This window comes from Heterocephalus glaber, unplaced genomic scaffold (genome assembly GCF_053883595.1).
Source record: "Heterocephalus glaber isolate CG9 unplaced genomic scaffold, H.glaber_assembly_v1.0 deba00001555, whole genome shotgun sequence".
Classification (NCBI taxonomy): domain Eukaryota; kingdom Metazoa; phylum Chordata; class Mammalia; order Rodentia; family Bathyergidae; genus Heterocephalus; species Heterocephalus glaber.
Genome location: NW_028258346.1, coordinates 2,622,096 through 2,694,184, shown reverse-complemented (window position 1 = coordinate 2,694,184; position 72,089 = coordinate 2,622,096). Strand labels below are relative to the sequence as shown.

The window sequence follows — 72,089 nt, the reverse complement described above, 5'->3', positions numbered from 1 at the left end:
GGCACAGAGAGCCCCTTCTCACTGTCATCAAAGGACTGAAATAAAATATTATCTGCTATTTATTCATTCACTTCATTCATTCAACAAATATCTAATCTAGACCACACTGTGTGTCAGGCCTCGTGCTAGGACTCAGGGAATAAGAGTTTATGTAATGTATAGAGATTAGAGAGCAAATGCTTTGAAATGTGCTAAGGGCTATGGTTAAGAAGAACTGGGTCTTTGGAAAGAATGCCTAACAGATTTAGGAGAGGGTTCCTGGAGAAAGAAAACTATTAAGAACAAGTGGGAGTTAGAGAAAAACTTTACTGCATGCTGGACATTCTCCTTGTCTTCCCTTTCAACATCTTAATGGCCTTCTAGGGTTGTTATTTCCATCTGACATGTAGGGAAACTGAGGCTCTGAGGGAATCTCATGGCTTCTAAGGGCCAACTAGTGTCAGAATTCAAATGCAAAGTCCATGTTCCACTGCTTTTCCATGTTCAACTCTACAAGCAAACATATTTTCTTTCCAAAGGTTCTGTAGGAGCCCATGACTATGTACTAATGCTGGTCCAAGATCTCCCCTTAACTGCTCTTTGTCTGTTTTCCTTGAAATGTATAGAAAAAGTCCTGATGCCAATAGCTGTTTGGGCTACCATGGAAGGCACCATAACAGTGTTGCTAGAAAAGGACATAATCTTAAATCTTTGAATGTCTGTTCAGTTGTGCCCTTCCCAGATGATGGGTGAGACCTAGGCTCTGTGGTGGGTGCATTCACAATGCTGGTGATTGATCATGCATGAGCAGTCCCATTACTTTGCCTATCAGTCATACATCCCTCTGGTTTGAAATCAACATTGTACAGCTTGATTGGATGTCTTCTTCCCCAAACTTTAAACCCAGACAAGAAATGTTTTCATAAATCTCATCTACAACCAAAAGAAGAGGATTTTAATCCAGTTCAGATATTCACAATAAAGTATCTCAGGCCTGGATGGGTAATGACAGAACCATGGGAATTACCTGGGTAAAATTATAGCACATGTTCCTCCATCGGCCACTTTCACTTGGGTAAACTCATGTGTTGTGGAAGTTCTGATGCATTCGCTCAAAGAATGGTTTCATCAGCAGCCATGTTCACCTTCACTAGAAGATCCAACTTTGATGAATGAGAATCTTGTAAAACTCCAGAGTTTCATTCCGCAACTTGGTTCTCATTAGTAATATGGAGGCAATTTGCTAGAACTAGAATTTGACCCCATAAACAGCCCCTTAGAAATCCTAGATGCCACTAGCTTTCTCCTTCTTGTCACTTTCTCTTAATTACAGGTTGTCCCAAATATATTAGTTAATTGCAGTTTTTGCTGAGCTATACTCCAGGTAACTGAGGCATCTTTGAACATAGGTTAATCTTATGTTTATGAAGACCTCCTAACCAAGTAATAATGATGTGTGCCAGTAGTCTCAACTTCTTGGGAAGCTGAAGTTGGAGAATCGCTTGAGCCTAGGGTTGGAGTCCAGCCTGAGTGACATAGCAAGGCCCTTTCAAAAAAAAAAAAAATACGCCATATGCTGGGTGCCATTTGAGCCCAACAGAGGTCCTCCTCTTCAAGAGCTATTATTTCTAATCATTGACAGATACTGTGGTTTCTCTGACAAGACAGACATCAGTTTTAAGAACCCTCCCTTGCAAAGCTGTCTTCACGTAAAAGAGAGATGACACTGTTTTCTCATCTCCCTCTTTCTTCTCCCTCTTTCATCCATTCTTGGGGGCTCTCCCCATATAACAACCCTCCATAATAACCTCACATTGCATCTGGTTGTCCACAACCTTCCTTTGGGCTATTCATCATGTGGAGAAGCAGGCTCTGTAGGTGAGGGCTTCCCTTCAGGGTTTCTCTATTTCCAAACCAGACTCCCATCATATTCCCCAATCTGTCTCCTGGGCTGAGAGAAGTTTGGATCTAATGTTTGCATAATGATTAAGGTAACAATAGCTAATATGAGTAAACTTAATGTCACTGAAGCCTCCAAAGATGAGACTCCTCGAGGAGGTACCCTGAAGGAATTACTAATTCCCTAAATGGACAGTCTGTTTTATCCTCTTCTTGGCCAAAACCCCAGAACTTTGATCAGGAGCGGACTTTGTACTTCCAGTGCAGTGGTGGACCTGGAGCGTAGCCAGGTGGTCTACTCTGCTATTAAACCCATTGCCCAGAAAACTCACACAGTTGAGACTGAGTGAGGTGCCATAGTATAGCAATTGATGATGGGGGTCAGCCGGAGTGTGCATCTTGGCTCTGCCAATATTAACTATGTGATGTAGGACAACCACTTATATTCTCAGAACTTCCATTTCCTTATCTGTAAAACAATGAAAAATATATACATCTCATACAGTTATCTCAAGCATGCAATTATAGAGGTAGTATGTATAAAGCACGTGGTGTTATGGCTCATGTCTAGATGTCCTGCCAACACTTCATGCGGTTGTGGGTGGGGCTTTTCAGAGATGGCTGGATCTAGGGTATGTGATGCTAGGATTAGGGGGTGTGTGAGTACTAATTTAGTCCACTGACTGGTTTGGCATAGTTCTGGGTGTGGATAATGGAAAAGCCTACCCTGGGTGTGTGGCTGGTAGCACCCAAAGGGCAGGTAGCTTGGAAAGGATAACAGGAAGGCTGCTGCTGCTTCTGATTTACTTCTTTGCTGTTTTGCTGCCTTCTTCCTGCCCTGCTTGCCATGGACTGTTTCTCCCCTGCAATGCCCCTCTGCCAGCCACCTTGCCTTGGAGCCAGCCAACTTTGGACTGAAACCTCTACGAACTGTGAGCTAAATAAACCTTTCCTAAGGGAATGGGATTAATATCAGAAAATGGAAAAATGTAAACAAAGCCTTTGTAAATAGGGAGGGATGGAGGAGTTGAAGGGAGGGCAGGGAAAGGGGGAAAAAGAAGAACTGAGAGATGATGTAAAGGTGCAAATTTCCAATGATGAATGTCATTATATTGTATACCTAAAATGTACCAATGATTAGAATGAATAATTGATAATGCAAAATAGGAAGAAAAGGTCCAAAGGGGTAGGGAAGTGGGAGGGGTAGGGGAAAGGAAAGAAGGGAAAGGAAAAATTATGAGAAATAGAAAAAATGGAAACAAAGTCTTTGTAAATAGGGAAGGGTGGGGGGGTGAGGGGGGGCAGGGAATGGGGAAGAAATAAGAACCAAGATACATCATGTAAAGGTACAAGTTTCCAATGAGAAATGTAAATGTATTGTATACCTAACATGTACCAATAAAAGAATTTAAGGGGAAAAAATAAATAAACCTTTCCTCCTTTAATTTTGAGTGTTGGATATTTTGTCTCAGCAACCAGAAAAGTAACTAAGACACATAGCATGAAGTAAAACTATCTCACAGAACACCTTATTTTTGGTTTCCTCTCAGATCCCATCTCTTCATATGAGGAACATGGGGAGAAGTGACTACTCCTATTCCCAACTGTAGCAGCAGGAAGAAACTCCCAGCACTGAGGTCTGCACGCTCAGGAAAGCAGAGAAGAGGTGGACACAAGGGTAGGTTGTACTTGATTTTATGTCTAGAATAGACTCATGTGTGCCCCAAAGAGATCCAAAGTCCATAGGCACATGGACCAATTTTCAGTGAAACCTGGGCTTTCATGTCCACATATGCCCATTTACTGGTCTTTTTTTCTTCAGCAATTCTTAAGCTCTTAATGGCTAACATTCTGGTTCCCCAATAACACATTGAGAGACAGTCAACCAAAGGTAAAATCCAAGGATACATTATAGTCAGCCAGAAGAAGCAATTAAAAAGTTAAGTAGGAGAGGTGGGGGGCACCATGGGAAGAGGTTGAGAGGCACAAGAGAAGCTTTACCCACTTTACATCTTTGTTGAGGATCATGCCTGGGTGGTACACCACTGTCCTCTAGGCATGAAGAGTAGCACTGTTGTGGTTAAGACCCAGAACTGGAAAAGGACTCTCAAAAGTGTCAGATCTATAATCTTCCCCTAAATTTATCTTTGCCTTATAGTTGTAAGATTACCTAAGAATGATAGCAAAGGTAAAAATATTTGCCTAATTATTGAAAAGACCTTCATTTCTCATAAGCCATCAAAAACATTTTTCTAAATTCTCTTCACTGTCTTCCCAAACTCAGGAAACACTGTGGCTTGACCTTAACTAGTTTTGAGTGGCAAGCAGAGAAAACAAAGCAGAGAAGAGAAGGGGAAATCATGTCCAATTAAATCAGTCAGATTTAATTGCCTGTATGAAGTTCAGCTAGACAAAGGTGGTATCAGAAGACAGCTGGAGGTAGGGATGTCTACTTGCATCAGAGGTTGAGTTCAGGGGCTGGGAAGGGTTCAAGGGCTGGGAAATCCCTGCTCCTATTTAATCCTTGGGCTGCCTGATATTAATACCACTTCACCTTCCATACACGAGGTTGTTCTCATGGAAGATCAAAAACAAGGCAGCAACCTCCATTCATCCATTCATTCATTGGGCACCTACTGTATGAAAAGGGTGCAACAAGGCCTCCATCTTGTTGATCTCCTCAGGAAGGTGGATGGACATATGAGAGTGATGTTTCCTGGTAAGAGCAGCCCTCCAAATCTGAACACCACTGCCTCCAGTTTGCCCATGAGCATCCATGAAGGTGAGGCATGTACTCTGCTTCCCTCACCACAGCTCCCATCAATACGAGGCTGAGTGCCTCACCTGAGAAATTCTCACTGTTAGACCCACAATCCAGAAGACAAGTTCCCTCACCTCAAAATAGCATTTGCTCCATGCAAAGAAAACTTCCAAAGAAAGACCGACTTTACAGAGTAGATATCAAAAGATTGCCTGTGTGCTCAAAATAAGTCAATGGACATAATAGAAGCCACATTCGAGGTGTCCCCGAAACACAGGTACATGTGGTACAGGACCTGCCCAGGCTCCAAGTTCACAATTGCTTTGTTTCAGCCTTGGCAGCCCCACAGCTTGGCTCCCACATTCAAAGGGATGATGTATTTCCCCATATTTATTATTTGCACTGGACTACTGAGGAAAAAAGCAGAGCAGCAGGCGATGTGACTCAGTGCTTCTGCCAGAAATAACAGAAAGGCCTTGCACCAGCGCCTCATTAGCTTATGGAAAACAGTTCCCTAAGGAAACTGCAGGGTGTAAATAAATTTAAAACATTTTTGCCTTTTGAGGCCTGCAGATGCCAAATTTGTAAAACAGTGGTGACTCAAGAATGCTATAACATTCGGTTGCACGTCTCACAAATTCAGCATAAGTTCTATAGTCTGTTTATTAGCAAAACAAAATGTGATATCAAGGACATATTTTTTTAAAGTAATATGCATTGCTTTATTTACATAAAATAAAAAATCATTTGGTGGGATAAATTCAGTATAGAAGAACAGAACAGTTCTAGAAAGTCATGTATGCACCGTATGTACCTTTGTAACTCAGGATGCTGTTTTAAAAAATACCCTCTGTAGACACTATACATGTGCCAAACTTGTCACAGCTCCCTATATTATCTGTGCATCAAACAGTGCTTGAGCGGTGTTTAAACCTAAACCACTGACGGAACACTTTTATGTCAACTGTTAACAAGGCACATAGAAAGAGTAGGATCATCAACTTGAAAATCACAGACATTTAGTCTCATCCCCTAATTTTATAGACAAGAAACCTGAGACCCAGACAAGCCAAGTGATTTATCAGAGTCACATCACAACTTGGTGGCAGAGCTGGAAGGAAAGCATGAGATTCTTTGTCCATTGCTCTTAAGACTAAGAGCAAAGGGCTGCACAGAACTTAGCACCCTACTGGTTCCTCATGAGTACCCAACTCATGGTTAGGACTGCTACTATTGACATTCCCATGATTTCTGCCATCCCAAGGTGCTGAGTGAATAGCTAATTCTTATCTCTTTGCAAACAGGGATGACTTCTCATTGTAACAGGCTCAAATAAGAGTTAGGATCTGCTACTGGAATATTTTTTAAATGCCATATTAACCCAGTATCATTGTTTAGTTCATTAATTGATCCTCCCCAATATTAACTCCTGGGTACAAGAAATCTGATACATTCTTAGTCTCCCTTAATAATACATTGTTTTCCACTAAATCATAATAATTATTCATTGATCATCAAGAGACTATAGGCTTCGTAAGGACAGCAACCACATCTGTGTTGTTCATCTTTAGAAAGCCCCAAATCCTAGCTTATGGTCGGCACTAAAACATTTGTTGGCATGGTGCTAGATAATAGGAACATAAAGGCAAATAAGTCATATTCCCTCTCCCTAGGAGTTTCACTGTCTGATAAAGCTAATGTTCCTTGAACATTTTCAATCTTTAGTCAATACCAGCCCTATAAGTTGTTGAGTACTTCTCAATGTAATCCATAGCCCTATAATCCACGGAGAACCCCCAGGCAAGATTTCATATAAGACATGCTTTAAATAATAGGTCTAAAAATAACTGCACACCAAATATATTAGAGAAAGGTAACTCAAGACACAAATAGACACTTGGGCTAAAAGAAAACTACATCACTTAGAGTAAACAATAAAAAGACTCTAATTTTTTAAAGAAGCAAGAACTTCATCTAAATTTAATTCAAATCTGGTAATATGAAACTCTCTGAATAATTAAGTTCTGAGAAGCTATTTGGTCTCTGCCAAAGGTATTTATTTCCATTAGCAGAGCAAAAATCTTGGCACAAATTCATGAATTAGTTCAAATTAATGCCAGCAACTAACACCTGGCCACAGGCTGAGGCTAGTTTCCAGAAGCGAGTATCTGAGAAGACTGGTGATGCACAACCAAGATTCCAATTCAGGGGGACTTTCTAGGGGCTCCTAAGGTGCACCTCAAACATGCATGAGCATCAGAATTCCCTGATGGGCTTCTTTTTTTTTTAAGAGTAGGAAAAATTTATTGAGAGAAAGATAGCTTCTAAGAGAGACAGGGGGAGACTGGAAAAAAATCCCAGTGGGCTTCTTAACACAGCTAGCTGGCAACACCCAGTCTCAGGAGCAGAGGCCAAGAGTTAGGGTTTTAGCAAGTTTCCAGGTGATGCTGACATTACTGCTTCTGGAACCTCTCAGCACAGCATCTCCCAAAAAGTGTGGACAGCAAAAAATCAGTGCCAGTGGGGCCAGGGATGTAGCTCAGTGGGGCGGCGCCTGCCTGGCAAGCGCAAGGTCCTGAGTTCGATCCCCAGTACTGGAAAAAGAAAAAGAAAAAAACAAAAAGAATCAGTACCAATGACCAGAAGGCTATGTCCTATTTTTGTCTGTTTTTAAATTCCTGGAGCCAGTCATCAATTATGTGTGCTGTACATCTGAATGACTCGCAAGCCAAAGTAGATGAAAGAATTAAGAAGCCATCCAAGTTAGTGGGACAGAATGTAGGAAATAGCTAGAGATAGAAACCTAAAAACCATCCCTGCAATGGAGGAGTCAGAACTGCAGGGTGAAGGAAGAAGGTGGCTGGAAGAATCTCACAGAAGAAAGTGGTTGAGAAGAAATTCCACAAGGGCTGTGCCACAGAATTGGGATTCCTGCAGACTATGAATCCAGACTGTGCAGGAGCCCCTTTTGTTGAGCGCTTGCTCTTGCCTTGTCTCAGAGGCTGCACATAACTCTCTGAAACATCACAACATCCTCTTTTATAGATATGGAAACTAAAGCTCTAAGATTTTAAGAAATATCACCAAAATAGCAAGTAAGTAGATTGGGAATTCAAATTCACAACTGTCTGATTTCCAGGCTTGACTCTAATGACCCAACCAATCTGCCTTCCTACACCCCTCTCCAAAGAAGAAACTTAAAGGAGATAGTAACTGTCCCACAAGCAGTATGTATGCCTATAAAGAAGCAGAGCATAGGGCCATGGATTTAGCTCAGTGGTTCCAGTGCCTGTCTTGCAAATGCAAGGTCCCGAGTTCAATCCCCGGTAACAAAAAAAAAAAAAGCAGTAGAGCATATAGGGTACACTGTAACACAGTGATTCAAGGTTCTGTTTTGGAACTGAAGAGATCAGCATTTAGATTTGTGTGTCTCTACTTAGGAGTCACGTGGTCTTGAGAAAAATCATTTAATCTGATCCCCTTTACTTATCTTTATGAGAATATTAATATCTATTTTCCAAGGTCATTAGAAGCAATACAAATCATTTTTATACTAGAACTTCAAGCACTCAGATTTCTTAGTATATTTCCTAACACATACTAGATATGTAAAATTGAAGATGGTGATGGTGATTATGATTTGGGGGGAAAAAAAGACTGAGGTTCTAGGAGTTAAAAGGCTAGAAGAGAACATTTGACAGCTTTAAATGTTTCAAGTCTCCAGGTTTAGTCAAATCTTCATCAAATAGAAAGAGAATCTGCTACTGTCATTTACCAGTGCAGAATGTGAAAAATAGAGAAGTACTGGAAGACTGGAAATAAACAATTTCCAATCCCATTTTCAAAAAGTAAAAGGAAATACTAGATTTCAGAAAAATCAGGCTTTCAAGGACTATGGTTGAACCCATACTTGGGACCACAATGGAGCATTCTTTAATAATTCAGAGATATAATAAACGAGGCTGCCCCTTAAGGTTTATCCAATAAAATCAACATGATCTGGAATTGAGACCAGAAGACTCTCAGCCATCTTGAAGAGACAGTGACTCAAAACTCCAACAAACTTTACTAGAAATATAATGGACTATATTTACAGAAATAAAAGGAAAAATATTAAGGATATTGGTGGGTCGGGGATTTAGCTCAGTGGTGTTGCCTGGCAAGTGCAAGGTCCTGAGTTCAATTCCTGCTATGGGGTGGGGGGGAGACTGAGAGAGAGACTGAGAGACAGTTATAAGAAAGACATGGGGGCCAAGGATTTAGCTCAGTGGTGCCTGCCTTGCAACTGCAAGGTCCTGAGTTCCATCCCTGTACCAAAAGAAAAAAAAAAAAGAAAGAAAGACATGGGAAGCAGAGAGGAAGTCAGTTGGCAACAGTGGGCAATAAATCTTCCTTACTGAGAAGATTTTGCAACAATCCAAATGCCTGATTCTGAACCCAAAACTCTAAAAGCACTAAAAGAACTCTAAAAACTCTAAAAGCTTCTGAAAGAACTGTTATTCATCTTTGTGTCTCCAGGAACTAGCATAGTGCCTGGAACAAGGCAGCAATGTGCTTAAAATGAAAGCCCCTCTGGAATGGTCTCTGGGAAGTCAGGACTATTGCTGTCTGGATCTGGAATGTCCCCCCAAAGCCTCATGTGTCCAGAGGTGGGCTTTGGGGATGTGATTGGATCATGGTATGCTATACTCATCAGCAGATTCATTAGTGTGCTGTTGGGAGGTGGGGTGTGGTCAGAAAAGGCGGGTCATTAGTGGCATGACCTAGAGGAATGTATTTCTCTCCCTTTCTCCTCCCTTCTCTCTCTGCTTCCTGGCTACCATGATGTGAGCAGCATTCCTCCACCAGACCCTTCTATCATGCCCATCATACCTTGGAGCCAGCCAACTATGGACCTCTAAAAACCATAAGCCAAAATAAACCTCTACTCCTTTAATATGTGGGTGTCAGGTTTTGTGTCCCAGTAAGGAGAGAGTAACTAAGACAATTATGATGGCAGCCATCTCAAAGAACATGCTGGTCCCAGTGTCTGCTCTTATACACCATTCAAAAACTATTCCTGCCTTTCCATGACCCACAGCATGAAGTCCCAAGTCATTCTTTTTTTTTCCCCATTAAGGTTTTTTTTTTTTTTTTGGTACCAGGGATTGAACTCGGGTCCTTGCGCTTGTGCAGCAGGCGGTGAAACCACTGAGCTAAATCCCCGACCCCCCATTAAGTTTATTGGTACATTTTAGGTATAAAATACAGTTACATTCACCATTGGGATCTTGTACCATTACATGAGTCTCTTGGTTCTTATTTTTTCCCCTTCCCCTGCCCTCCCTTCACCCCCTCCACTCTTCCCTATTTGCAAAGACTTTGTGTCCCATTTTTTTTCCTTTTCTCATATACATATATATATATGGGGGGTACTGGGGAATCAAACTCGGGTCCTTGCTCTTGCGAGGCAGGTGGCAGAACCACTGAGCTAAATCCCTGGTGCTCTCATATTTTTTTTCTTTTCCCTTCTTTCCTTTTCCCTATCCCTCTCACTTCCCCTGCTCCTTTAGACCTTTACTTCCTATTACACAATATAAATTACACATTTTTAAAATTACAATATCAAGGGGGGCCGGGGATTTAGCTCAGTGGTTCCAGCGCCTGCCTCACAAGCACAAGGATCCGAGTTCGATCCCCAGTACCAAAAAAAAAAAAAAAAATACAATATCAAGATCTAGGAGATATTACCACAGATTTTACAGAATTTAAAAGGATATAGGAAGCATATTACAAAAATCTGTTTTGAAATAAATTTGATAACTTCTAAGAAGTACCTTGGAAGACAAATTAATGAAACTAACTCTGAAGGAAACATAAAATTTGAATAGCACCTATTAAGGAAAGTATATTCCTAGCTTGAAAACCTAACTATATGAAAACAACAGGCTCATATACATTTTAACTGATAAATTATATCAAACATTTAAAGCAGAAAAAAGGAACATGTCTCCCCTCATTTTAGGAAATCAGCATTGTAATAATACTAAAACTGGATAAAGATAATAGAAGAAAAAAGGATGAACATAGATAGAAATTTGTTTAATAAAACAAACTATTAGAAGTCAGATCTGGCAGTATGTAGAAAGTGGTTTTATTATAGGGATGGAAGTGTTGCTTCAGCATTGGAAGATCCACCCCCAAAAGTCATCATTTTAACAGAGGAAAGGAAAAAGCCGTATGATCCTGTCAGTAGCTGCAGAAAAAGTATTGGACTAAATTCTACAGCTGTTCATGGTAAAAGCTATCAGGAGACTAGAAGTAGAACAGAACCTTCCCAACAGATCAAAGACATGTACTCCATACTTCCAGCAAAAATGCCTTACATGAATGGAGAAGATACAATGCTTTCTCCATAAGGTGGGGAACAAGGGCAGATATGCCTACTCTTCATCTGTCCATTAAACTTTGAAAGATAGGCCTAAACCAAAATAGTCTGGCAATAAAAATAAACAAATAGCATAGGATTGGCAAGGTAGAAGTAAAATCTTTATATGCAGATGAAATGATTATCTACAGAGAAAATACTAAGAAATCTCTAGGAGCCCCTAGAACTTGTATTTGAATTTAGCAGGATTAGAAAACACAAGGTATATATAAAAATTCAGGTCTATGTATACTTGCTATAAGTGAAGAATTGAATATTGAAATTTAAAAGTTACGTAGGAGTACAAAGGACCTAGAAAATAAAAAGAAGAAAAAACAAACCAGTGTTGGAAGACATTTAGTACCTAATTTTAAGACTTCCTCTAAAGCTATAGTAATCAAGACAGTGTTGGTGTGAGGAAAGACATATAGGTCATTGGAATAAAACAGAGAACCTAGAAATAGAACCACACATATATGGTCCACTGAGTTTTGAAAGATTATTTAACATTAATATTTTATAGAACATAAACTCAATTCAAGAGCAGAGGAAAATATAGTGCTTTCAGCAAATGGTACTAGAACACCTGGTATCAGTATATAAAAAATTAACCTCAACCCTTTATTTCCATACATAAAAATAACTTGAAAGGATCTATGAACCTAAATATGAAAGACTAAAACTATAAAACTTTAAGAAGAAATCATAAGGGAAAATGTTTATGAATTTAGGGTAGGCAAGAATTTCCTAGGATATAAAAAACAGGATGTATAAAAGAAAAAAATTGATAAATGAGATTCCATCAAAATTTAGAACTTTAAATGACATCATTAAAATGAAAAGTAGTCATTAAACAGACCATATTTATAATGCATATACCTAAGACCAGAATATATAAAGAACTCTTACAGCTCATTAATAGACAACCCAATTAAAAAGTAGACACAAGAAGATGATAAATAGCAAGTACAGCACAAGGAAAGGTATGCAACGCTAGAATCAGAAAAATACTAATCAGTACAATAACAAGACTGAATTATACACTCATTAGGGAGATGAAGTTAAAAGTTTTAAAAGAACAAATGTCAGCTTAGGTGTGAACTAGTTAGAACTTTCTAATACTGCTAATGTGAATGTAAAATGATAAAACCATTTTGGAAAACAAAATAGAAATTTCTTGTATTACTGTCAAGAACCAACAGTCCTGTTCTTAAGTTTTTACTTGAGAGGAATGAAAACACATGTTCATAATAGATTTGTACATACAAGTTGACTATCCCTTATCTGAAATTCTTGGGACCAGAGTGTTTCAGATTTTTATTTGAAATTCACTTGATCTGCAAAGAGGATAGCTATTCCTGCTTTTTTTTTCGGGTTCCTGTCACATGGAGTATTGTTTTCCACCCTTTAACTTTCAGACTATGAATTTCTTTTTGAATAAATGTGTTTCTTGTATGCAGCGTATTGTTGGATCTTGTTTCTTGACCCATTCTGCAAGTCTATTCCTTTTGATTGGTGAATTGAGACCACTGACATTGATGATTATAATTCATACATATTGACTTATCATTATCATGACTTTTTCTTTTTGTTAGAAACTCCTCCTTTACATTTAATATCTTGTCATGCCTGACGGATTCATTCTGCTGGGCTTCCTGGGGTTGTGATCCTCATTGTCTTTTCCTAGGATATTGTCTAAAATTTTTTGGAGTTCTGGTTTGGTATTCATGAAGTTCCTAAGGTGCTCTTTATCATGAAAGTATCTTATTTCTCCATCAATTTTGAAAGATAATTTTGCAGGGTATATCAATCTGGGTTGGAGGTTGTTTTCCTTTAGGGCTTGGAATACATCACTCCAAGCTCTTCTTGCCTTGAGAGTTTGCACTGAGAAGTCTGCTGTGATTCTAATGGGCTTTCCTTTGTATGTGATTTGTTTCTTTTCTCTAACTGCTCGTAGAACTTTGTTCTTCTGTTGGGTTTCTGGAATCTTAACAATTATATGCCTATGTGTAGATTTTTTTATCATGGCTAGTTGGAGTCCTATATGCCTCACTTGTCTGTATGTCAAGTTCTTTTCCCCAGCTTCGGAAGTTTTCTGCCATCACTTCTGTGAACAGTTTTTTATGTCATCTGCACTCTCTCCTGTTTCTTCATTGACTCCAATCAGTCTTATGTTATTCTTCTTTGCATCATCTAGCAGCTGCTGGATCGATTTCTCGTGGTCCCTTACAATTTTGAAGCAATTTTTCTTTTCCTGGTCACTAATTGCAATCTTATCTTCTATATCTGAAATTCTGTCCTCACATAGGCTCATTTTGCTGTGTAGACTTTCAATGGAGTTTTTAATCTCCTGGAAATCTCTTTGCATCTGTTTTATGGATTTCATTTGTTTCCTATGTTGGGATTCCATTGTGTTCCTGAGCTCCTCGCTAGATTTATTAATCATGTCTTGCACTATGAGCACAATCTCTGCTGTTATCTGAGAAATTATTTTTATTTCATTTTTTCCAGATCCTCTTTTGTTGCCAGTTCAGGGAGTCCAGATGGTTGAGTATCAGAGTGTTCCATTTCATTTCCCTTTGGGCTTGCTGTAGGTGATCTGGAAGTCTGTTTTTGAGACTTGTTTATGTGTCTTCTCATTTCAACGGGGGGGGGGGTGCTGGTGCCCACGTGGCTCACTTCTGTGTGCTGGCTGGGGTGGTACGGTGGCCCAGAAGCCTCCTCTTGTGTGCTGGGAGAGGCTCACCTTCTGTGTATTGGCGGGGGTGATATGGTGGCCTAGAAGCCTCTTCTTGGGTGCTGGGAGTGGCTAACCTCCTGTGTGCTGGCGGGGGTGGTATGGCATCCCAGAAGCCTCCTCTCGTGTGCTGGGAGCCACTCACCTCCTGTGTCCTGGCTGGGGTAGTACAGTGGCCCAGAAGCCTCTTCTTGTGTGCTGGGAGTAGCTCACCTTCTGTGTGCTGGCGAGGGTCCCAAATCATTCTTTACCTGTTATTCCAGTTCCAGTCTATCTTTCTTGCCATCGTGGTTCCCCATTTCTTTTTCTAAATCATCTCACCATGCCTGCCAAACTAATTCACTCATGCCCCTGGCTTTGTATATCTCTACCTTATTTGTCGCAACCATAAATGAATGCTCTCTCTACCTTTCTGCACCCTCTGAGATCCTCTCTCTTGAATTCTGACCATCTCAAGAGATATCTCTCTCTATCTCTCTCTCTCTCGTGCTCTCTCTCTCTCTCTCTCTCTCTCTGGCTTTTCAAGCCATTGTTTCTCTCCTTGGTCCACACAGCTGGCATCCAGCAAATATTGTCTTGGATTGATGTTTGTATTGCTTCAAATACCTGGGCTCGACCTCCCCAGATGAACTACAAACATCACGTCTTATTCATCCTGTCTTCTTGCCATGGACCTGACACAGAGCTAGCACTTAATAACTATTTGTTGCTGTTGTTGATGAGCAACAAATGTTTTGAGAATTCTGAGGCATCTGCCATGCCCAACCCACCCACATTCTAAGTCATCATCTCTTCCACTGTAAAGGTAAACAATGTCTCCTTCATCAGAGTTTCTCCAATTCCCTCCTGACTAGCCTGGACAAAAGGAAGTACTTGTTATTGGCCTCAGCCTGGATGGGAGCCTCCAGACTGTTCAAGGCTCACAGCCTTACACTTTAGTGGCCTTGTCTGTAGATCTTGTTTCTGTTGGTTGCCAACCAGCTATAAGATCTTCTAGAAAGCATTTAACATCCCTGGACCTTGGGCCCTAAATATCTCCTGCCCTTCCACACAAGGTTGTCATTAACAGAAATGAAATAATAGATCTGAAAATACTCTAAAAGTTTTAAAGTTCTATGCAAAAGAGAAAAGTGTTTTTAAGAAACCCACTTAGCCCTTTTCAATTTCTAGATGATCACTTAGTTTGGAACTTTGACACCCTAGCCACTTAAAAGGATTGTCTCCCTTTCTTAGAGCCTAGTTTTGTTTTGTTTTTTAATTGGAGAAAGACTAAAGCATGAAAGACTAGCTTTGAGAAGAATCCTGAGGCCAGGAAATGTCTTAAGAGTTCATTGTGTTGCATTCATTTTCTTCTGTGGCTGAATTTTGCATTTTGACATGCCAGAAGGTGTTTCTTTTCTTTCAAATTCTTCAAAAAACTGACCTGAGAAAACAACAGAGATTACTTAAACATGCAAGACAGCTAATACCAACATGTCGGGCAGTCATGGGAAACTTCAGTCCCTCCCAATTTCTCCAAGTCAACGAGCCATGGTTAAGTGTGTGGATTTCATAATATTCCATAATTGGCTGAGAAAAATCAAGCAAAAGGCACCATGTTAGAAGCTCAGGTGGTTCTTTCTTCTACTAAGAAATTGCTTTGAGTTGAAAATGCCCCCAAAGAAATGTTCTTTCTCCTCTACAGGAGTCTCAATTAGACTGCTAATGAGTAGACACTGACATATTCAGCAAAGTTATCCCCACACATCCACTGAGTGCTTACTGTATGCCTAGCAGGCCCACAGACCAGCCAAGCTGGACTCCCATCTACAACTGGAAGGACTGAGGCTTGACCTATCACCTCTGTTATAGACTGGATGTTTATGTTGTCCTGTCATAGCTAACCTGACTCCATTTGTGTAAAGTCAAGAGATTCTGGATGGTCACCTCCCCTTACCCCCTTGGGAGTCCCCTCAGTTAATGCATGATAGACCACTACATCCTGTAGTCTGAAACAATATGTTATCTTTACACCTTCCCATTTGGTAGAATCTTTACAACCTTGTAAACAGGATACTTCAACTAAACTGTGTGGAACTTCCCCTGACCCCCACTAACTTAGCAAAGTTCTGCTCCTCTGAAATTCTGCTTGCACTCCCCCTCTCCCTGAGCCCTCCCCAATTAGAAGAGCCACTTCAAAGAAACCCACAAGCCACTTTTTCTCATCTAGAGTCTTTCCAGCACAAGCTACTCTCAAACACCAGGAATAAAGAACTCAAATTTGGCTCAGAGTGGCGCCAATTCTCTATAATCTCCTGAGATTGAGTGTAACAGTTCCCCTACCCTCATTCATATGTTAATGATCATATGATGAGCGTGAAGCTCTCTTGATGTGATCGGTGTTCATATAAGACTCTCTTGATCACATCCTCTTGTGTGTGTGCATGTGTGTGCACATGCGTGAGTGCACATTTCTCTGCTGTGCATAAAGACATCACATGAACACACAATGAGATGGCAGCCACCTACAAGCCAAGAGAAGGGTTCTCAGAATGAAACCCACCTGCTGATACCTTGATCGTGGACTCTCCACCCTCCAGAATTGTGAGAAATAGATTTCTGTTATTTAAGCCACACAGTCTCTGGTGTTTGGTTATGGCAGCCAAAGCAAAGACATTAAGACATTTCTGTTTTCTTTCATGACAAGTCTATGAGGTAGGAACTATCATCTCCATGCTATGGATATGAAATTGTGGTTTAGAGAGGTCATTTAATCTACTCCTGATTACAGAAGCAGTAAATTCAGGGTCAGATTCAAATCTACATTCATCCGAACCACTAGGCAAGACCACCACTTAGAAGCACCTCACAAGAGAAATGAACATCAGTGCTACAATAACAATAGCTAACATTTACAGAGCATTCCTGTATTAAGGTATCAGGTTAAGCACTTCACATTTAGGTTCATTTCATCCTCACACCAACACTTTAAGGAAGTGCCATAGAACACCATTTTAATAGTATCTGGAAAAGAACCCAAGGACTACATGGCTCCCTTCATCTCTGACTCTTACTATCAGTATGTCAGTTTAGTCCTTGTTTCTCTTCATAACCACCTTCATTAAATATGTAGGGAGAGCCATGTGTCATTTTATTGGGTCATGGTGCATTTCCAAACCACCTTGCATTCTTTCTGGAACAAGCAGGGTACGCCCTGATTTTTCTTCTTTTAATCCACAAACCAACAGGCTGTCAGAGCCCCACCAGGCTCACAAGGACAATGTCTGGAAAAGAGCCAGATGAGACACTTTCTGCTGGTAGTTTCTTATTTTCTGTCAACTCACATGAAGCTCGAGGTCTGGTACTGGGGAAGCAAATCATATCCAGGCACACGCTGAGGAACAGGTCCAAACCTGCTTTGCTGGAAGAGCACCAGCCCCCACCCCGCCCTCTTCACCAGCTGTGAGCACCACACTTCTCAGATTACTGGACGGGACCGTGGAGGAGCCACCAGGACCACAGCAGATGTGAGCCAACACCACTATCTATCTTCTCTGGCCTCCTCCTGGATGCTAACACAAGGTGCTAGGTTGTATTCCATGAATAGTCAGAAATGCAGCCTGATTGCAAGCCTGACCTCTTCCCCCAAAGCTCCTAGAATTGCCTGCACCTCCCCTAGACTCATAGGCTTCCCAGGGTTGGTTTCATCCCTTTGCAAGGCTTCAGGGTAGAGCTGACATCACAGCATGCCCGGACTGTGAAGTCACAAGTGGGCCATGTGCCAAGAAAGTGTCTTGCTTCCTTGTTGGACCCCCAGAGCAGCTTGAGGAAGGGCTATGAGCAGCATATTCAGGCATATTCCAGACCTCGCAAGGCTGAGTGCAGCATATTCAGGCATCTCACTGTTTTCTACTCAGGAACGAAATGCAGGTAAGACAGCTGCTCCACAGTATCAACTCCATGTCCAAATGTGGTGGCTGCCTGGGAGGGATATGGGTGGGAATAGGGGATCTGTCAGAAAAGGAGACACTTCATGTTTCTGTGCTGGCTATTATACCAACTTTACCCAGGGTTTTCTTCATGTACACAAAACTAAAACAGTGGGATTGCTGTCACCTGACTAGCTCTATCTAAGGCCTACGAGCTTCCTCTACAATTGCTTAAGCATCCTGTGATACTGGAGGGTTGGCCCTCTCTATGCCCAAGGCAGGCAGGACCCACCTGGCTTGCCAGAACAAATGTGGGGACCAGAATTCATCACCATTATCAAAAAGAAACTCAATTAATTTTTCCAACTGATAATATAAGTGTCAAGGGTCTGAAATTCACCCACTACTATTCCAATGTGCAATATAGTTTCTTCTTTTGTTTTTCTATGTCTAAATGGAGTGAGCCCAAAACCCTCCATTCCTTGGGCACGCTGTAAAAAGGATAATAAACTTTCCAGTCAAACTTACTTGGTCTCTTCCCATTTAGAACAGTTTCATATGGGGTAAATTTTCCCTCAAAGTGCCAACTCACGTTCAGGTTGTTTCCTTCCCCAAGGGGAAAATACCACAAGTGAACATGAGGTGACACTTTTGCACCCTTGAGGCACTAAGAGAAGGTGTGTCCTACACTACCCTTAACTGCTGCTCCCCGTGGTATCTCCCGGTATCTGGGTGTCAGCCTGCACTGCAAACTCTTCTGAAGTGTCTCCAACTGGGGACATATGTGGTCTGTTATCTTGGCCAGGAGAGAAGTCCCTCACTGGCTGAATGAGCCCCACCTTGGCTCTTTCTGTGCTCTAGGTCCTCTGAGTGTTGGCCACATGCTTCTGCTGGCCTATACACTGTCCATCTCAAAACTCCTGGGTACTCTTGCCTTCCCCCTCACTGTGGAAACCCCAAGGGACAGGCTCACTGGTTCCCAACCCTCAGTTATTTTCACAGTGCCCACTAATAGCACAGAACCCAACCACTTCTCACTGTACCACAGACCATCCCAACCCACATGGTGTACTGCAGTGGCTACTCAATAAGTCACCTGCCCCTACAGTCTATCCACCACACAGCAGACAGAGGGATCTTCTGATAATGAAACCAAGGTCATATTATTCCAGGGGCTCCCACTTAATTCAAGCAAAAGCCAAAAGTTTTAACATAGCCCACAAGATTCCCGTAAGATGACTCCTGCAGCCTCTTTGACCTTATCTCTCCTCCTTTGTCACTTTCTCACTCTACTCACCACACAGCCTTTCTTGCTGCATTCAACGTAGGGCTGGAAAGAAAACACTAAAAAGTAGAGCCAGAGAAAGAGAAAATGATAAAAGGAAAAGTCAGAGAAACTTATCTGCTTTTGGCTTCACAGTGAACTTTGGCAAACGTGGCAGAGAACACCCATGAGCTGGTCCCTCTGTCGCCATCACTTCCTCAGATTTCTACTTGGTCAAATGCCTCTCCCTCTCCCTCTCCCTCTCCCTCTCCCTCTCCCTCTCCCTCTCCCTCTCTCTCCCTCCCTCTCCCTCTCCCTCTCTCTCCTCTCTCTCCCTCTCCTCTCTCTCTCTCTCTCCTCTCTCTCTCTCCCTTTCTCTCTCCTTCCCTCCCTCCCTCCCTCTTCTTCCCAGCTGCCATGAGGTGAGCAGATTTCCTCTACCAGGCCCTTCCACACACCATGATGTTTCTACCTTGGATCCAACCATGGATTGAAAGGACGATCCGAAATAAAATTTTCTCCTTTAAATTGTATGTGTCAAGTATTTTGATTAATATATTCCTCTTTTTTCACTGTTGTAGAATTGTACCTGGGCACATTGACACTCAGATGAAAACATGTTTTTTTAGTCTCTTTTAAAGCCAATGAGATCATCTAAATGTTAGCAAAACTTATGTGAGTCACTTCTGGGTCTTGTCTTTAAAAGATCAGGTGTGATCAGCCCTGCCCCGTGCCCTCTTCCTGCTAGCTAGCAGATGATGAAAAATGGAATAATATGCTAAGGAAAATAGAGTCTCCCCAGCATCCTGACCCTCTTACCTACAAACTGATGTAAAAGAAAAATGAACTTCTAGTTTTATGTAAATTGCTGTATTAGGGTAGGGGTGGGGGATTACATTTAAATATAGTGAAGAAATCCAGAAAACCTAAATTCTAGTCCACCTCAGGCCCACTGAATCTGAGTCTTTGGTAGTAAAGCCAAAAAGAGCCATGCTTTAAAAGCTTTGGGTTCGAACATTACTGATAAACATTACTGATAAACAGTAAGCCTCAAAAGAACAAAAACAAAAGGCAGCAAACAAGCCACATTCTCTCACCACAGTGAAATTCAGCTAAACATTAAAGAATATCTAGAGAATAAAAAATACTTATAAATAAGTTATTGAAAGAGATTAATACAATAAACTCAGGGAGAACAGAGCTACAACTGGAAAGGAGCCCTCAGGTTCTGAAGCCCAGCAGAGTTCTTTTTCTATACCTGAGTTACCCACAGGCTTGCTTTATAACTAATTTTTAAACTAGATGGGTAAGTTTTAGGCACATTAAAAAGGTTTTTTAAAACTAAGGGATGGTGCCCAAGGTGTCCTCAAAGTAAACACATATTTTTCAATACAGTACATTTATCACTGCACAAGGGCTTGGGTTTGGGATCTGAGTTTAGATTCCAGCTCTGCCACTGCTAGTATGTTCCCTCAAGCAAGTCACAAAACCTATCTATGCTTCAGTCTATGCATCTGTAAAATGGAGATAGTACAGATATCCACCTGGAAGACTGTTATCAAAATGATATGAGATAAAACAGTATCTCTCTCAATACTAGTTTTCAAATTAGGAATGCATTAACATAGTCAGACACACCTAGAAGTCTACCTACCTCACCCTCTGCCCTTTGGTAGGTACTGCTGATGTGCATATTAGCTCATCCATATTGACCCCTCCCACCAGACTGAGTGAGCCTGGGAGACCACATTTGGCTCCCAGTGTTGACAAGAGTGAACGGTTGCCGACACTGCTTGGCCCAAGCAGATATTCAATGTGTGTTTATTAAGAAAACAAATAGCTGGGCATGGGGCATATGCCTGTAATCCCAGAATTCTGGGAAGCTGAGGTAGGAGGATCACAAATTTGAGCCCAACTTGGTCAAATTAGCAATTGTCTTAGTCATCTTCCTCACTGCTGGGGCAAATACCCAACACCCACAGTCCTTAAGAGGAGAGGTTTATTTTGGCCAATGTTTCAGAAGTTTCTGTTCATGACAGGCTGGCTTAAACACAGAAACTGCATGGTGGAAGAGCCTGAACTGAGGAAAACTGCTCACATTCTGGTGGAACCAGGGAAGGAGACACACCCTCCCCCCAGTAACCTACCTCTTCCAGCAGGGGCCCACCTCCCAAGAGCACCCCCGGCTGTTGGACTTACCAGGCAATGATTCTAGTGATAAGCACAGAGTCCCCAGGATCCAGCCACCTTGCACAAGTCCCGCCTGGGAGCACATGAGGCCTTTGGGGATGTTCTTGATATAAACCGGCAACACCCAGTCTCAAAGTTGAAAAAAAAATGGCTGAGGGGAGCTGGATTATAGCTCAGTGCAAATGTCCTGGGTTCAATTCCCAGTACAACAAAAATCAATCAATCAGTGTATAAACAAGACTTCTCTATACAGAAGAAAAAACAAGGCTTTCTTGGTGTGGAAGACTAATGATTTTAAATAAATAGACTGTTTATACTTATTTCTCTACAGAAGACAAGAGGCAGCTAGATCTGCCCAGAGCCCCAAAACAGGGTGTTTGAAAAAGATAGCCAGCATGTTCTCTCTCCTCCCACGCATAATTTCACTCCCTGCCTACCCTCACTTCATCCCACTTCCTCCTCTCTCCATCACATGCTCTAGGCTAACCTCACACTTTCCATAGCACAGGTTCAATCCTTTTCAGAAACCTACACCCTAGTGTGAATGAACTCCAGATGCTCTCTCAAAAGAACAACCAATAAAATAGGGAAAGGAGAGCATCTCCAAGCTCCTGAAAGAACTGGTAGTAGGCAATAACAGAGAAGAAATTCAGTGAATAGAAAGCACTAAAGAAAAGGAGAAACAAGATATAGAACCCCTTCAACCTCTACTATATGCCAGCTTGTGCAGTTAACAAAGATTTCATGTGCTTCTACACCATGGAAATTATTAAGGTACAGCCACATCCTTAATAGACACAATATACTACAGCCCACATTAGCAGACTACACGACCAACATCTAAACACCTCATGCCAGGTGCTTTCTTCTACAAATTCTTGCCCACATCCCTACTTTTCCTAGAACCAGCCCTAGCAAATACAGCCCCTTCGTGTACCTATTTCTCTACATACAGTTCTGCATAAAGCTCATCAGGACCTGAATTTCTCTCAAATACTACTGAAGAATATAATGCAAAGTAATCCAATTGTTCTCTGTACTAGAGACATAGGATTCCAAAGCTCAAGAAAACATTCAGAAAATAAAAGTAGACATTGGATTCCACAGTGCCCATGCAGAGGCTGGGAACAGGCCAATAGACAGAAAAGTTGTTGTCAGTAGATTACATTTTCCCACCAATAGTAAGAAGGCTTCAAGAGTTGTCTTATGAAAGTTTAGAGTTAACTGTTTATCATAAGAACATAAATCAGGACCATTATATACAACATGCAATCTTCTTGGCTCTATAAGGCATTCTTCAGTACAGCCTGCTTACTTGTTTGTTTGTTTGTTTGTTTGTGTGTTGTTTGTTTGTTATCAGTAACAGGTCTCCTCTAAAAGACCCATGCAGGGCCGGGGATTTAGCTCAGTGGTTTTGCTGCCTGCTGAACAACTGCCAGGACCTGAGGTTGATCCCCGGTACCAAAATAAATAAATAAATAAAAGACCCATGCAGCTATCACTTTCTACTGACAAGACAGACTCACAGAAAGTGATATTTTTCCCCTTAAAAAGTTCAATTAAACTCATTTACTTTAACAATGTAATAAAGACAGGAAACTCATGTTTACAAACCAGGACCATGGTGCTGTAACAATACATAATCATAAACCAAGTTCCTCAATCCTGGGCCATGCCACATACAATCTACTTCTCACACCACTTGGTACTCTATCTGATCTGTATCTAGAAATGAGGGTTGTCTCTTCTTGTGTCCCTGATATACACTGCAGCTGAGAAAGAAAGTGAAATGACAAGCCGTACCACTACTCCCAGCACAGAGGAAGGGGCTTCCAGGCTGCTGTAACACCACTACCAGTGCAGGGGAGGTGTGCTGTGTGGGCACCAACAGTACACACACACCCTGCCCCGCTTGCCCCATCAAAATGAGAGGGCACATAAACAAGTCTCAAAAACAGACTTCCAGATCACCTACAGCAATGCCAAAGGGAAATGAGATGGAACACTCTGATACTCAACTACCTGGACTCCCAGAACTGGCAACAAAAGAGGATCTGGGAAAAATGAAATCAGAAATAATTTCTCAGATAAGAGCAGAGATTGTGCTCATAGTGCAAGACATGATTAATAAATCTAGAGAGGAGCTGAGGAACATGATGAAATCCCAACGCAGGAAACAAACAGAATCCATAAAACAGAGGCAAACAGATTTCGAGGAGATTAAAAACTCCATTGAAAGTCTACACAGCAGAATGAGCCAATGTGAGGACAGAATTTCAGATATAGAAGATAAGATTGCAATTAGTGACCAGGAAAAGAAAAATTGTTTTAAAATTGTAAGGGACAGGGCTGGGGATTTGGCTTAGTGGTTTTGCGGCCTGCTGCACAAGTGCAAGGAAACAAGTTTGAACCCTGGTACAAAAAAATTGTAAGGGACCATGAGAAATCAATCCAGCAGCTGCTAGATGATGTAAAGAAGAATAAAATAAGACTGACTGGAGTCAATGAAGAAACAGGAGAGAGTGCAGTCGACATTAAAAAAAGTTCACAGAAGTAATGGCAGAAAACTTCCCAAGAAGGGGAAAAGAACTTGACATACAGATGAGTGAGGCATGTAAGACTCCAACTAACCATGATCAAAAAAAATTTACACATGGGCATATAATTGTTAAGATTCCAGAAACCCAACAGAAGAACAAAGTTCCACAAGCAGTCAGAGAAAGGAAACAAATCACATACAAAGGAAAGCCCATCAGAATCACAGCAGACTTCTCAATGCAAACCCTCAAGGCAAGAAGAGCTTGGAGTGATGTATTCCAAGCCCTAAAGGAAAACAACCTCCAACCCAGATTGATGTACCCTGCAAATTATCTTTCAAAATTGATGGAGAAATAAGATACTTTCATGACAAAGAGAACCTTAGAAATGTCATGAATACCAAATCAGCACTCCAAAAAATTTTAGACAATATCCTAGCAAAAGACAATGAGGATCACAACCCCAGGAAGGCCAGCAGAATGAAACTGTCAGGCGCAACATGAAATTAAATGTAAAAGGGGAGAATCGAACAAAAAGAAAAAGTCATGACAATGATAAGTCAATATGTGTCAGTTATAACCATCAATGTTAATGGTCTCAATTCACCAATCACAAGAAATAGAAAGGTACAATGGGTCAAGAAGCAAGAGCTAACAATATGCTGCATACAAGAAACACACTTAATTCAAAAAGAAACTCATAGACTGAAAGTTAAAGGGTGGATAACGATACTCCATGCAACAGGAACCCCCAAAAAAGCAGGAGTAGCTATCCTCTTTGCAGATCAAGTGGATTTCAAACCAACACTGATTAAGAGAGACAAAGAAGGATGCCAAATCACCCTGTTGCAGACAGGCAGGTCTGCGCACACCCTTCGGAGGTCCCGAGTCCCAGAGAAAACACCGAATCACCCTGCGCCCTGGCAACAATCCAGTGGACCCCCCCCCCGCCACTGCTCCTCTGTACAGACACCTGGTTCCACACTACAAAGACGCAGAGGACACAAGACCACCAGAACACAGGACTGAGTCCCGTTGCTCCTGGTCCAGAGGTAGGGGCTTCTGAGCCACCATCCCACTGCCCCTGGTCCAGAGGAAGGGGCTTCCCAGTCACCATCCATCCCGCTGCTCCCAGCCCAGAGGAAAGGGCTTTTGGGCCACCTTTTGTCCCTCTGCTCCTGGCCCAGAGGAAGGGGCTTCTGGGCCACCATCCCTCCCACCATTCCTGGCCCAGAGGTAGGGGTTTCTGACCTGCCATACCACTGCCCCTGGTCCAGAGGAAGGGGCTTCCCAGCCGCCATCCCTCCCATTGCTCTCAGCCCACAGGAAAAAGTTTTTGGGCCACCATCCCTACCACTGCTCCCAGCCCCTGTCCCACCTCTCCAAGCTCAGAGGAGGCAATCTGTGCAGGCGCTAACAGCCCCCCACCACAGTCGAAATGAGAAAACACATAAATAAGTCTCAAAACCAGACTTCCAGATCACCTACAGCAACCCCAAAGGGAAATGAGATGATAGAACACTCTGATACTCAAACACCTGGACCCACTGAACTGGCAACAAAAGGGGATCTGGAAAAAATGAAATAAGAAAGAATTTCTCAGATAACAGGAGAAATTGTGCCCCTAGTGCAAGACATGATTAATAAATCTAGAGAGGAGCTCAGGAACATGATGGAATCCCAACATAGGAAACAAATGGAATCCATAAAACAGATGCAAATAGATTTCCAGGACATGAAAAACTCCATTGAAAGTCTACACAGCACAATGAGCCAATGTGAGGACAGAATTTCAGATATAGAAGATAAGATTGCAATTAGTGACCAGGAAAAGAAAAATTGCTTCAAAATTATAAGGGAACATGAGAAATCAATCCAGCAGCTGCTAGATGATGCACAGAAGAATAACATAAGACTGATTGGAGTCAATGAAGAAACAGGAGAGAGTGCAGATGACATAAAAAAATCTCTTCACAGAAATAATGGTAGAAAACTTCCCAAGCAGGGGAAAAGAGCTTGACATACAGATAAGTGAGGCATATAGGACTCCAAATAGGCTTGATCAAAAAAAGTCTACACATAGGCATATAATTGTTAAGATTCCAGAAACACAACAGAAGAACAAAGCTCTACAAGCAGTGAGAGAAAAGAAACAAATCACATACAAAGGAAAGCCCATCAGAATCACAGCAGACTTCTCAACACAAACCATCAAGGCAAGAAGAGCTTGCAGTGACATATTCCAAGCCCTAAAAGAAAACAGCCTCCAACACAGATTGATGTACCCTGCAAAACTATCTTTCAAAATGGATGGAGAAATAAGATACTTTCATGACAAAGAGCACCTTAGGAACTTCGTGAATACCAAACCAGCACTCCAAAGAATTTTACACAATATCCTAGGAACAGACATTGAGGATCACAACCCCAGGAAGCAAAGCACAATGAACCCATCTGGCATGACAAGAAATTAAATGTAAAGGGGGAGAACCCAACAAAAAGAAAAAGTCATGGCAATGACAAGTCAATACGTTTCAGTTAGAACCATCAATGTTAATGGTCTCAATTCACCAATCAAAAGAAATAGACTGGCAGAATGGGTCAAGAAGCAAAATTCAACAATATGCTGCATACAAGAAACACACTTCATTCAAAAGGAAGCTCATAGACTGAAAGTTAAAGGGTGGAAAACAATACTCCATGAGACAGGAACCAAAAATAAAGCAGGAGTAGCTATCCTCTTGGCAGATCAAGTAGATTTCAAACCAACACTAATTAAGAGAGACAAAGAAGGACACTACATCCTTGTAAAGGGAACAACCCAAGAGGAAGAGATGACAATCATAAATATCTATGCACCAAACACTAGTGCACCCAACTATATAAAACAAATACTAACGAACATGAAAAGTCATATATGCACTAATACAATTGCAGTGGGGGACCTCAAAACCCCACTGTCACAAATACATAGATCAACTAGACAAAAAATAAGCAAAGAAATACTAGAACTCAATCAAACTCTTGAACAAATGAACTTAACAGATGTTTACAGAGTCTTCCACCCCACAAAATCAGAATACTCATTCTTCTCAGCTGCACATGGGTCATTCTCCAAAATAGACCACATACTCACACATAGAACATGTTTAAGTAAGTGCAAAGGAATTGAAGTTATCCCCTATATATTATCAGACCATAGTGAGATGAAATTGGAGATCCATAGCAAAAGAAACTCAAAAAATTTCATAAACATGTGGAAATTGAACAACACACTTCGGAATAACCAATGGGTCATAGAGGAAATTAAAGAAGAAATCAGACAGCTCTTTCAATTAAATGACAATGATAATGCAACATATCAGAATCTATGGGACACAATGAAAGCAGTCTTATGAGGGAAATTCATAGCAGCGAATACACATATTAGGAAAACAGAACAAGCCCAATTAAATAACCTGATGCAGCACCTCAAGCTTCTAGAAAAAGAAGAGCAGGACAACCCCAGAGCTCATACAAGGAAGGAAATTATAAAGATTAGAGGAGAAATCAATGCAATGGAGACTAAGAGAATGATACAAAAAATCAATCAAGCCAAGAGTTTGTTCTTCAAAAGAATCAACAAAACTGACAAACCTTTAGCCAACCTTATCAGGAAAAGGAAAGAAAAGGCCCAAATCCATGCAATTAGGAATGAAAAGGGTGAAATGACAACAGACCCAGCAGAAATCCAGAGGATCATCAATACCTACTTCCAGAACCTACACGCCAATAAGATGGACAACACAGAAGAAATGGACAGATTCCTAGATACATATGAATTACCAAAGTTGAACGAAGAAGACCTCAAAATTCTGAACAACCCAATATCAACCAATGAAATTGAAAATGTAATTAAAACCTTATCAACTAAGAAAAGCCCAGGCCCTGATGGCTTCACTGCCGAATTGTACAAGACATTTAGAGAGGAACTGCTGCCACTACTGTTTAAACTCTTCAATGAAATTGAAAGGGAAGCAATACTCCCAAATTCATTCATGGAATCAAGCATCACCTTGATCTCCAAAGCAGAGAAGATCCAACCAAAAAGGGGAACTACAGGCCAATCTCACTAATGAACATAGATACAAAAATCCTTATTAAGATAATGGCAAACAGAATGCAGAAGATCATTAAGAAGATCATACACTCTGATCAAGTGGGATTCATCCCAGGGATGCAGGGATGGTTCAATATACGAAAATCAATCAGTGTAATACACTATATCAATAGAGCCAAGGACAAAAATCATATGATTATCTCCATAGACGCAGAAAAAGCATTTGACAAAATCCAACAAGCATTTATGATAAAAACCCTACAAAAATTGGAATAGATGGCCTCTACCTCAAACTGATAGAAGCCATCTATGAAAAACCAACAGCCAATATCATACTAAATGGTCAAAAACTGAAATCCTTCACACTAAAATCAGGAACAAGACAAGGATGTCCACTATCACCACTCTTGTTCAATATAGTTTTGGAAACATTAGCCACGGCAATTAGACAAGAGAAAGAAATAAAAGGAATAAAGATAGGAAATAAAGAAGTCAAATTGTCATTATTTGCAGATGACATGATACTCTATATGGAAGATCCCAAAAATGCCACCAAAAGTCTTCTAGACTTAATAACCAAATTCAGTAAAGTAGCTGAATACAAGGTCAACACACAAAAATCAATAGCTTTCTTCTACATGAAAAACAGACTGAGTGAAACAGAAATAGGGCAAACAATTCTTTTCACAATAGCATTCAAAAAAACTCAAATACCTAGGAATCAACCTAACAAAAGAAATCAAAGACCTCCTCTCTGAAAACTATAGCACTCTGAAAAGAGAAATTGAAGATGATATCAGAAAATGGAAAGACATCCCCTGCTCCTGGGTAGAAAGAATCAACATAGTGAAAATGGTCGTACTTCCAAAAGTGCTATATAGAGTCAATTCAATCCCAGTTGAAATCTCAGTAGCATATTTCATGGACCTTGAGAAAACAATCCAAAAATTCTTTTGAAACAAGGAGAGACCTTGAATAGCAAAAGCATTTCTAGGTAACAGAGACATGGCACGGGTTATCACAATCCCCAACCTGCAACTATACTACAAAGCTACTGTGATAAAAACAGCATGGTACTGGCAAATAAAACAGACCTGAGAACCAGTGGAACAGATTAGAAGATGCAGAAACAACGCCAGACACACTCAGCCATCTCATCTTCGACAAAGGAGCCAAACACCCTCACTGGAGGAAAGATAGCCTCTTTAATAAATGGTGCTGGAAAAATTGGGCTTCAACTTGCCAAAGATTAAAACTAGACCTATATGTCTCACCATGCACTAAACTAAAATCAAAATGGATTAAAGATCTAAATATTAAAATAGAAATTCTGAACCAGTTGGAACAGAGGTTAGGTAGGACTCTTGAAGACATCGGTGTAGGAAAAGATTTTATGAACAAAACCTCAGTTGCCAGTGAACTAGTACAAACAATCAACAAGTGGGATCTCTTCTTATTAAAAAGCTTCTGCACAGCAAGAGAAACCACTAGCAGTGTGAAGAGACAATGCACAATGTGGGAAAAAATCTTCACCTGCTGTTCCTCAGACAAAGGTCTACTATCTAGAAACTACAAAGAACTTAAAAAAATCAGACCTCCCAAATTTAAAGACCCAGTCCAAAAATGGGCATCTGAAGTGAACAGACATTTCTCACACAAAGAAGTAGAAATAGCACATAAACATATGAAAAAATGTTCAACGTCATTATTCATTCATGAGATGCAAATGAAAACAGCACTGAGATTCCACTTCACTCCAGAAAGTATGGCTGCTATCATGAAAATAACAAATAACAAATGCTGGCTGGGCTATGGGGAAAGAGGAACACTGCTCCACTGCTGGTGGGAGTGTAGGCTGGTGCAACCACTGTGGAAATCTGTAGGGAGATATCTCAAGGAACTAGGACAGGAAGTCCCATTTGACCCAGATATTCCACTGCTGGGTACCTTCCCCAAAGAATTAAAAGAATCATACCACAGTGATATATGTGCACCCATGTTCATAGCAGCACAATTTGTAATAGCTAAAACTTGGAAACAGCCCAATTGCCCATCAACTGGAGACTGGATAAAGAAAGTGTAGTTTTTTTAATAAAATGCAGTACTACTCAGCCATAAAAAGTGAGAAATTAGAGACATTTATTGCTAAGTGGATGCACATTGAGGCAATACTCTTAAGTGAAATAAATAGGACACACATGTATAAATACCAAATAGTTTCTCTAGTGTGAGAAACTGAAAGTGTAAATAAGGACTAAAAGGTATAATAGATAATGTGAAATAGGAAGAAAAGGAGCAAAAGGGAAGGGGAAGTGGGAGGGGTAGGGGAAAGGAAAGAAGGGAATGGAATTAATATGAGAAAATGGAAAAATGGAAACAAAGTCTTTGTACATAGGGAGGGATTGAGGGGTTGAAGGGAGGGCAGGGGAAGGATGAAAAATAAGAACCAAGAGAGATTATATAAAGGTGCAAACTTCCAATGATGAATGTTATTATATTGTATACCTAAAATGTACCAATAAAATAATATTAAAAAATAGAAAGTGAAATGACCAAGAGTTTTTGTAAAGTTCAATTACTTTGCAAAGACCAGGATAAAAATGAAAGTCTTCTACAACTTCATAGGTGATCCCATAAAGGAAACAGACACTATAAAAAGAGAAATCAAAAATTCATTCTTATGAAAAATGAGGAAATATTCTTGAATAATGCCTTTGTTCCAGCTTCTTCTCTAAGGACTTACAATACATGCAAACATCTGCATGGCAGTGGGTCCCTAGTGGTCATTCCTATCCACCTTTACCTTCTGCACATTCCCACCACAGAGGATGCAAAACCGGATTCTCACTTTCCAAGCCACTTTGCTGCTATAATTGGTCATAAGGCCCACTGCTGACAAGTGAGGTACAAGGAGACATTGTATAGAGGGCATTGGGCAAGATTTTTTCTTCCTAATGAAATGAGAGACTCATTTTGTGCTTGGGTTGATCAGAATTATGCAGTCATCTTACAATCATGAGGGGCAAGTAAAGAGAATACCAGAAATGCTGAGCCAGCAACAGGGCATACTAAAAGTGTTCAACCAATACTAGGACCACCTCCCTCCAGACCTCTGATTAGTAACAAAATGCATCTTTTCCATAGGTCATCATTTGTTGGTCTTCGTATTGCTCCTAGCCAAAAGCATCCTCCAGAACATATTAGGCATCCTCTGTCCTCGCTTCAATACCCACCTTAAAGCTGGATGTAGGACTTCACTGCAGCCCCTAAAAGCAAATCTCATTCTGCCGAGCATTAGCTAATCATGTAGATTTCTGCTGAAAATCTAATGGGACTTTAAAGAAGGAGGTTAAGTCACCCATTACCTGGTAAATTTTAATAAATAAATAAAAATCCAGAATAAATTCATTTATTTCTCTCCAAAGTACAAAGTTTGGCCTCAGTTGCCTTATTTTCACTTGATATTTTTCTCTGAAAATACCCCAGCTTTGCTGTCTTATTCTTTGCTTTTTTCTGGAAATTCCCAGGTCTCGGCCACTATTTTCATCTCCAGTGATTTAGCTCTCTCCTGATTCTCCCACCATGAATACTTCACACACATCACTCTATTGGTAAACCAAAGGTATTGCTTAATAGGGTCTATCCTTTCTAGATGACAGTGTCTGTGAATAGTAAACAAAAAATAATTCTTCTTTTCACAAATAATTCATTTCTTACCACAATATACTCTCTTCTACTGCCAGAGTTTGATTGGAGGAATAAAGGAATAAAGAAAGGGACGTAAAAACCAAGGAGGATTCCCATCATTGCTTACATTTCTATCATTATTCCTTCCATTAAAAAAAAAAACAACAACAACCTTTCTTCTATTTTTTCCTGCTGTATTCTGCCTGAGGTCTCCTTCCATTAGGCAGGAAAAATCCTCAAGAGCAACTTATCCTCCCTTTTCACCCTTTTCATTCACACCTTCACCTGATCTATGGCACCAACCTCCTAACTGGAACTGCCTAGGTGGAATCTAAAACCCTGTGATGCTGAGGACCCATCCAAATGAAACTAAATTGCCATGACAGTCTGGTACCATTTAATTTTGATGTATGTCCCTACTACAAGCTAGGACCCCACCTTAGAAGATCTTTGGATCACATATCGGATTAAGGGATCAAAAATATTATCTTTCAATTCCCCATCACTACCAACACATGCACATACTGTAGTCTCCAAATGCTGCCTAATTGTGAAATACTGGCTCAGACCCCAAAGACTAGGAACCACTTCCAGCCAGGACTTACACAGAAAACAGTGCCCAAGAATGTTGATAGTACAATCTACAATAGGTAGCAAGCAATGATGGCCTGATAATCACATGAATGGGCTTCAAGGCTTCCTAAGACACTTCCTGCTCTTCTGTCCCCTGGTAAGGCAAGTATACAATGCTGAGATGGCTCACAGCACTTTTTCACCTGATTATAGTTATATATGCCAAAGTTATAATCATCCCTATAGTGCAGAAAAATAAACCACTGGCTGCAAGAAGTGTGTGCCATTTTTTGTTTTTTACATTCTTTCTTAAAACATGGAACTTTTTACCCCAAACTCAAGAGATTTTTCTACCCTTTAGGGTTAAAAGTTGAAAATCAAGAGTGTGGTTCTCGCCCTCCAACATCACCACCAGCTGCCTGTGGCCAGATGCATGAGGCTGTTGCACCTCTTTCCCTGGGCTCACAAAGGGCTTGGAATTTGGAGCGTTCTCTGTCTCACGATTGCAAATGGCATGAAATTGAATCATGTGAAAGGAGGAGGATGGAGAAGCTGCCGGAGCCACGGGGCTCTTGTCTTGCAGCACCACTGTGGCTGAGCTTAGAGTGAAATGCCTTTTCTGTCCCCTGAGGTCTCCGCTTGATCGGGTGACATATTGCTGGCCTCACTGTAGCCCAGCCGTCACTTTCAGTTCAATTTTTGTCAGGCATCACGAGGCCAAGGGGTAAAGCAGGCATCTGTTTATTCAAGTGTTTTCTGTTCAAGTTGTTTTTTTCCTTTCATTGCACTGTGATCTTTCCCAGTCCCACTTGTAGAAAGAGCAGCTTTGCAGAAAACCTGGTAGCACCAGCTGCTTCAGAAGAGAGGTGTTTTCAACAGACCCCAGAGGAGGCCAACCACCTGTCTGCTCCTCTGAGAAAGTTCCACTCCACAAGGGTTCGCCAAATGCAAGCTGTCTCTCAGGGTGGCGATCCCTCAACTGATACCAATGTGTACACATGGATGTGCAACAGGAATCCCTTAGGAAACCCAGCTCCAGTGGTGCCTGTGTGTGTTGCATAGTTATTTTCCACCCTGTCCCAGGAGAGAGCATGCAGGGAACCCACTTTCCTAATAACTAGAAAGAACAAGTGCTGGCCATACACTGCACTTCACCCAGCAGCCAGAACCGAAGCCTTAACTGCCTTGCTTGTATCCCTGTCCTTTGGGTCCCTCCACTGGCACAAATGAGTCTTCCAAAGCTATCCCAGGATTCTTCCCCTGCAGTGTATCATGTTCTAGGAAGGAACTAGGCATCTGCAAGTGGAGCTGGCTCCTACCTTCTTACAGCAGATTCATCCCATTGTCAACTCTTTCTCTCTTAAAAGAATATTTTAGTAAAATGATTGATTCATGTTGGTCTCCTCCTCGAGAAGACAAGCTGCTTGAGGGCAGAGACTATGTCTTATTCATCTGTCTGTGCCCAGCCTCTTACTTGGGACACATGAGTCACTCTACAAACATTGGTTGAGCTAAATTAGTCATTTTCTGAAATTAATTGGGATTTAATTTTTTATATTCACCTAGCTAAGTTCCCGTTATCAGCCTGTCTTGTGTCTTTAGGACTCTTGAACAAAGCAGATAGGATATTTCTAAAGTATTTTGCTTAAAGTTCCCCAGGCCAGCCTTGGTTTATTGGTGTTATTTTTAGCAGTATTGTTATTTCATTCTCAAAGTACCTCCATTTGAAGTATAAATTATGTGGTCCTCTGTGTTGATCTGGGCCCACTGAAATGCAGATACCAAAGTGGAATTACACAAGCAAAGATTTTTCTACTGAATCACCTTTAAGAGAAGAAATGGGACAGTAACCCTGAGACAGCTGCCAGGTCACTAGGCAAATCTAACTGGTAATTTCTTTACCAGAAGAGAGGCAGGAATGCCCAAGATGGCCAAGTACTCTAAGAAAGATTCACTGAGGCAGGCTGGAGCCGTATTGGCCATCACAGAATACAGATGGCTTCCAGGAGTGGACTTGCCTCGTTATCCCTCCCACATGCAGTCAATGGCTAGAAGTAGCCCATGGGAATCATGACCTCAGCATGAGTGTGGCATTGCATGTGCCAAGAATGCCCTTGGTCCTCCTGTGGATGGCAGCCAGGCACATTCCTACACCCACCATGTCACTTTACTTAGGAAAAGGCTTGCTGCTCTCTCTATGTTACCATGCCATGCTTCATGATCTCTCCTAAGCTTGAGGAAGACTCACATTTTAAAAGGACAACCATTATCAATAAATCATCTCTCCTCCAAGAAGTCTCAAAGACTCCGGCTAAATCATAGTATGATTCACCTTTCCTTGCCACAGCCAGATCCAGGAAGTGACAGAAGAAGCTGAGTTACAGAAGTGCTATCACATTTCGGCCACTGAACCTTCTTCACAGAAGTAACTGGTAGTAACTTGCCAAAGCCATGGTTGCCCAACTCCAGGGGCAGTGATCACTCTGCACCTTACATGCCTGATGCCTCCTTGAGTTGTGTAGGCAACAGTTCACTTGGGGCAGCTTTGGCCAAACCCCTTTACCTGCATCAGGCCTTCCAGAAAGTCACCCCTAAGAAACACACACTAACCTGAATGCAGTTCCCTTATTCTGTCAACCGCATGCTGCTGTTTCATGCAGAGAGATCGAAGGATCCACAGTGTACATGACAACCCATCCTCTTAGGCGAGCAGTTACACCAAGGACCAAGAGCCCCTCATCTGAAGGTCTGATAAAGAACTAGTTTGTTCCTATTTTTGTTCTTATATCTTTAATTAATTTGCAAAAAAGAATACAGTTTGGCAGTACAAGGTCCCCATGTTCCTGTCTTCCTATTTCCACAGCAAAACTAACAGACCAAGCTGTCAGACAAGGATAGTTGTCCCTTCCCCACCCTGAGATACAGTGGTACCTCCGTTCATAAACTCGATTCTATTCATGATTCTGGTCACAAACCGATCTGGAAGAAAATCAAATCAAATTTCCCAATAAGGTCAACATTGAACCTAACCACTGAATTTGATTCAGTTCTCATCCAACTTTGTGGCCAGAATCGTAGCAAGAATCATGAAAGGAGGTACCACTGTACATGCTTTCCTTTGTCCTGGCAGTCAGTCAAAAACTGGATCTCACACCTATCCTCTCAGACAGACTTTGGTAGCAAAGCCTAAGTTTACCTTGAAGTCTGGCTAGGAAACTGCTCCACTGCACTGAGATGTCCATATTGCTGCTTCACTATAAAGATTGTGCAGATGAAAAGATAATTATCTAAACTTCGCTTCCTACTCTCCTGACACAATTACTCACCCTGGTACTAGGAGGAAAGCCCTCATGGCATCGACTTTATATTTAATTTCTATATTCTCCTCACATTCTGAACACACTAACAAGTCATTTGTCCATGTATCCTTTACACAGCCTTGCAACGGGAGATATCTGATAAATGTCAGCAGAAATTATTGCCCATCTCCGCCTCAACCCAGCTATCCACAATAACACCCAGTCTCCTTATGCTGCCCATTTGCACTGAAACAGAAGAAAGCCCCCTTGAGGTCCATATTTGTACTGCAGTTTACAAGGTTACAGTTGCTTGGCCTAGAATGAATATCTGATCCAAAGTGGGCCAATCACATTGTCTGTTCTAGGGATCTGGAATTAGAATTTAAAGACATGGGATTCATACATGCAGCTGGGAGTGGAAGAAAGTTGTATTCTATCATACAGACAAAAGAAGAGAAAGATGGTCTAGAGATAGAACAAACGCTAGAGCAGATAGACAGACAGAAGCAGATGCCATCAGAGCCCCACCTAGATCCTCTGGCTCTCCACTTTGGTATACCCTAGCCAACTTCCACCTACCAGGATCTGCCTGAGAGCTTTCTGCAAAGTCCCTCTAGGCAGCTCTCAATAGATGACTGTTAGAAATTCACATGTAAATGTCCAGCTCTCTCACCCACCCAGGCAGGAAAATTCTGAGGTGTGTTCTAGAACACTGGTTATCAATAGAGGAGGGCAGTGGACATTTGGTGACATAGACTATTTTGGTTGTCATAACTATGGGAAAGGGAATGTGATTGATACCTATGGATAGAGATCAGGGATCCTACAAAATATCCCACAATGTTCAGGGTTGTGCCCACAAGAATTATTCAGCCCAAAATACTAAGCTCTAATTACCCAGAATAAGGAGCCAGCTTCATATCTTCTCTTCCGTCTCTCCCTTCCTGCCTCCCAACTACTATTTGTCCTCCTTTTGAAATAAACAACTTGCGCTGCAGTCTTAAACTCAGGATCTGCTTCTGGGAAACCCCAACTAAGATATTTAGTTTCTGATAAATGTTCAATTCCTGATTCCCATGCTTCCTAAGGTAGAAGAATTTAAGATACTGCAAGAGTTCTATTAACCAACTAGACAGGCTTTATGGGGGGGGGGGGTTGATTGTTTGGAAGGATGCAGACACACCAGATTGCCCTCACTTCTCATACAAATTGGAGGTTCAGGGGGTTATCGAACCCACCCTCAGTTTCAATCCAGGAAATAAATAAATCATGCTAAACTTACTTACTTTGTGCAGCTTTCTTCAAATGAAGTAGTACCCACTGTATTCCCCAATCTGAGTCTCTATTGAGTTGAAAGTGACAAATTATTCCAGTTTTCCCAGGTCTGTCCTGATTTTAGCAATGAAAGCCTCTCTTAAATCCTTCAGTCCTGGGTAAATCCCTAATTAAAATTTAATACTTGGAAAGATTTAGGTTACTGAGAGCTTACCCAGTCAGTGGACACTTTGGTGTCCATTTGAAATCAATGTCTATATATTTTATGGACTAAAAATATGGGAGTGGAACAGGGTGGGAATGAGTAGTTGGATTCAGGCATTTTCCCTAAGCTCCTAACATTACTGAACATCAGACTGGCTGGATGACAGACCTCTCCTGGGGCCACATGGAGCCCCTCCACAGTGAGGCATCACAGTCTGGCAGTGAGATCATACCTCAAAAACCTTCTGAAAAATATGAACTGCAGAGATTTGTCCCTAATTATATATTAGAGGGCAATCAACCAGGACAGTTTATATGCACAGCTGGAGGAACACCTCAGTGGTCACCAGCTAGGAATTATGAGATTGCCTGGTATTGTACTGACAGCAGCCATCCTGGAGCAAGCAGATGTGGACCTAGGGCATCAATCACCCTGGGCCCTGCAGGCCCACAGCATAGCAATCTTGGGCCTGGAGAACATGGGGACCTCTTGTAGAAACTCGGAGGTACCATATCAGCTATAAAAATAAAACTGATAGTCTCTCAACATTGAGTCCAGTAAAATCTAGAATCGTCCCACATTCCTGGGCTAGGAATGACAGTCTTATCCTCAAAGAGTTCAAAGTCATCTGGCCATAGAAACAAAGATAGAGTACAATGATGTGCAGTGACAGTAATTTCTCTGGGAGTTTCTTCCATGCACTTGCCCTGTAAGTGTTTTTGAGCACTACTGAGAATGAGCACAGTGCTAGGAACTAATAATCCAGGGCAGAAAAAGCCAGGAATCCCTGTCACCAGATGCTGGCACCTTGATCTTGGCCTTCCCAGCCTCCAGAACTGTGAGAAAATAAATTTCTGTTCTTTATAAATTTCTCAATGGTGTTCTGTTATAGCAGCACAAAAAGAACTAAGACACCCTGTTGAAGAGCCCAAAAAAAATTAAGATATAAGGCAATTTATCCTGGTCAGCAAAAATATTTTGAGGAACACTAGCCAAAAAGACAGAAGATTATTTTAAAATTTTTAAGAAGCATTAAAATAGCAGTTAAAAAGAAAAAGATTCCTTATTAGCCAATACCCACTCTGGGGCCAGATGAAAGGAAATGAAGAGAGACTCCCAGTTCTGGTCCCACAGCTCTCAGAGCAGCATGCACCTGCAGACAGGGGCTGAGGATTAGGGCTTAATGAGGAAGCAAAAACCTTAGAAATGGCAGACCCTGTTCCTCACCAATTCAATGTTTACTAATCCAGCATTAGGTCATAAATATTTATGCACCAAAACATAGCTCAAGGATGTTTGCTACTGTGTGATTCAGTAGAGAAAATGTTAACCAAACCAAATACCTTAGGTGAAAGATTAAATAAAATGCATATCACTGTATTAAATTCTATGCAACTATTAAAATTGCATTTTAATCATATGAAGAAATGTTTCAGGAAATACTGAATAGCAACAGCTAATTCCAAAAGAGAACATAGTATACAGTGTAGAAATACCACACAACATGTGATTAAAACTCATTCTGAGTTCAAAGGCTGCTCTGCCACTTCTCTGTGGAAACTTGGGTAAGGAGTTAAATTCTCTGTGACTTGACTTCTTCATCCATAAAATAGGATAAAAGTAATATCCACATCATAGGGTTATTGTGAGGTTGGTTATGTTAGTTTTTATGCAGAAGGGTTTAGAAGAGTACCTGGAACATGGTAAAAAAAAAAAAAACTTAATAAATGCCAGCAACTACTATCAATAATCGTTTCAACATGTGATAAAGGAATTTGTGTGGATATATGTATGTGTGTGTACACACATCCATAGTAATGTATATTTTACACGTGTACTTGCATGTACTATTTGTGGGGGAGGAGAGAATAAATAGGAGATGTTATGGTTTAGATCTAAAATATCCCCTAAGCCAGGCATGGTGATGCATGCCTGTAATCTCAGCACTCAGGAAGCTGAGACAGGAGGATCGCCATGACTTCAAGGCCACTCTGGGCTACAGAGTGAGTTCAAGGCCAGCTTGGACTGCACAGTAAGACCCTGTCTCAAAAAAACTAAAAAAAATTTTTAAATAAAATAAATTATCCTGTAAAATACTCATGTTTCAGAGGTGGGGCCATGGAAGGAGGAGGGTCACTAGGAGTGTGACCTGCAGGTATCTTCTTTCTCCTTTCTCTCTCTGCTTCCTGGCTGCCATGGGGAGAGCAGCTGTCCTCCACTAGACCCTTCTACCATGATATTTCTGGCTTGGAGCCACCCAACTGTGGACTGAATCCATGGGAAACTGAGCTAGTTAGTCCTTTCCTCTTTTAAGCTATGGGTGTTGGGTATTTTGTCCCAGCAATAGGAAAGTGACATGATACAGGGGAGATAGAGAAAGGAGACTGAAAGGATTAACACAGTGAATGAGAAAAGGATTATCTCCAATAGAATTATGGATGACTTCTCTTTTTTTTTGGTACCGGGGATTGAACTCAGGTTCTTGCACTTGTGCAGCAGGTGGTGAAACCACTGAGCTAAATCCCCGGCCCGACTTATCTTTTCTTTGTATTTTTCTCTATTTTCAATTTTCTTATAATAAGCATGTGTTACTTTAGTAACTGTTGGGGTTTGAGAAGACCCCTTACAATACCTATGCTCTGAACCAGTTGAGAAAGTGTTACAAGGATTCAACAAGATGCATATCAAACTACCAACCTTATTATTGATGAAAAAAAAATATATATATATATATGCATGTGTTTATGTATGCACTTACGTCATGGGCTAGACTGGCCAAATAACATGACGACCTTCTGCAGAATTAAACACTTGCCAAACCCCAGGATTCTATCTGGAAAGGGCTCACACCTTTACATCCTTCCAAAGAAAGATGAAGATGCCAGTGCCCTACACTCCCAGAGAGAAGGTTGTCCTGACTTCTCTTCCCATCACTTTTCCAGAGCTCCACAACCTTGAGAGGGGAAGGCAAGAGGCCAGGAGCATCTCTCAAAAATACAAAGCCGTGGAAAAATTTCCTCCATTTTAACAACCTCCCAAACACAATAATCAGAAATGCATTGCTAAGGAAAGTCCACGCTCTCCAAGGTATGAGGTCAGGAATTCTAGAGAAATCTGGGATTGTGATGTGTCCTGAAAGGTATCCCACAGGACCTTTTAATAAACTCTAATAGTTCAGGTTCTCTTTTTCACATCTCAGAATGTGAAAGGTGGATGGGGAAAGGAAAAAAGAGTCAGTCTAGAGCTGGCCTTTTGAGCCACTCAGACTTATAGATTCAATCACATCACAGTGACCTGCAATATTTACAGTGCCCAGGTGTATCTCACCTGATCAAAAATATAAATGCCTTTTTGGATGAATAGGTATACATAACCTTCTATTAGCCTTTTAATCACAAGGGGGACAAATACATTTGCTCAGAACTATAATGGATAACCCCCTGTAGATAACTCCACAATGCAACATCTGGAATTCATCACCAAAGTTATGCTATTCAAAGAGCCAGCCTAAGGGAGATAGGCAAACATAGGAGTGGTCCGAGGAAGGGTAGATTACAAGCCCATCTTCAACTTTATTCTGTTCCTAGACAATTAGTTCAGTGGCATTTACTATTAGGACTAAAGTTGACAAGCCAGTGAAAATACATTGATTAGGAAGCAAAAAGCTAGGGGAGGTTAAAAGTCTTTGAGAAAAATCCAGATACCTCTCAATACATGGCTGTGTTTTTAGATGTGGAGGAGAGGGGGACTCCTTCTTGCTGAAAATCAGAATCTTGCCATGCTTTTCTGTGGTATAATCAGAGTAGAATCCCTAGGACAGTTCAGCTCCTTGCCTTCTGCCATATGACCTATGTCCTTTGTACTCCACAGAGGCTTCCTGCACCCAGAAATGATGCAATCCTGACGAGCTCGTATTCACCGGATATCACCCACCGGTGCCAAGTACTCTTCCTGGTGACAGTTCTGCAGCCCAAGTAAATACTCAAGTCATCTTGGCAAGGACTTCTATCCTACTCATAACAGACACTTTTGTCCATGTGTGGGAGAGCCCTGGGGGCCAAGATGACCGAGGAAGCCTGCAAAAGACCCAAAAGCCACATGAGCAGATTCCTAGGTCAGAGAACTACAACCACAAAGAGTATGGATCCTGAAATCAGAACCAATTTTAAATCTTAGCTCTGTTTCTTGAGAGCTGGATTGCTTTGTCTCTCTGAGCCTTAGTCTCTTCAGTATTCAAATAGCAATAATAGTATCCACCTGAATTGCCAGGAGATGTAAATATTCAATTACATGAAATGGGTATAACAGAGCCAGAATCTTCACAGACCTCAATGAACACTTAACTTCTTATGATGCATTTAATAGTACATCCTTAACAATAGTTATCCAAAATCTCACTGTCACACCTTAGTTACGGCCTCCTGAGGACACCGAACATGGGACCTTATGTGGTCTGTGAGGGTAGAAGGCTTTGGGTACTGCCACAGATTCATAAAATGTCTGAATTTGAAGAAACCAAAGGAAATGCCCTAGGATGACTGCTTTCCACCCAAAATATTCTTGCAGAAACAGAATGTCTTTCAAACAAAAGTATTCTGTGGAAATTCAACAAAACACACGAAGCAAAGGATATCCCTGCAGTGATGCCCTTGAAACACATCCACAAGCCTCCCCAGTCCCAAGTGACATGGTTCAAATACTAGTGCTGTCTTATTCTGTAATTGGAGAAACTGAAGCCCAGAAAGATCAAGTTGCCACTTCAGTGTTATTCGAGGATCAGTGACAGACACAACCAGGTCTAGAACCTGAGACACTCTGCATGTGATGAGGATGGTCAGCCCCAGTGATATCACAAAGAAGGGCAGAGAGGAAATTTGTCCGTGGTGCCCCCCTAACTCACCAGCTAATACCCTCTTTCCTCATCATCTCCCAGTTATCCAATGCCCTCATTCTAACCTTTGACAAATATTTCCTCTCTATTACTAACACAGTGCTCCTCTCCTTCTGTATCCCCAAAGTATCCCATCCCCTGAACCTAGTTTTCCCTCCCCTCTCAAAACTTATCTCCTTCTGCATTGTTCCTTCAGATTCTTCTCAGTAAAGGTCAACATACTGTCAAATCAGTCCACAAACATATTTTTGGAGGTATATATATTACCTAAATAATTTCTATAAATACATTTTAACATCAACCTTATAGAAACTCTTTTTAAAAAAATAACAAGACTCACGTTGTTCTCAAGAAAGTTCTCTCAAATTATACCATGGTCTCTCAAGTCACACCATGCCTTATCTTGGCAGTACTAAGATTGTTCCACCACCAACACTGGTCACTCTGGCCATATCTTTGACTCAACCATGTCCCCATTTATTACTTGCCTCCAAACCCAGCCAATTTCCTACTACTGTGTTTGGTTATAAGGAGAGGGAGCCTCGGGAAATCAGAGAAAAAAGAATATAAAGGGGAAATAGGAGCTAAATTAAATATATGGCTATGGTTAAGATGGTCCCCAAAATTTATATGTTGAAAGTTCATCACCAATGTGATAGTATTAAGAAGTGGAGACTTGAAGGCATGTGTAAATCATGAGAGCAGAGCCCTCCTAGATGAGTTTAAGATTTATTAAGGGAGTGGATTCCTTCTCCTCTGCTCTTGTACCATCCTCTCCAGAGGACACAGCAACATGGAACCATCTTGGAAGCAGAGAGCAGCCCTCACCAGACATCAAACCTGTCAGTGCCTTGATGGTCCCAAACTCCAGGAGTGTGAGAAAGTAAATTTCTCTTGTTTACAAATTACCCCATCTGTGGTATCTTACAGAAGCACAGACAAACACAGACAACAAAAGGAAACCTGATGGCACAACTCCACTGAACTCTCCACAAATACACTACTCACCACCCTCAAGCAGCTGATGAATACCTATACCTGACAGTACCAAAATCACAAATACTTTGGAGATTGTATTGGACAAATATGTCCTTGTTTCTGGACATAGTACCTGATACACACAACTTACAAGAGGAAAGGTTTAATTTAGTTCATGGTTTCAGGAGATTCAGTATACAGGCAGATTCCAATGCAAAAACCTTATGGCAGAAGGTCATGGTAGAACAAGGCTGCTCAATTCATGGTGGCTGGGAAGCAGAGCGGGGAACAGTGCCAGAGAAGAATGGGTAAGGGGACTATGTATCCAAGGTCATGCTTCCATGACACACCCAGTTATACCCAGGAGTGTGTGCTTTACTAATTTTCTTAGCATTTCTTAATCCAATGAAGTTGAAATACCAGGATTAATGGTCACAATCCACCCTTTGTCAATTTCACACCCAAATATATCTTCTTAGGCCATACTTAATCTTCAAATAAAGACAACAAAAGTTCATAATTCCTCCTAACATAATACAAACCTATATACAATTGGAAACAATCCCTTCCCTCCAAAGTCTCAGCAGTTCCAGCATTTTTCAAAAAAGTCCAAGTCCAACTCTCTTTTGAGACTCAAGGCAACACTTAGCTATGAAATCTCTGTAAAATTCAAAAACAAGTTATATAATTCCAAGGCACAGAGTAAACAGTCCCATTCTAAAATGGAGGGATAGAGGGATAGAAAAGAATCGTGCCAAAGCAAGATCAAAATTCATTAGGCTAAGCATTAAGTCCTGTTGCTCCATGCCTGGCATCAGAGGCACATGGTGGTGAAATGTGAGTTCCAAAAGTCTTAGGGCACTCCTTTATTATATAGCTTTATTATGCAGCCCGCAGGAGCACTTCTTTGGGCTGGCTCCACTCATGGCCAGTAGCTTTCTTCAGTAGAAGTTCCATCTTTCTGGCATTTCTGACTTCCTGGGGTTTCTGGGGTTTCTACTGCACCTTCAGCTTCCTTCCCACAGCTTCATGCATTGCTTTCTCTCTCTCTCTCTGGGGCTCTTTTTCTGGCCTTCTTCTGAAATCTTGGTAGAAGCCTAGATTTTACTGTTGACATTCCTATCAGCATTCTGGTCTTCTGAAATCCAAGAATCATCCATCAGCCTGCTTACTACATTCTATGTCTTCTCTAACCCACATCTTCACACCTTTCCAAACTTCTCACACAAACCAGTTCCAAAAGCTTCTGAACCACATGGTCAGGTATAATCACAGTAACAACCCACTCCTGACACCAACTTTCTACATTAATCACTTTCCCATTGCTAGACACAATACCCAGCATCCACAATTTAAAGAAGAAAAGGTTTAATTTAGTTCAAAGTTCAAGGGATTCAGTACATGGCTAGCAGGCTCCAAGGCAAAAACTTCATGGCATAGGACATGTGCTTTACTAATCTGCTAAATGTTTCTTAATCTAATAAAATTGACATATCAGGATTAACAGCCACAAACATAGTAGCAGAGAAAAACTGGCAGTCAGAAGAGCCAGGCTCCAGTTTCAACTCCATAATTTGATTAACTATATCAACTTGGAAATTCTCATTACCTCTTTAATCCCACATCTCCTCGACTGAAAAACGGAGAGTGACTTTAAAGTTCTTTCAATCAACTGTATGATTCTGTTATTTTTCAATGTGGTTATCCATGGGAAAGATAGTAGAGGCAACTGGCCTCCAAAACTGGGAGCTATCTCTTCTGTAGCTTCCCCTCCTCTACTGGGAAGCAGTAGCCTCATCAGACACTACTCTTAGGCACTCTTGTGTCCAGGTAGACCCATGTGTCTATTTTCACAGACAGAATATGAGCAGAAGTTATGTGTGTAACTTTCAGATTAAGATATAGATGTCCTTTTACCATTCTCTTCTTTTGTCTATCTCTGTCTGAGAAAGCAGATTCTGAGGAACTATAGGAGGCAAAGAAACAAAATCAAAGGATGTTAAATAAGAATCCACTGGAAGGAAACCACCACTAATGCTGGGCTACGACATAAATGACAAAACAACTTTATTGAGTGAAGCCACTGAAATTTTTTGGTTTATTTGTCACTAGTAGCAATCCTTAATGTAAATACTACACGAAGTAGATATTTAGAATTTAGAGCTTTAATACAATTTGAAAAATATGTATGCAAATAATTATGCAAAGAATTAGGGACTAAACAATGAGAAATATAAAATCCTTCCCCAGGCTCAAGCCTGGGGAGTATAGAGACAGATATTCAACTATGCTACAAGGCAAAATAAGGCAAGTTCTATAAGAACAATTGGTATAGAGGGGAAAGGAGGAGAACGAATAAAGGCCACCCAACTCAGCTCACTGACTACTCTGGAAAATATCCAAATGAATCCTAATTAGTCTCCAAAGTGAGTTGAAATTATTTGTTCTATTTAAGTCATGTCTCCTCATACTCAAATAGATCCATACCACCCTCCAGGATGCCAGGATGCCCCATGTTAAGAATGTGATTTGCCCCAGAACTATGATTCTTCCTTTCCCTACTCTTTAATTCTCACAGATAAAGGAACAAGATATGTCAGGCCCACCAACCACCCAAAAAGACTGTGGGGAAATACAATTATCATCATGAGGATTTTTCAAGTTTGCCTACATATCTGAAAGGAAAACAGTTGGATATCAAGTGGTTACCAGCCACTGAGAGTTACTCTGAATGACTCAAAGTTTGAGAATATTGCCATTTATTATTTGGGGACTTGTCAAAGTATTATTTTCATAACACTAATAAATACTGTAATTGTCAAAATAAAAAATACTCAAAGTTCTGGAACTTGTCTTATCTAAATCTATACGATCTGGAAATATTTAGCAAGGGAACTCTGTAATACAAAACAGATACAGAAAAGGTCCCGAGGAAAGCCCTGGGGAAATGCCAAACTATTAATTACATGTTAAACGGAAAGTCTCTTTAACAGCAATTGCCTATGCTGCAAAGAACAAAGCCAAATGTATTTCAGGGAAAGGAGCAGAAAAGTCCAAATTCTTTGGCTCCTTTGAGTAAAAGCCCTTTAAAGATGAAACAAAACTGTGATGGGTATTTGAATTTTGTTTGTTTGGATTATGTGGATAAGAGGCTTTGGGGGTTTTCTCAGATAAAAAAAATCTGATCTTTTTTATTGTCATCAATACCTAAACTAAAATAAAGATTATCTATCAAAAACTCTACACAGGAAGTTTCCCAAGAGACACTCACCTCCAATAAACCTGTTTAAAAGTCCTCTTCCTGCATCAAATCCAAATTAAAATACTATCAAAATACTTCTATTTTAAATCTAAAAAATAAAAATAACAGAGGAACATGCAAAAGTGGCCCTCACATTACACAGATAAGTAGATCACACTTTTCTGAGACTATCAGCTGCAATGCAGAGTTTGCAACTATGTGATATACGTTCTCAGAATTATGGCTCAGAGGAGATGGTAAATAACTATTCCAAGTCAGAATAAAGATGACTGTGACCTGCCTGCAAACAGAGGGCACAGTTTGACCCAGTTTGCAAATGGATCATAAAAAGAACTCAACCTCCCACATAAAAGCTAGCAACTTACCTGCACCACCCAGCTCAGCTCTGCACTTTTCCAAAAGCCATAACCGCCTACAGTGACACATCCTTGGGCACCAGCAGAGGCCCCATACTGCTAGCACACTACACCGGGCCTATAAAGCCTGTTTTTAAGTTTGTTTATGTTTTATTTATGTGCTACGTTCTCCCACAGCCTCCTCCTAAGATCATTAAGTGTTCATTTCTGAAGCTGGTGCAATTCTTGTTTTTCCTTTGGCTCTTGCCATTCAAATCTGGGGCTTTGCCCGTGAGTCTCAGGGAGCCAGCTGGCTCTAGGGTACCTGTTTGGCAGGAATCACATACCCTTTTATTCCATGCTACCTGGCTTCTTCCTGCCACAAGGAGGTTTTCCCAGAGCGGATGGAAGGCATTTCACACAGGATGAGCAATTATTTTTGTTGTGTTTTGCCACCAAGTCTCTTTATTGCTCTCCCAGGCAGATCTGATAGAGGTCCTCTAGGCAGCCAGAAAGGATGTGAACCTGGGGAAGTTTCTAGTCAGTTCCTTCCCTGGCTGCGATTGTGACATTGATAAATTTCATTTTGTAGCTTTTTTTCACCTACTCACTTCCCCCAAGAAAGTGGTTCTGGCAAATTATATACTTTTTAATCTGTATTTAAATATTAATAATAAAACAAAAATTTCTTCATGTATAACATTGTTGAAAACACTTTTCACCCTCTTCCAACTTATTATGCATAGGTAGGGAGCACTGGTGAAATCCAAATGATTAACTGTTTTCTTTATTAAGATTAGTTTAAAAAATCAATCTTACTTCAAATCATATTTAAAATTACAATGGTAGAGTCACAATAGTTGTACAAAGCTTAGATCATGGTGAACTAGAAGAACTATTGCTTCTGTCAAAACACACACCCAAACAAACACTTCAGGAAAGAAAGTGGCAAATTCACAAATTTATATCCTATATCCAGCAAACTGGACATGGAGAGACTTCCCATTCTGCACATAGCCCTCCTGACAGAGCCTCCACCTACAAGAAGTGTTTCTCTGGTAACCATGAACTGAATGCCCTTAAGTCAGTCTCTACTTCCCTAACCACAAGGAATAAGCATGGGTAATGGGTTCTTAGCTGAATGGTCAGATCATCTTGCTTATATCGACTCTTCAAATTGATGATACGTCATCATCAGGATGACATGTATATATACAGGCACAATCTACACAATGTAAAAATGAATTCTAAGATAAGTACTAATCCAGACTCTATACACATAAGCAAATACATAAAGCATATTAAGTATAAAATAAACAAGAAAGAATATGTAAAATATTTCAAGCACAAAAGTAAGTATGGATACTTGTATAAGTAAATGAAGTAACAAAGATTATATAAGTAAAATAATTCAAGATAAAAGTATATAAATATATACTGACATATATAAATAAAATAGTAAGTATAAAGTAAATAGAGTATACAAGTAAAACCTATAAGCCTAAAGGTATAAGTACACTTCAAAAGTATATAAATGCTATAAAAACAATGATTTCTTCAATATTTAGACATTTTGTGAAAATTGCTTCAACTCTTTGGGGAGGGGGGGATGGAGAGAAAGAGGAACTGTTAAAGACGTATACCCAGCACACTTCACCTGTACAGAGAGCCGGTTCAGACAAAATAATTGGGAAAGTTCAGACCAGTTTTCTTGTTTTACTTCATGCTCTGCCCTTTTTGTTCATACAACATGTATTTTTTATTTATTTATTTGATATAAGTTTGGCACTACTAACAACATAAAACAAAACCTCACTCACGATGTAGTTTTATACTTAACTCAGCTTTTATACAGAGAAAAATATTTTTAAATGTGTCAAAAACAAGTGATCTATATTTTTTTAAAACAGCTATAGCATTTCTAATTTGTATACTACATTTCAAGATATTCACTAGTTTTAGAAAAGCAGATAGTATTCTGCTGAAATCCTCAGCTGTTTCCCCATAAATTTCTAAGGAAAAACCATGAGAAATCCATTTCTTTGTAGACTATTCCTGATGTTCACATTTGAGTTTCAAATCAAACCTGAACCTTTTGGAGTTCAAGTTTGTTTGCTCTCAGTGATACATGGTTTTCCTAGAGAAAAGGCCTTAAAAAGCTTATTAAAACACTCAAAAGGTTTCTTGGACCTTGAATCCCTGTTGCAAAACAACATTTTGATGAGTTAAGTGTAAATAAGTCTGAAGCATATGATTAAATTTCCATTAAAAATGCACATGGGTTTAAAACCTATGAAGAAAACGTTTGGGCCAAAATAAGCTTTATGCTTTGCTGACCCTGTGGCACTTGAAAAGTGGTTGGGAGCATACAAACCATCACTGAGCTTGCAATCGGTGCATGGATACACCTTTTCAAGTTCCTAATGCAATGTCTTCATCTCTAGTGCATCATTCATCATCCCAGAGTTCTGCCACAGAAACAAGTGCCAGTGTGGCCTTCATTTGACCATCTGGTATGCTCCCCTTAGCCTGCACCCTGGAGTCTGGGCCCCCAACCACTCCTGAGGGTGCTCTGCCGGAGCTCTCATAGATTTGGCTACTCCCAGCTACTCAGAAAACGGAGAAGCATACATGGTGAGCACGGAATGGGGATGGGTCCCTCAGGCCTGCACCCAGGAAGTATCCTGGGAGACCCTTCCCACTATAAAAAAAAAAAAAAAAAAAAAAGAATTGGGTTTTCTATGCATTGATTGAAGTGGCAATTTTTGTCATTTGTCCCTCTTTACTACACTCTCACCCAAACTCCCCCTTTGGTTTGCTTCAGCAAATATTGTCAGTGAATCAAAGAAGCACTATAAAACCATAGATGGCATTTTCAAACTATACATGGAAAGCAAGCAAGGAGCATGCTCATTTTCAGAAGGAATACAGTCCTGCATTATGGAAAGATCCTTCAAAGGAGTTTCCAAAGGGCAATGTTAGTATCAGTGGGTGCTCTGAAAATTCCAAGTATAGAGCTGGAAGCAGTCTTGCAGGATTATCATCTCTCATCTGTCCTCACTTTACAGATGAGGAAACTGAGACCTACAGAACCTGAAGAGACTCACAAACATTACACAGTTGGTAGCTGGTCTCCTAAGCCTGAGCCTACTGCTGTATTTATGGAGCCAGGCTTGCTGTTTGTCTCTACCCTCTAGCCCTTCAATAGCTTATCTGTTTAAGGGTCACACAATAGGAATTTGAACTGGATGGGAGAATCATCTAGCTAAATGATTGTATAGTTAGCTTGTAACCATTTGCAGCAAGGAGATAAGCAAAAGAGAAGGTAGCAATTCATATGGAGATGTTCTTTGTCTTGGGAAGGAAGACACAATATGACGCGTTTGCCACAGCAGCAATCTCTTTCAAAATTAAATCTAATGTCACAGAGATTGATATTGAAGAGTGGATGGATGGCACCCAGGACCTGAACCATGCTGGGTATCACTAAAGAATGACATTGGCAGTAGAAAAAGCACATTTGGGCTTTTAAAATAATAATCTATGTATGCATGTATTTTCACACATACATTAAAAGGGCACTGAATGCCTCAGGAAGTGACAAAAGAGAAGCTATTCCTCTCTTTCCTGCTCTGTGAAGCTCTCTGGAGTTCTCCAGTTCTCTGGAGTGAAAATAGAGGCTGTGACCCAAAGTGCCTATGTGGAAATCCAACGCCATCTCAGACCCTTTCAAGGTCTCTTCGATGGTGGACTTGCAAGTCAGCTCCTTCGATTAATGGCATTTGCCCCTCCAGGAAACTACTACCAAATTGGCTCTAAATTCAGGCAGAATAAGTCACTACCTTTTTTAAAGGCTCTAGAAAAATCCACGCATCAAAAATACCTCTTTATCCCTGAAGTAATGGCTAGAATGCTACTCTTAGAGCCCATTCCCATTATCCACGGCTACATAGCACACTATCCCAATTACTAGTGGCTTAAAAAACCAGTCATGTTTTATCACTCCCAATTCTGGTTGAGCTGGGCAAGTCTTCTAATCCGCACGATGCTGGCAGAAGCTGTGGTCATCTGGGTCCCAAGTGAACAGAACCATCAATGTCAGATGGCTACCAGTTCAGGTCACTTTTCAATCAGAGAACCCACACATGGCCTCTCCACTTGGCTGGGACTTTTCAGTGCCAGGAAACTGTGTTCTGAGAAGAGGCATCTCACAAGTGAATGTTCCAAGGAGGAGGTCAGAGAAGCGGGCAATTCTGTGACAGGCTGTCCTAGAGAAGACAACTTCTACTGTACTCTGTACGTGGCCACTGACCCAACACAGACTCAAAAGGATGGAGAAATAAACCCCACTGCTCAGTGGGCAGAATGACAACAAATGTGTGGCCATCTTTAATCCACCACAGGGCATCCTTCCTTTATTTTTTTCTGTATTATTGTCACATGTATAAAAGTAGATAGCCATAGTGGGGATGACATTAGCTCTGCCTAAAACCATCACTGCAGCTCAGTGTAGACACAGCTTGGCTCCTTTCCTGAGTAGTTCTATAGGAAGAAGGATATGTCAAAAGCACATATCCTTCACCCCTTTCCACATTCCCATCTTTTGCCACATAATTTCCCAATGCACCTCACTCTGACACTGGGCTTATCCACATGATTTCCCTCAGCCAATAAGATATTAGCAAATGTGATACAAGACAATTTGAAAAGCACCTCAAAATATTAGAGCTCACTCTCCCTTGTACACCTCTGCCAACAATGTAAGAATTCCTGGCTCACCTTACAGGAGGTATGAGACACAGCACAAGCCAAGTTGTCCCAGCTGAGGCTACCTCAGATCACTGACCAGCCAACTTCCCCCAAAGGTGAGAATTCTGTGCCAAAATCAGCCTCCAGCCAATCCCCAATTAATCCAAGAAAGAGCAATAAATGCCAAATATGCCATGGAGGTTGTATAGTTTTTTATTACTCGGCATTAGTGTGGCAATAGGTAGCCAGCAGAGGTAGAATGCTGGGGCTGGGGATGTCTGAGAATGGTCAAGGTTGTTGTCAAAAAAGTGAAAGGAAACAGAAATCAAACTTGACATATTTTCTAGTGTTTGCCCAAGCCCAACCCTGACTCTTTCTATGAACACTTACTAAATATCCAATTTACTGAACTATAGGTATTTCACAGAAGTGATTCATTTGCAGCAGGGAACCATTTGGCCCTAAGAGAATGGGGCTTACAAACAGCTTGTGATAACAACAGGAAAGTGCAAAGAAAGAGCTTCGTTTGGTTTTGCTGGAATCAGGCACATCCATGGGCACTTGGGGCTGAATACAGCTCAGCAGAGCCCAGAGCAAATGACAAATGGGTCCACTGAGTGCTTGTACACCAGGGGGGACCGTGGCCTTTGGCTATGGTTCATTAATGAGACTGAGGTCTCTCCTTGAAAACCTGGGCAGCAGCTTTGAGAGTCTTTCTAGGGATTTAATCCTGAGTTTAACAGGCAGATGTAAAGGTTCCTTTTGTCTACGTTTGGGTGTTTTGCAAGGTTTTAACCATTGAGCTTATTTATTTTCTTTGCCATAAATTATAAGCATAATGTGTGTGCACATAATATATGTGTTTAAGTATATAACTATATACACATCTGTGTGTCTGAATATATATCTATCTCAATCCATGGGAGTATACTAGGGTAAGTCCTATAGGAGCTATAATAAATAATGGGAAATGCATGGAGCCCTTAAAAAATGGTAATAATCCATGATTCACATTGTCTGTGACAGCCGCACAGAAATTATAACCTCCTTGCAGGTGCGGTTTTACAGATATTGCTATCTTTTCTTCCCAGCAAACAGCCTCTGTTATCACGATGACTGTAAATTGTCTTATTATGGAACACACTGCTCTGAGCTTATGCAATCCAGTTTTAACAAGAGGTTCTTAGCAGTGAATAGCTTTTTTCCATTGCAGATATACCTCAAAATGTGTGACACTAATGTAATGTATGAGCAAAACTACAGCTAACTATAAATTTAGGAACAATAAAATAAATTGAATTCCCAAGGTAATATTAAATAATTCCCTTTTAGCCCTCTTTCTTTCATTTAAAATCTATAATTCAATAAAATATGCACACAGTCACACAAATGAACAAATGGTTATGTAACCAATAAGAGGAGAGATTCCCACTTAGTTTCTCAGCCATGACAGATGTGTCTTATTTGATACATGGTGCTCAAGGTCATAAACTTGAACACAAAAATGAATATAAAGAAACTAAGGACATAAATTATTAACATAACACATACTTATATGCTTTTTTTAAACATCTAATTAACATTTATTGTAGAAAGCACAAGTATATACACAATTCTGATGGTTGGATCCATATACTTTGCTTAGTGCTCTTTATTTGCACTATTTAGATGACAGCAACCAAAACATTTTTAAGAGCAAAAAAACATTTGGGGGAGTCCACAAGTGGACAAATTTAGTCAGGTATTCAGTTTCCCTGAGCTTTGAATGTTCAAGGAGGGAAGAGAGCTGGGAAAGGGAGGATGGACCAATTGTTAAGATCTCACCAGATTTACACAGCTTTGAGTTGTCCTTATGAAATATACTGCCCTCTAGGCAGACAGGTAGCAGGAATGGAAGCCTGTATCAAGAAATTGATGGAGGGGCAGGGATTTAGCTCAGTGGTTCTGCCACCTGCCTGACAAGTGCAAGGTCCTGAGTTCGATCCCCGGTACCAGGGGGGGAAAAAAAAAAAGAAAGAAACTGATAGAAACATATTGGTAGTTTTCACAAGACAATTATCCATTTCTAGTATCCACCCCTTCCCTGGTACTAAGGACTGAATCCTGTGGCTTTACACTAAGCTACATCTACAGCCCCTTATTAGTTTTTTTTTTTTAAGACAATATCTCAAAAAGTCACTAAAGAGTCAGGGATGCAGTTCAGTGGCGCCTCGCCTCCCTGGCAAGCTCAAGGTCCTGAGTTTGATCCCTGGCACTGGAAAAAAAAAAAAAAGAGTCACTAAAGCTGGGCTCAAACTTGCAATCCTCTTGCCCCAGCTTCCCAGAGTGCTAGGATTACAGGTATGTGCCACCATGTTCAGCTCCAATACTATTTTTTGTACTTATAACCTCAAAAGTCTTTGGGACAATCTTTTATACAAAAATATAAAAGATTATTCAAAAAATCAGATCATTTCCAAACAAAAGTTTAGATTAAACAACCATCTATGCTCTGCGACTGATACTTAAGGAAAGAGTAGGGTACAGTGGCTCACACCTGTAATCTCAGGTACTTGGGAAGCTGCAACAGGAGGATGGCAAGCTCAGGTCCCACCTGGGCAATTTAGGGAGACCCTCTTTCAAAGGCAGGGTATATAGATCAGTGTGAAGGCCCTGGCTTCAATCCCCAGTTCCATGAATTAATTAATTAATTAATTAACAAACCAAAAACACTGTGTGTGTCCAAAGGAGGAATATAGCAGATTCTCCCCTCCATGTAGGGACATTTATTCCCATCCTTACTCTCAAATTCGATTCTGAAATTTATTTTCTGCCTGGATGTAAGGAAAACCTCCTTCCCTCATCACCTTCTCTGTTCTCTCTCCTGGTACATTCTGGGTAACAACTAGGTTTTTTTATTTAGAAATATCACAACAGTAGGGTCATGTCAAAGAAAATGAATAAGTTACTACCAACTTCAGGCCTGGTGCTAAGTGAGTTACATCATCATCTCACCTAAGTCTCTCCAACACCACTCCCAGGTTTGGGCTAACACCATGTGATGGGCTAGGGAGCCTCATAGATCAGGGAATGCATTTCTTTGTCTAGATGTGGAGGTGACTTGACCAATATCAACCAGCCAGGAAGTGGCAGGGCTCAGAATAAAATGCCCTGGCCACCAGATTTCTTTTACAAGGTCACCCACAGAACACTCTGCAAAGGTAGGAATGGACCAGTGCTTGTGGAACAGGAAATGCCACTAGCCATTGTTCTCTGGGAAGAGTAGAATGATCTCCTGATCTTCAAACTCTCCTCTCTTCCCGTCTTCTCTTGCCGCCCCCATCCCACCACCCAACATCATGGGAATCTCCTGAGCTGCCTTCCATATTCCCATGTGAGGCCAGCCCCCATCTCTGCCACCCACTGCAGAAGGGGGCTCCATTTTCCTGTCTTACCTGAACATGCCACATGTGTACTCGGTGCCATCCTGCTATTGGTAAAGTGTTTCCAAGTTTTGCCAAGTTGTTTTTGGATAAACCTGAAAGACATTTTGCCCTAAGCTTTTTCCCATAATTTTAAACCTACATGTATTTTATGAGAAATTTAATCCGTATGTTTCTGATTAATTTGTAAGAGCCATTTGATGTCCAAGGGCTTTTTAAGTTTTTATAAGCATTTTAAAGACTTTCACTTAGACATGTCTTGCCAACAGAAAATGAACTTAGATCCCCTATAGTTCAAGTTCAGTCCCAACCTGAACAATGATGAGACTGTATGCCTAAACTATTTGCGTGCTGCTCTCGTCAGATCATCTACAGCTGCCCCAGGTGTAACTAACTCGTCACTTCTTCACTGAAGGCTCCAGTGAGATGGTGCTTATCACAAAAATGGGATGATGGCTAAGTTTCATTGCCAAACACATTTCTCAGGCTTTAACCTACGTCTACACCCAGCTACCAGAGAGATTCTTACAGCAGAGTTGGATGGTTGATCTAGTAAGGCATTAAAATCAATCCCAATAGAAAGGTAACAATTTTCTCCTTATCAGGTAGAATTATTTGTGTTCTGACAATCTAGCTTCTCCTCACAGCTCAGTAATTTACAATTTACTAGCTATGTGGCCCTGGATAAGTCACTTACCGTCTTTGCACGCCCATCCCCTTAACTGTAAAATATAAACTGTGATTTCTGACCATTTTAAGGATTCAAGATATAACATCTGTCAAATGATTGAAATATAGTAGACCAGTGGTTTCTAAGTTTCTTCTGTAGACAGGATGATGGTGAGGAGATAAATAGGAAGGAACAGATAGAATAGGATAAGACATATAAAAATCATTTGTGAAGTGTATTTAAAATGCAAATTCCGGGCCAGAGATTTAGCTCAGTGGTTTCGCTGCCTGCTACGCAAGCACTAGGAGCCGAGTTTGATCCCTGGTAACAAATAAAAATAAAATAAAATAAAATGCAAATTCCTGGACTTTACTTCAAAAGGCTACTTATAGATCTAGAGTGAGGCCCGATAATCTGAGCTTTTTTCAGGTAATACAGGTGACCTAAGAACCATACTTTAAGAAACAATAACTTATGGTAATAATATGAGAGGAGATAGAAAAAAAATGTAGTAAAATTTGTAAAGAGATGATAATAATGAGAATGAGAAGAAGCTGCCAAATTAAACAAAGGAAGATTATGAAACACTTCAGGAAAAAATAATGCAATACAGTTTCCAGACACCTGTTTAATTATTTGTAGTTCTCTAAGGAGAAACATAAATTCATGGATGTATTCTAGGTAATATTCAAAATGAGTCCAATCAGTTATATATTGTTGATAGTGGTATAAATTGTCATAGCCATTATGGAAAACAAAATGGAGATTCTTGAATAAATTAAAATAGAACCAGAGTATGACCCAGCAACTCCACTTCTGGTTTATGCCCAAAGAAAATAAAATCACCACCTCGTAAAGATACCTGTGCCTCACAATCACTGCAGCATTATTCATGAAAACCAAGATATGGAAACAACATAAGAATCTGTCTACTGATGAATGGATAAAGAAATTGTGGTACATAAATAATATACTGTATATACAAACATATGAGGTATATACCTATATATGTATTTATAGATAAATAAAACTGTATATTTATATATAAATACTACATATAATGGGATATTATTCAGCCTTACATAAGAAGAATATCCCACCATTTGCAACAATGTGGATGAACCTGGAGAATGAATTAAATAGAAAGAAAAATACTATGTGAATTTAAAATAAAGAAGTCCCATTTGTAACACTGGTCAAAGGCTTCTGTTCTTACAGTTTCCTTTTTGGTCCCCTATGTTGTTGCTTCATATCAGTCACTTTAGACAACTGCTTTTTCTACTTTGGGGAGTGGGGGTACCGAGAATCAAACTCAGGACCTTGCTCTTGTGAGGCAGGTGAGACGCCACTGAGCTAAATCCCTGGCCCGACAGCTGCTTCCTCTGATTGAGTTCTAGCTTGGCTAAAGGGGAAACAGTCAGCTTTTGCCTAAAAAGAATCAAGAATATTCAAAGAAAACAGGAAAAATTAGTTCTCCCCTAATGTAAAACTACTGGACCACTGAATAAAATTCTGATAATCAGACACTGATTATACATGGTATATATGATAATATATGGTATCCATGTTCTGTCCCAGATGGGAGAAAGTGACTAAGACAGAGGTGAACGACTCCTGCTGAGTCATGCGGCTGTTGCGTTTGGGGCTGAACTTAAATTCTTGTAAATGTGTTCAACAAGGTCTGAAATGCAAGAATTAAAGGCCATCTTTTAAAACTTGAGGAACTTAAGTACAGGAAAAATAAGAGGAAGTACTATCTCACAAAATAAAGGTTAGATTAGATTTGTGGTACTCATTACAAGAAAAGGAAATATAAATTAAGTCCTAAAGGATTTGAAAAAATTTATAAACGACCAAGCCAGAAATAGTAATGAATAAAATTAAAGTCGTAAGTAAGCCTTAAGATTTACATCAAGTCTTCCTTCTGTGGGAAGAATTCTAAGCAGAGTAGAGATCGAGGCCTGCATGAAGGCTGTCCAAGCAGACTGCTGGCCCTAAAGTAGCCAAAGAGTCACTATATTCAGAAAGATTAAGTAAAAAAATGTATTAAGGATCATGGGTTTTTTTCATTCCCACTCAGCTCTATATAATACAAATAAATCAGGCTGTTACAAGAATCCTAAAGTTTTAAAAGGAAGGTCTTCTTTTCATGCCCCAAATTGTTGCCATCCATATCTTTAACTGGTTCTGCCTATACAGCAAATTGGCACCAAAGAACCATCCCGTTTGGAAGGATTTGCTCTGGTGGCTATGCTTGTGTGGTCATTCCCTGCCATGTGGCCTGCATAGCCAAGACAATGTCTACTTACTTGGGATCTACTCATAAGCCCCACATGCCTTCATGTGTTAACTAGATGGGCAGGTTGGGAGATTTCATTAAGAATGGTGAGGAAAAGGAGTAATGGAAAAATGGAGGGGGCATTTCAAATCTAGCAGTCAGCTGTACAAAAATTCTAAGCATGGGCCGGGGATTTAGCTCAGTGGTTTCACCGCCTGCCTTGCAAGTGCAAGGAACCGAGTTCGATCTCCAGTACCAAAAAAAAAAAATTCTAAGCACATAAGAGTAAAAGATCAAGATGAGATCAGAAGAGTCTCCAAGAAACTCGGTATGTGGTTTAGGACAATCACAAAAGCAGATGTTAGCAGGTAGATTAGATGGAAAGGGAATGGGGTCAGTCTCTGGATATTAGCTGCCTCTATCTGTTTTAGTATGTTAGGGCCGTCAGAACAAAATACCATGGAGTGCATTACTTAAACAACAGAAATTTATTTTTCCTACAATTCTGGAGGCCAAGATCAGATTTTTCTTGGTTTCTCTTCTGGTCTCTCTACTTAGCTTACATATAGCCAACTTCTCACAATGCCCTCATATGGCCTTTTCTCTGAGTGTTTGCATCCCTGGTGTCCTCCTCTTCTTATAAGGGCACTAATCCTACTGGATTAGGGCCTCACCCTAACAACCTCACTTAATCTTAAATACCTCCTTAAAGACCCTTTCTCCAGATATAGTCACATTGACTATCAGAGGTTCAACATATGACATTTAGGGAGGCACAATTCAGTCCTAACAGCCTCTAAAAACAAAAACATTTTGGCACCTACCTAAGTCGTAAGTGCACAATAGAAGAACAAATCAGGGGACAATGCAAAAGAGACTGTGCCCACTTATTTCTCCCTCTCTCTCTTCTTATACTAGTGTCACTTTTTTGTAATGCAAAAATGTTGCACAGGAGAAGAGTCAGGACTGGAAAACTCAAGTGAAACATTCACCATTAGACTTGCAGAGAAAGGACCCAATCCTATCCACTTCATTACCCTTTTTTTGTTTTGCTTTTTTTTTTTTTTTTGTACCAGGGATCAAACTCAGGACCTTGTGCTTGCGAGGCAGATGCAGTGCCACTGAGCTAAATCTCTGGCCCCCTCATCATCTTTTTTTTATAATTATGAAATGAAATAGATAAATCATAAATTATATATAACATTTAAGAAAATTGATATGCTATTTTAGATATAATATCATGTAGACATAAAAGTAAAGTAATTTATAATAAAATACATTGTATTTCAACATGTAAATACTGGACAAGACTAACAGACATAATAAAATAGTCTGATGCATGCACTCACTTGTACTGAATGTTTGCATTTGAGAAAAATATATCAGAAGCCATTTTGTATGAGAAAAGGAAAATGAATCGCTTCTCGACCTTTTGGCTAAAATCAAGTGTAGTATGAGAAAAGGAAAATGAAAGAAGAGTGTTGGTACACCCTGAAATTTATTACAATACACACCAACCTCTGGCAACTTCAGATCTGGAGGCAATAAAGAAAAGGGAGGATCCTGCCTGGAAGAACAAAATTTTAAAGAAGTGGCTGGAAAATGAAGTGAGTTTTGCAGTTTGCAGCAATTCTACATGTTGCAAGACATCTTGCATCCTTGAGCTCTGCCCATTATACACTAATGCTTCACAATAATTGCCCCCACAAATTGCCAAAATGCTCCCCCAGTGAAAACCACTGACCTGAAAATGTTCTCCTAGAAACAGGCTGCCCTCCTGAATCTTGAATTTCCACTCAACCATCATGGAAATTGGGTTCACTGGCAAGATTTCTGAATTGTCTTTTTTTTCTTTTTGGAGGGATGAGGGCTGTTATGACTAAGTCTACATAACAAATACAAATTGAAAAGCTAGTGATAATACATCAGCTGCTACATAATCATCCATGAAACTGAAACATTCATGTAAATAGTCCCATCCTTCCACTAAATTGTAAATAAAGATTCTGCCAAAAAAAAATTCAGAGTTTGCATTTTCTGCTTAAATAAGTAGGTAATTGCAAATCTTTTCTATCACGAGATACTTTTCAACTTGGACCTTTTATGCTAAGATTCTAGGAAATTTAGAACACTGGAATCAATTCTCATGTGGGAAAAATCTTAGCATGGGAAAGGAAACAAATATATTCAGCTTCTATTATGTGGATCACTTTATGCATATGATCTCATTTAAACCTTTCTATAACCCACAATGTGGACAATATCATTTTTAACATCTTACAAAAGAAGAAGCTGAGGTTCAGTAAGGTAAGTCATTTGGCTATGTCAAAGAGCCAGTTTCTGGTAGAGCCAAGTTCTAGGTTCCTACCTACTCCAGAGCCAAGGTTAACACCACCACACTGCCACCAAAAAATCAGAAAGGAAAGCTTTTTTTTATAACTCATCATATGTCATCTCCAGACTTACATTTTTTTACAAATATGATCCTCATAACCCAGACAGGGTAGATATTGTCATTGTCACACTACAGATGAGCAAACAATACCAGAGAGGTGAGCATTTATCAGGGTCACACAGCAAAAGTATGTCTAAAGTGAGATTTAAAAGCACGTCACGAATGTTTTACTGTATCATTGCGTTAGTTGGAATTCTCCAGGGAAACAGAGACAACAGAGCATATACAGGTATAGAAAAGAGAGGACTAATTATGGGAATTGGCTCAGACAATTATGGGGAATAAGAAGTCCCGCAATATATACCATCTGAAAGCTAGAGAACCAAGAAAGTCAATAACGTAATTCTACTAAAGCCAAACACATGTATGCTTATGACCCACTATTTCCACTGCTGGGTAGATCTCCAGCAAAAATGAGTGTTTTTGAATAATAAAAGACTTATGTAAGAATGTCACTATCAGCTTTATTGTAGTACCTCAACGCAAGAAACAACCAGAATGATCACGAATACTAAAATATAACATGGCGATGATAAAAAACTATAAACACTCAACAACACAGATGACTATCACAGATATAATGTGTTTCCCTATCATATATCACTCATCCACTCCAGATCTATAGATGCTTCAGGCCGTCTTTCCTGTGAGGAAAGACGCCAACAGCCAAGAATCAAACTTTATCTCCTACTCCAGCTCTGGGAGGCCCTTGCTGCTACCCAGGGAACTATCTCACAACATGCCCTCACAAAACCTACCCTGTCCTCACTTTAATTGTCACATAATTCATACCATATATAAACTGAATTAAATACAAACATGTGTCCTTTATCTTGCAATACTTCTTTTATCATGTTGTCCTTCCAACTAACACCCCAGAGCTCAGGAGTCTGCACACAATGAATTCTCCGTAGCTGCTTGGGCAACTTTAATTGGGAGGTGTGGGAAGAACTAGTGAAATGCTGCAGGATGTTAACAACTACCTGCTAGACCAACTGGAAAAGAAGGATGTAGAGAGTTTAATAAACGAACTACAGTTTGGTAACTATTACTAATGCTTGCCTAACCAACTCAAGAGTAAAGAAAATATTCCTTTTGCTAAATTACAAGAGCAAAAACTATTATGATAATTATCCCATAGCAAATGCCAGAAATAAGTGGCTATCTTGACTTAATTTTATAGACACTTTCCAAAGTCTATACCCCTAGCATTGCGAAAAAGGGAGAGGGGGTATTAATATTGCTCAGATTTTACTAATCCATGAACCCCTGGGAAGAAAGCCCTAAATTTATCCTATAATGGCACCTAGCCATTTTTTCTGTGGACATAAAAGAAATTCAATTTCTCTGGATACTGCTACCAGTGAGCTCCAGGGACTGGTAAACTCCTAAAGGAAAACCATAAAACAACTATAATCCAGAGAAAACAAAATCCAGCTAGTTAAACTATCACCAATAAGAAACATAAACAGGAACCATTTTCAACTGCTTGGAATCAAAAGCTCAATTTTAAAAAGCTTCAAAACAAGAGTTTACTGTTTCCCGGACATCTGCAGTTGAAACAACAAGAAACAGTTCTGGAAACTGCTGTGGTTTACTTCATACTGAGTGATTTCCAGGTGCAGAGGGAAATACTAGGGCAGGACAAAAAAATGAAATGAGTATGAACCAAAAGTTTTTCACAGCCACATTTATAAGTACCTTTCTCCAGGCTGGTTACTGTCTCTTTACATGTAAGTATAGCATGTGGCATTCAGTATTGTTTATTTGAAAACAGCCTTGTCCTAGAAACAGTTTCATGCAGATTTTCCTCTAACAATCTCCACACTTACAGATTTCTAGCCCAGAGATTCCCTAGGAGAGGAACCTGGCTTAATATAATTTGTCATTGTCCTCATGTCGGGAGCAACAGGCAGGTTAAGAGCTTTTCAGATGGTGAGAGCCATAGCCTTAAAAGCAGAACTGCCAACCAGCTGTGTATGCACCTCAGACTGTGGAATAAGCAATAAAAAGAAAAAAGCAAGAAGAGAATTGCCAACTTCTTGCAACATGGAGCCAGAACTGTAAGAGCCAAGCTGGTCATTTTTCCACCCAGCCAGCCCCAAGGTTGGCGTCTGACACCAGTGTGGAGAATGACATCAGAGAGGCTCCAGTCACCTGCCTGCCTGACAGAGTGGCTCGAGAAATGCCATGGAGGCCAGCAAAGATGGTAGGATGAGAAGGGGGAACTGGTGTCCATCAAAGAACCCCTGCTTTTTGTTAGACTACTCTTTTGACCAACCGAATAGACTTGGGGTTAGATGTATTAGCTAGAGTTCCTAATTTGCCAGCAAGATAAACTGACTTTGGCTGGTGTTGTGGGCTAAAAGTTCATCTGCATACCCTTCCCAAAAAATTCAACTTTTGGAAATTCAATTTAGGAAACCCTAAACTCCAATATGGATGTACCTGTTGTAAGGAAGTAATTAGAATTAAATGATGTTATGGGGGGCTCCATCTGATAGGATTCATATCCTTATAAGAAGAGGCAACAGAAAGCTCTCCTTTCCCCCTCTTACCTTTCCCTCTCCTCCTCCTATGGGCACAGAGGTTTCCTTTGGCTACATGAGACCAAAGTGGCCATCCACAAGCTGGGAAGTGAGCCCATGCCAGAAACCAATCCCTGCTAGAACCTTAATCTTTGACTTCCCAGCCTCAAACCTGTGAAAAAAAAACAAATTTCTGTTGTTTAAGACATAATCTGTGGTATTTTGTTATGAAAGCCTGTGCAGACTAATACAGCTGGCCAACTCCAGACACTTACTTATGGCTTTGCCTCAAAAGAAAATCAGGATATTTCTAGGGAGGCAAATGGATTTTGGCTTGTGCAAACATTTTAAACATTCACTACACTAAATATCATTCCAAATGCCTGGTGGGCTCATTGTTCCCCTAGTATGCACATCTCATGTACACGGGGTGGGTTTCTGTGACTACTAATTCATGAAAAGTGAATCCAAAGAACAACTGCCCATAGGTAGAGATACAGGGTCAGACTTTGCCTCTGAGCTGCACTCTCATACAACACCTGTGTCTACAACTAACTTCCAATGTCAAGACTACATGATACTTCGAGGTCCTTGATTAACAGTAAAACTAAAACAAAATGTAGTTTACGACATCCTGTCGTGCACTCACAGATTCCATCATGTCTAAATGCCATCTGACTGTCCAATGACATTTAATGGACAATTGCTATGAATTATTTTTTGCAGAATTGAATCCATGCTAGCTTCTTCTTCAAAACAGCCTGTAAAATCAAAAATCAACAGAGAAAAAGTAGTAACAGTTTAGTTCTCACCCTCTATGACCTTGAAAAACAATAAAAACTACAAACTACTTAAATATAAAACAACCAGAAAGTAAATAAGCAACGTATGAACAAGTAGGAAACTAGTATAAAGTTTATACTATAAACTAATCACATCAGAGCCAATACAGATGAAAAAGCCCTGAATGAAGGTCTTGAATCCACCTCTTGAAGTCAAGTGGGCAATGATTCTCCTGGCCTTAATTTCCTCCGCAGCTCAGTAGGCCTGGCTGAAATGGCCTGTGAGGGGACTTGCGGCTCAGAGAGGATGTCATTCTATGCCTTCTAGTGAGTGCAGTAAACAGAGGGTATGGAACTAGTCAGGGAAGATTTCTCAAAAGGGGGACATTTTCAACCTATTCTCAGACTCACCATGAATTCCATTACACTAATTCAATAAAGGGTGCACCTGGAGGCAAAGTCCAATCATCATCCTTCTATTCAGGGCTTACCTTATTTGACGCCTCTAACACCCCTGCTCAGCTTGACCTACCTTCCTTTCCTCTCCTCCTTGGCACTCCCAAATCTCCCCTCTCCCGGTCTTTTTGTTCTCTGGCCTCTCCTTTTTGCCCCTTCTTCCTAATGCTAATGACCTCTCCTTGGCTTTTCTCTTGCACTTCCAAGTTCTGATTATTTCGTTTACCTTGTGTCTTCAAACACCAACTACATAATCCTTCACCTTTATCTCTAATGGAGGTTCCTTCTCCAAGTTCCAGATCCATATGTCAGTGACTTGCTAGATAACATGTTCCCAAATGCTGCAATTGTATTGGGTTCAAAACTGAACCCACTGGATCCCAAACCACACCTTGCCCTTCCCAAAATTCAATGCCTAGTTCAGATGCAACAACCTTCTCTAGCACCTGGAAGTCATCAAAACTTCTCTCCCTCACACAATTGGTCTTCAAATCCTGTCACTTCACCTTCAACATATTTCACAAGTTCAGCCCCTCTTTTTCATTCCCAGTGCAATATCTCAGCATTGAGCACTCAACCTCTTTCCTGATCACTCTACCTTCCTACCTACCCATTCTAAATACACCTGAGTAATAGTTGTAACATGACACTCAGTCATGACTCCCTCACACCAGCTCAATCTTCTTCCTAAGTTGTCACACAGATGGGATAAAATCCAAACTGCTTTGAATGGCAAAATCTATGTGTAGTACACATGACTTAACAGACCATTGCTCCTGTCCCCACCAGAACCTCCATCACCCTGAGCTGTGTTGTAGTGCTTGACAGCATGCATTTTATCTTTATATAGCTGGTCCTTAACAAATGCCTGAATACAGGGGCACAAGAAACCACCAAGTACCTACAGGAGTGGATAAACAAATACACAAATGCTCTTCAACTTATAATGTGCTTATGTTGTGGTAACCCTATCATATATCAAAAACACTATAAGTTGAGAATACATTTAATACCCTGAGAAACCCATTGTAAAGTCAAAAAATCATGTTAAAATTAGAAAATGAAGAAAAGGTATACTTACATAAACTCAAACTATCTTACCATAAGATACTTACTCACAAAGAGTAAAGTAGTAACTTTATAGTGGAGAATCCTGGCAGAATTTACCTTTACCATGTGAGCAAAGTTAACATCATTGGTAATCAGTAATGAGGCAAAGTGACATCAAGTACTTCCTGCTATAATGTACTGAGAAGGTAATAGCATTGTGTTTATGACATTCTTGCCAAAAATGTACTTTAATGGAATTATGAGGAAAGATCAGACAAATCAAAATTGTGGGATAATCTACAAAATAAGTGGATATTCCTCTCCAATATTGTCAAGATCATAGAAGACATAATCTAAGGAGCTGTTCTAGATTAAAGATACTAAGGTGATACAACTGCTATGGCTTGCATATGGACTATCACCCAAAGGGTCACACATGGTCCCCAGTGTGGCATTGTAAAGATGGTAGAACCTTTAAAAGGTGGAGCCTAGTGAGAGACAATTAGAATGTGAGGCACCACCTTCCTGAAGGGATTATTGCTGATCTGGAAAAGTGAATTCGTTCCTGTGAAAGTGGGAGATAATAAAAGAAAAACCCTTGCCTCTCCCTGGTCTCCTGCTTCCTGTTTCACAATATGATCTCTTCCTCATCCTCAAGTGCTCCTGCCATTATGCCATCAGCCATGTTGTAATGTAGCCAGAGGGCTCTCACCAGTATCTGAACAGATGGGACTACCAGCCTCCAAAACTTTGAATTAAATAAACTTCCTCCCTTTACAAAGTATCCAGTGTCAGTTATTCTGTTATAGCAACACGAAAGCCAAATAAACAATAATTAAATGCACTATATGTTTCCAAATTGGATACTAGACCAGAAAAAGGACATTAGTAGGGCAGTTTGTGAAATCTAGATAAGGCATATAGATTAAACAATGGTATTATATCCATTTTCTGCTTTTGATTATTATACTGTAGTTATACAAAATACTGTGTCAATATTTTGAGAATTTGAAAATATGTAGAACTTTTTGTTTTTGTAAAGAACTCCTTTAAAAAGAGAGATGATTTAGAACACACACAGTAAGTCTGGGTGAAAGGATGGAAGGGAAGGAAAGGGGAAGAAGGGGAAGAACTGGGGAAATGAAGGAGGGAAGATATTCCCGTGACTTTTAGAGTCATATCTTGAGGAGTTAGTGAGCAAATTGCTCATATGAGAAGCTTTGGCTTGTTCCTCAAAGGTTCACGTGTTGGAGGCCTTCAAAGAACTCCTTTGCCTGTAATCCCAGAACGCTAGGAGGCTGGGGATGAATTGCAAGTTTGAGCCCAGCCTGGGCAACTTAGCAACTTAGCAAGCGCTGTCTAAAGATTTAAAAGACTAAATAAATAAATGGCTGGGGATGTAGGTCAATATGAAAACCCTGGGTTCAATCTCTAGTATTGTAATCAATCAATTAATAATTTTTTACTATCCTAATGAAGGAACTCTCTTCTCTGTTCATGGGAATTTGACAGAGTATGAACTCCCATCCTTTTCCAGCCACAACTGGATATTAAACCTGTACGTGCCAATAATCACTTGATTTGCATGTTCAAAATTATTAGAACCATTCTAAGAGATTTCCCCAATGAGATAATGTCTTAGTTACTTTTCTCATTGCTGAGACAAAATACCTAACACCCAATGTTAATGGAGGAAAGGCTTATTGTAGTTCACAGTTTATAGAGGTTTCAGCTCACAGTTGGCTAGCTCAGGGCAGAGTGGCATGGCAGAGGGGTGTCACAGAGGAGAAACAGTTCGTGACGGGCAGAAGGCAGCAAAGCAGCAAAGTAGCAAAGAAGCAAGTAGCAAGCCACAACAGCAGCTCTGTCCCTTATATTCTATCCAGGCTGCATGCCCTTACAGTGGGCTTTCCCATTATCTACACTCAGAACTATACCAAACCAATCAGTGGACTAATTTAATAATCACACACAGCCTTAATCCCAGCATCACACACTTTAGATCCAGCCACCCCTGAAAAGTCCTACCTATGACTGCATGAGGCTTTGGGAGAACACCTAGACATAGTCATAACAGACAATTAATTTGATAAACCATCTGACTATTGTCTCTTCAATGCTAGTATTTTCTCGTTACCTAGAGATATCATTGACTTAACATTAGTAACATAGGAGTGTTAAGCCTAATACTGACTCCCCCTCTGTGAGCAGCAGCAGCCAGCTTTTATGAGGTTGGGAAAGCCCTCATTAGCCTCTTAAGGAGATCAGGCCTTTGCTCTTGGCCTTGTGAGTTTCCTATTCTTCAGTTCAGAGGCTGATTGGCCAATCCAGGATCTTTCAGGGCAGGCTTTATTTCCAGCATTCTTCCACTATGTGTCATTTGCCCATACAAACTCATTTCAATCAAAAGACTTGGGAGGCTAAGGCTGGAAGATCACAAGTTCAAAACCAGCTTGAGCAATTTAGTGACCCTTTGTCTAAAAATAAAAAAGACTTCAGAAATTCCCTATGCTATAGTGAAGCATTTGTTGGCTAGGATGGCTTCTAGCAGATGGCAAAATACAGAGAAAACAGATTTTGATTCCTTCTTTGAAGATCCATAAACTTCCCAGATATTGGCAGAAAGAGCCCAAGAATCTCTCATAATCCCACACAGTATTAATTGAGAGAGAATATTTGGACCTTTGCTACTGCTAATTGTATAAATTTAAGAAGTTCTAAACAAAGTTTGAAGCCATAACTCCTTTTTGCCAGCTATACATGTGTGCACATGCATACACACACACACACACACACACACCCTTTGCACTTTCCATTGCCTCTCTGACTTCCATTAAAATTTGGGTACAAGTTCTTTTTTTTTTTTTTTTGAGGCAGGGTCTCACTATGTAGCCCAGGCAGGCCTTGAACTCGTGGTAATCCTCCTGCCTCCACCTCACAAGTGCTGGGATTACAGGAATGCACCACCATGCCTGGCCTTGGGTACAAATTCTAAAACAGTAAACATTATAGGAATGGGGAGAAATGGTAATGCTAGCATAATATTAAGAATCAGGAGCCCATAAGCCTTGCTTTTTATTATTATATACTATATTCACATTTCATAAGTTTGAAAAAAGTTGAATATTTAGCTTATCAGTATTGGAAATCTTTCTTACCTTGGATATAGGGAATAATTTGCAATGATTCAGGAAGTAAGTGAGGATATTCAGGGACTCTGAAATGTGACTATAAATGAAGAATAGCTTTTCTGACTCCTCTGCTATCATTCAATGGGCCAGGGATACAAACATTCACTCTGGAGTGTTTTGGGGGCTAAATCTTCAATGAACTCCACCTGCCACAGCCAAATTTCTCAGACACCACAAACCCACAGCAGATATTCCTAAGAGGTAAGTGGTTCTTCATGCCTGGACTAGCACTGATGGTTCAGTCTGTCTACAATTTGAAAAATACATGGGCAAATACACAGATGATTCTTCTTCCAGAAAATATACTTAGAGTGGAATATGCTTCCAGCATTCTAACTAACCTAGTATGTTTAGAATCTTTTCAACCTATCTAAAGTAAAGAGATGAAGTTGTTTATATTGCTAAAAAACATCAACACCTAAACTTTTTCATGTTTAAAGTCTCAACCAAATCATAAATACCTCTAAGTCTCTCTGCGTCATATATATATATTTATATTTATATTTATATTTATATATCTGTTACTATAACAATATTAGAAGCCGAGTAACTTTATAAAGAAAAGAGACTTTTGGGCTGGGGATTTAGCTCAGTGGTGCCAGCGCCTGCCTAGCAAGTGCAAGGTCCTGAGTTCAATCCCCAGTACCATAAAAAAGAAGAAGAAGAAAAAGAAAAGAGACTGTTCAGCTCACAGTTTGGGATGCTGACAGTCCAACATCAGGCAGCTCCACTGGTCCAGTCTCTGGTGAGGACCTAAGAGTGGATGGCATCATGATGGGAATGCATGTTGGAGCAAGAGATCATAAGATAGGAAACCAAAAAGCAATTCAGGGGTCAGGCAGAAGCATTCAGAACGCACTCTTTTTTTTCTATTGTTTGTTTGTATATTAATACATGTTTATAGTAAATAATGACTACATTCTCCATGGGATGACAGCTCACCTCTTGCCCTTCCAAGGGCATGATGCCCATCACCTGAGGCCTCCCACAAAGTTCCACCTCTTTAAGACCCACCACCTCTCTCACAACACACCTCGGACCAGGCCTCCAACACAGGAGCCCTTGGGGAACAAGCCACATTTAAACCATAGCACCAGACCTATTGAGCATGCTCTAAATCACCTCCCTTCTGGGAAGACTCTAATTTCATAATTCAAATAGAAGCTAGTAGGTGGTCAAATCTCAACGGAGCCTTCTACCCCTGTGAATCATGGTAACAGCCATTATTATAATGTTGTCGCAGACGTGGACAGAAAATCATCCAGCTTCTGCCTATTTCTTTTCACATAGTTCTTAATGAATTCCTACAACTTCTCAGGAGTACTTTAGAGGTCCTACAAAAAACTATTTACCAAGAAATAAAAAAGAAACTAAATAACCATACCATTCCTTTGCCTTTATTAGAGTTCCTCCTAAGTCTCTTGTTTTCTCTTCTTTCTTTTTTTATTTTTTTAAGTACTTGGCTTAATAAAAACTAGGAAAACAACTTGTAGTCCATCTTTCTGATTTTACAGATTAGTAACTTGGGATACAGACAAAGCAAAGGAACAATGGCAATCAGACAGTTCCTCAGGATCTATACTGCAAGACTGGGATACGAGTAAAACTCTAAACATTATAACTACATTTTGTTAGAGCTGAGGTCATAGATTCATAGACTTTCACGATCTTGGGTCGGTTGTGTGTACAAAGACCTTCTGAGGTTCCTGTCATTGCTCCCTCTCCAAACAACTCCCAAGAAGCAGCCTGATGCTGTTGACAGCTATGGAAGACTTACAGCTCTGGCATTCTGTATAACATGTCCATCAAGTCCTTGTCTGTAGCTGGGAAAAGTTGAAAATTTCCCTGAAGCCTATCCATGGGCAATGGAAAAAAAGTAAAAGAAAAAAAGAACATAAAGAAATATTTTTAAATGAAAACAGAAATTTCTCAAAGCTATAGTCACACTGAAAACAATCAGATCTCAGGGTAGTGGCATTTGCCTATAATTCTAGATAGAGTCCTGCCCAGGCAACTTAGTGAGACCTTATCTCAAAAAGAAAAGAAACAAATAAAATCTAGATGATATGTAATTCATAGGAACATGTGCACGCGCGCGCGTGTGTGTGTGTGTGTGTGTGTGTGTGTGTGTGTGTGTGTGGTGACTCTAGAAAGCCATGGGAAGGGGAAACTGCCAGCTAGATAGGTACAGGAAACTAATCATAAACCTATTTGAACATTTTGATATGTATCACATGAGTATATTCCCTGGTTCAAAAATAATTTTGTTTTAAATTTAAAAGCCTCAAAAAATAAACAAAATAAATTTTAAAGCCTCAGCTTCAAATTCTGCCTTGGATTTTTGCTTTCATATCTGTTTTTTAAAACCTGTAATTTGTTTGCTGTTTATTCTCCCTAGGCACCTCAATTTCTATTCCTTGAAAAAAGAACTATTTTTCCCCTCTTCATCTGATTTTATAATAAACTTGCTGCTGGCTTTAAGTTCAAATGCCCAGCATCCAATAAAACATCCCAGTCAGCGGAGAAGATAGCTGCTTCCTGTCATTATAAAACACTTGGCTTTCATGTTGCTGGCTCCCCTACATCCCCTAATCTAAGGCTGCCAGACCTTCCTTCAGTGCCCTATTCAAATGCATCATAGTCACAATGGTCACATCTGAACCATTTTTCCAGGGACAGTCATTGGAGTTCCGTACTTCCCAGCCTTGTTAAAGCCAGTCAGAATATATCCTACATTCTTCATGCTAAAAATTTCTTCTTTAGCTAATCATATCAAAAGAACAACTGAGATTTTAAATTTATAATCAATCTCCTAGAAAGTATTATTGTGGCTAAAATCCACTGTAGTTAAAATAGGTGTATTATAGTCCATACTTTGTCTCCTAATAAGTTTTTATGGATGGGAGATCAGGGAAGTGTTGGGAATCTCACCCTGCAGTGCCCCCTACTGGTCATTTTAAGAAGAGGCTAAGAATAGCAATGACTTTTAGTTGGTGCTGTAGGAATAATGCAAGTGGTAGTGTTTTATTTTGTGTTGTTTCCACATATCTTTCAAACTGAGTATCATTTTTATACATCTGCCATCCTGGTTATAAAACTTACAGAGAATGTCTAGGAGTCACATTGGTGACAACACAATGTCAACAGAAGGAAAAAGTCCTTCGAACTACAGAGGGCATTAGAAGAGGACCCCTCTAAGGAGAGAAGCAGAGTACCTGGAATCTTCTTAAAAACTCCCCTGCCTCATCCCCAGCCTAGACAGCCTGGCTACAACAGGACAGAACATGAGGTTCATCTGCCAAAAATTCTATGCTGAAATTCTAATGTTAGATTTTTTATCCCCTCATGAATTTTCCTTCTTGTTCAACATGCAAATAGCAATGGGAAGGTTAACAGCATTGGCTTTGCATTTACTTTAATGTGAGCTCCTTCAACCAGACTGGTTTTGACTAACACCTAACAGAAAATACCTTGATTAGGGGGCCGGGGATTTAGCTCAGTGGTTCTGGCGCCTGCCTCGCAAGCACAAGAACCCAAGTTCGATCCCCAGTACCAAAAAAAAAAAAAAAGAAAGAAAGAAAGAAAAAGAAAAAAAAAGAAAAAAACCTTGATTTGTGGTTAGTTGACTTTAAGAATTAAGACTTCTCCAGCCAGCAGAAAGTGAGGACCTCAGCCTCCTGGAGCAGGGCTCCGTCCCGCCTATGCCCTGCCCCCCAGTGACCAGTTTAACCCCACCCCACACCCCACCACCACCCATCTCTGGCCTCCTGGCTGTGCGGGTACCTGCTTCCACACTACAGAGGCACAGGGGGTCATAAAGGCCATTGTCCTGAGCTCCAGAAGATAGAGCAGAAGTAACAACAGAAAGAGGGCCTCTCTCAGGCTCCTTGATGAAAACTGAAGCCCATTGGAAAAGTGAAGACAATCTCTCCAATAAAGGCACATCAGACCACCATACTTGGTAAGTTGGAGGGACCATCACCTCCCACTGGAACCTGGACTATCTTCAGGGGAAGGGCAGCTGGAACCTGCAGTAGAACCTTGCAGAGCTCAACCCTACAGGAGGGCAGGGAGCTCAACTTGGGACTTGCAGTCAGAAATCTGCCTGAATCTCATGGGTCTGCTACTGGCTTGCTGAGACTCATTGACTTGTATCTGCACACTGCTGCCCACCTTGTCTATTGTGACAGCAGAGACATACCCTAAAGGAGGCCCTTCATTTG

The 72,089-nt window shown here is 40.4% G+C and overlaps 1 long non-coding RNA gene across 3 annotated transcripts; it reads right to left on the bottom strand.

Annotated features, from left to right (window-relative positions):
• Positions 1–47,861: 47,861 nt before the first annotated feature.
• On the bottom strand, positions 47,862–71,595 carry LOC147824063 (uncharacterized). 3 transcript variants are annotated; one of them, XR_015442836.1, is made up of 5 exons: positions 69,644–71,595; positions 62,418–64,526; positions 59,149–59,289; positions 54,469–54,551; positions 47,862–53,288 (listed from the first exon to the last, which is right to left on the bottom strand). It is a non-coding gene; the product is annotated as an uncharacterized LOC147824063 (long non-coding RNA). The 3 variants fall into 3 exon arrangements; XR_015442837.1 differs by lacking the exon at positions 69,644–71,595 and having other exon boundaries at positions 62,418–62,559; positions 63,037–68,324; XR_015442835.1 differs by lacking the exon at positions 69,644–71,595 and having other exon boundaries at positions 62,418–68,324.
• Between the last annotated feature and the right edge of the window lie 494 nt (positions 71,596–72,089).